This window comes from Rhea americana, unplaced genomic scaffold (assembly GCF_003343005.1).
Source record: "Rhea americana isolate MKP2758 unplaced genomic scaffold, rheAme1 scaffold_209, whole genome shotgun sequence".
Classification (NCBI taxonomy): domain Eukaryota; kingdom Metazoa; phylum Chordata; class Aves; order Rheiformes; family Rheidae; genus Rhea; species Rhea americana.
This window is the reverse complement of record NW_028186249.1, coordinates 1,086,080-1,156,792: the sequence shown is the minus strand read 5'-3', so window position 1 is coordinate 1,156,792 and position 70,713 is coordinate 1,086,080. Positions and strand designations below refer to the sequence as shown.

General features: G+C 43.4%; 3 protein-coding genes and 2 pseudogenes across 6 annotated transcripts in view; 1 reads left to right on the top strand and 4 right to left on the bottom strand.

The window, feature by feature from the left end:
* The window catches only part of SH3BP4 (SH3 domain binding protein 4), a 60,216-nt gene extending 36,220 nt beyond the window's left edge, over positions 1–23,996 (top strand). The window contains exons 3-6 of the mRNA XM_085304403.1: positions 2,411–2,676; positions 6,538–8,900; positions 20,297–20,485; positions 20,811–23,996. Coding sequence (XP_085160529.1) covers positions 2,559–2,676; positions 6,538–8,900; positions 20,297–20,485; positions 20,811–21,035 — 2,895 coding nt within the window. The 5' untranslated portion in view covers positions 2,411–2,558 and the 3' untranslated portion in view covers positions 21,036–23,996. The remainder of the gene's footprint in view (positions 1–2,410; positions 2,677–6,537; positions 8,901–20,296; positions 20,486–20,810) is intronic.
* A 12,678-nt stretch (positions 23,997–36,674) lies between these two features.
* On the bottom strand, positions 36,675–57,230 carry LOC146596169 (UDP-glucuronosyltransferase 1A1-like). Of its 4 annotated transcripts, XM_085304406.1 has the most exons (6): positions 56,394–57,230; positions 49,814–49,957; positions 39,935–40,066; positions 39,590–39,677; positions 38,538–38,757; positions 36,675–37,030 (listed from the first exon to the last, which is right to left on the bottom strand). In XM_085304406.1, the coding sequence occupies exons 1-6, from the start codon at positions 57,228–57,230 to the stop codon at positions 36,733–36,735; spliced, it is 1,719 nt and encodes a 572-aa protein (XP_085160532.1). In that variant the 3' UTR covers positions 36,675–36,732. The 4 variants fall into 4 exon arrangements, with proteins under 4 accessions (XP_085160532.1, XP_085160533.1, XP_085160535.1 ...); XM_085304407.1 differs by lacking the exons at positions 49,814–49,957; positions 56,394–57,230 and adding an exon at positions 44,956–45,810; XM_085304409.1 differs by lacking the exons at positions 39,935–40,066; positions 49,814–49,957; positions 56,394–57,230 and adding an exon at positions 44,956–45,810.
* On the bottom strand, positions 42,763–43,695 carry LOC146596170 (UDP-glucuronosyltransferase 1A1 pseudogene; annotated as a pseudogene).
* A 3,615-nt stretch (positions 57,231–60,845) lies between the features above and the next one.
* On the bottom strand, positions 60,846–61,718 carry LOC146596168 (UDP-glucuronosyltransferase 1A1 pseudogene; annotated as a pseudogene).
* A 5,482-nt stretch (positions 61,719–67,200) lies between these two features.
* Positions 67,201–69,724, bottom strand: LOC146596167 (UDP-glucuronosyltransferase 1A9-like). Its single transcript, XM_085304413.1, has 3 exons — positions 68,870–69,724; positions 68,204–68,235; positions 67,201–67,315 (listed from the first exon to the last, which is right to left on the bottom strand). Exons 1-3 carry the CDS (start codon positions 69,722–69,724, stop codon positions 67,201–67,203), a joined length of 1,002 nt encoding a protein of 333 aa, XP_085160539.1.
* Between the last annotated feature and the right edge of the window lie 989 nt (positions 69,725–70,713).

Genomic DNA, 70,713 nt, shown 5'->3' with positions numbered 1-70,713 from the left:
TTTTGTTGTATTTTTCTCCTTCCAAAACAATCCGATTAGAAACTTACCTTCCCCCTGTTACCATCCCTCCTCCTCATATCAGTGCTGGTTTCATGTAGCAGCTCAAGTGAGGCAAGATAGTCACTAAGAGAGGGGAAGTTTCAGCCCTTTCCACCTGATCTTGATTTTTAATGGTATTCTTGTGCCTTTTAGAAAGGGCATCTCCAATGTACCGGAGTGACTGACGGATCTGCCCACCGTCATCCCCAGCAGTGTCGTGGGAAGGGAGGGTATCAATGTAGAGGGCAGAGACGATGGGCTCCTACCTGCCAAAGGGACTTTGTCGAAGGGGAAAGAAGCATAAGGAGCAAACTGAAAATATACCGGGATGAGGGGCATCTCTCCCTTTGAATGGTTTGTGTTAATCCCAGACTGGTCAAAATAGACATTGGGGACAGGCAGCAAGCTATTATGAGCCTGGAAACTTTGTAGGAAGACACTGGAGAGGCAAGTTTAGCATTACTGGGTTTTGCCAGGAGCTGAGGAGGGAGTGGACCAGTCCACTTGGCATGTAGCAAGCAGAGGAGCTATTTGGAGCTGGCAAGCTGCCTTAGGATCCTGTTAGCAGCTACACAGTACCAGAGCTAGCATGTGGAGTAGTAATTCGGAGGGGATTTGGAGGAGCATCCCAGGGAAATATTTGTGCATGTGGTGGGGGCCATGGGTCAAATACAGGCAGGGGACAGCTGGCTTTTCTTGTGAGCTGCTGCCTCTGGGTGCCTCAAACCTCGAGTCTACCATCCACGTGATGCGACGGRTGCAGTTAAAAATACCACTGCAGTGCTTTCTCCTAATGGCCAGCTGAGATGATGATGGCATTGTGGTTTTGGAGGGGCCATGGTTTGTGTTTGGAGTGTGGTCTGAGAGCTGTGCTTAGCATGTGATCGTTCTGTGGCTGGTATTTCCTGCTCTGTGCTGTCTGGTGTCCCACTGAAGCAAGCAGTTTGCAAAGGAGCTTCCTGAGCCCAGACCCACAGCCACAAAGTGCTGGTTTGTATTTGCTGTCATTGTCCTGTTACTGGATCTCGTGACCGCTTCACAGGGGAGGAAGATCGGGTCCCCTTCAGTAGCATTGTGCGTATTTCTGGGTTATTAGAAGAGCAGGTCTGTGCCCAGGTATTTTCTGGATTCATTTCAAGCACCTCGAAATCCACGTATGTTTTGGGTTTGATGGATGTAATCAAAATGGGAAAAGGGCAAGAGACTGGGGAAGAYCGAGGCAGTATGAAGTTGCAAGACAGGAAAATCCACTTTACTTTTAGAGGTTTGCATCAGTGKATGACATCCAAGGCTGGTCACATCTCTGGCTGGTCTTGTTGGGGAGGCCAGTGGCAGACGTGTCTGTGCTCTGCACTAGCAGCTTCTACTCCTCACCCTGCTGGATCCGTTGACATCTCTTATTGATTGTAAAAGTTATTTATGGGTCACTGGGGAAGGAGCTTCTTTGATGCCCACCATTTTGCTGGCTTGCAAAGTGGTACACATAGAGTGTGGTTGCTTCTGAGATCAATCATTCCACAGACATCTTGCAAACAGTTTCTGTGAGATGTAGGGCTCAGCAGGCTTTTTTTTTTTTTTTTGCCTGTGAGGCACAGGAGATTAAATAGAGGCAGAGGAGGCAGGTGTCAGAGTGCTTGTGAATTTTTTTGCCTGGCTTAGGATCACTGGAAGGAGCAAGCAGGAAGAAGCACTTCTCTTTCCAGAAGATCCTGATACTGTGGTAGGAGGCAACAATGACCAGGTTTACCGTGCAAAAATTGGTCACGTGAACCCTCTGTAAGCTAACTTGGTAATCGCTGTCCTGGGATCCCACAGCCTCAGGTGCCATCTGGGAGCAGTTYATCATTTTATAAATATGTATTGCAGGAGTGTAAAAAATACCCTAAAGTTCAGAATTTTTACTAAATAGGAAAAAGGACCAGTTTGTGAGCCAGGGAACAACATACCCTGAGGTAACTCTTAGGGGAAAGAGGGCTGGTTTTGTACAAGGGAGATAGTGAGCAGCAAAGTAATGCAAGAGGAGGCTGTGTATGATACTCAAAGCCTTTGGTGATTTATATGCGATGCCTTGCTTGGTAGGAGTAGCACAGTGCTTTTGATGTGCTTTCTCGATAAGCAAATAAAGAGAGAAAGGAAGCATACAGCTGGGGAAGTGAACAAAAAGATAAGTAAGTTGCCCCCAGACTGACAAGAGGTTGAAGCCGTGGAACACGCTTAGTTCTCATCTTTGAAGATATGTTGCAGTGCTGCACTTGCTGTTTGCGTTCTCCTCTCCAGCTCGAGCAGMCCATCGTTTGCTCGTGCAAGCTGTGGGTATTGTGCTGACAACTGGGGCCTTCCCTAATGTTTTGCCTTTCGTTTTCATTTGCAGGCTGGTTCCCCAAGCTGCAAGGGTGCTGTCGTGACAGCGGGATCCCCATAGCCAGCTTTGCCTGCGCTTGCCTGACAAGCAGCTCGCTGCAACCACCATGGAGAGGTCGTGACCACCTAGTGCTCCGTAGCTGTAAGGTGGCTTCGAGATGGCGGCTCAGAGGATCCGGGCAGCCAACTCCAGCGGCCTGCCACGATGCAAGTCGGAGGGGACACTCATCGACCTCAGCGAGGGGTTCTCAGAAAACAGCTTGAGCGACGTCAAAGGTGAAGGAGGCCGGGGCTGCTGCTGGCATGTGTCTTACGTGTTCTTTCTGGATGTTGGTGGAGCACCAGATAATATTTAAGCTGTTTGATTTAAGGTCAAACTTCTTATAGCTCRTGGGGTTGGATGGTCCTTTATTTGTTTGCTCTAAAGTAACAGGAAGACTATCAGCTCCATCATCAAACTTTGTACTGTGGTGGAGGAAAGAAACTGCATCCCAAAATTGCTCTGCAGAGTTTGCTTGATATTTCAGGGAAATGACAAACCTTGGAGATGCCTTGATTGAAACTATCCCTGCCCCAAAGCCTGTGAGAATTTGCTGGGGGTGGCAAATGTGCAGCTGCACAGCAGCTTTCTGGTTGTGTGTTCACCTCATCCAGCACAGCCCCATGTGTCTCCCGGCTTGGTGCAAGCTTGGCCCCTAAGCATGCCTCTGTGCTGCCCCGCTTCAGCACCAYCCTGCTCAGCGCCAGCATGGGCTGGGCTTTCCCCTGGTGTGGCATAGTCCCAAGTGGCGTGTGGGATGAAGGAGAACATGGACATACATGYGGGCAGCACATGCGCACATATGGAGAAGTCTGCTTGGAAGCTGGATGCAACGCTGCTGGTTCAGCTCAAGTCACCTTTAATAGCTGCATGCTGCATCAGCCCGGATATGTTCAGAGGCACGTGTAGGTCTGGATGGAGAAAGAGAGAGGGGAAGCATGAGGATTATTTTACAAGGGAGACAAATAAAAAACAACCTGATTGAGAGAGACGGAGCGATGAATAATACACCTTCCTGTTTACTGTCTCTTCTTTTTTTTCCCCAAGATCAGAACAACAGGATATTCAGTGAAATTGAAAGGCAGCTGATTTTACAGTTTATCCATCTCTTCAGGTAGCACATGGCTGTTATTGCTGTGAGATAAAGCTAAACGAAGGAAAATGCTTTAATTCATAAGGCTGAGTGGGGGTCTCTGTTTATCACAAACAGAAAATAAGCTCTAAGTGCAGAGTGCTTTCACCACCCCCTCCGTAGGAAATGGCTGTCAGCTGTTAAGGAAGGAAAAAACAGAARTGAAATTGTGTCTCCTTGGTTCTACAGACCTTCAGCAGCCAAATCTTTGTCCCATCCAGGGCTGCAGTTGAAACCACGTGCTTTTCCTGGTTGGAGGCCTGTCAGCTCTTCACTGTAGATAATTAAAAGTTGGATTATAAATTATATCTGAGGGGTTGAGGGGAGCTCTGTCTCTGTCCAGGTGGAAGAAAAAGTTCACATCAGATAAAGCCAGTATTAGGGGCGGGGGGAAAGAAAATTATTAGAAGGAGAAAGATTGCGGAATTCTGCCTTTCCCACTCACTTCCAGTTTTAATGTTGCCATTTTTCCCCCTTAATTAAAAAAAAAATTGAGGGGAATAAAACTTATTCAGAATTTCAGACCAGTTCTCACTTCAGGGGGGCAAGCAAAGCTGTGAGAGATGGCTGGAGTTGTGCAGGCACAGCATTGTGCCCCAGCTTTTGAGAAGTGGGACCTGGATGCCATTGGTATTGCCCTGAAGGGATGCGTCCCATCCTTCCTCCCACAGGAAGATTGTGGTAGCAGCTCCCGTGCAAGAGCCAGCCCTGTGCATGCCCATCCAGCCCTTCCTGCTGTGCTGGGGTGGTTACCCTGCATCCCTGCAGGACACACAACATCCTCAGGCTTTACCTTGACTTTACATCAACATTACAAATTGTGGGGCCTGGACAAGGCTAAAAGACCTCAGCTAAGGAGCCTCTTCGAAACACAGAGGAGAGGTGCTGCTTTCTCGTGGTGCATTGCTTTCTTGAGCAGTGGCATCACATGGAATGGTCACAGCAGCACGGAGCATCCCTGAGAGAGCAAATATCAGAGAAGGGTTCACTTGTAACCCCGAGCTGTGGTTCTCACCAGCTGAAGATGTATAGCTAGTTCCATAGTGACTTCCTACCAAGGTGGCAAGAAGGTTTCAATAAGGATATTTTTAATGTGATTTTGACATTGAGTAAATGTCCTCACGACTTTCACTACCTGCTGTGAGAGGGAGGGATCAGGAAGTGGATGAATGATCAGTCATTTAGTGTGAATACAGACTCTTTTTGGCAAAATTGGAGGCCTAAAATCCTTGCTCTTGTTTCTTAAGTTACTTTTTAATTCCATAGTAGCATCGCAAGTTGCTTTATGGCTCCTAAAGGTCTACTATTTTGTAATATTTTCCTAGGGTTTGTAAGGCTGGGAGGCATCCTAACATTCCAAGCATCCTCCTTTTTCATGTAACTTTAGTGTTCGAAAAATACAGACTATCTGTAATTAATGGCTGTATGGATGACTCTGTTCTGTCATCGGTTTGTCTCCAGATTTTAAAGACTTCCGCATGAATTTTTATATTCCTCTTTTCCCTCCAGAGAGCTAGCAAGCATATTGAAACAGGTGTTGTCCTACTTCTCTTACTGCCCTGTATTTGCAAAAATGCAACTCTTCTTCCTCTCCCCTGTCAGTGTTTTTTCTTAGGTTTGTCTAGTAAGATAATGAACGTTTGAATGCGGACGTAACATTATCTGCAGCTTGCTTAAAATCAGTAAGTCCTTAACGGGAGACCAAAAGCAATAAATACAGTGACGTCTTGAACATCTGTAGTCTTTCCTGAGCTTTCTTTTTTTTTTTTTTTCTTTTTTTTTTGTAATTGGGATCTGTTAGTACAAGCAAAAGCACTTTCAGCCAGATTTGCTGTTAAAAACACCATGCTGAAAGAGAAATTGGAGATGCTGCTTAGTCCTTGACAGCACTGTGGTAAGGGGATACTGTGCTTATTTCTGATGACTCAGACTACATGGCTTTCTTTGCAAATGGTGTTGATATTTTTTGAGGAGCTTAGATATAAAAGTGGGAACATGAAGTATCCTTAGTGGATGTCCTTAGTTGTTTCTGATGATGAAATTTAGGATATTTCAAACATTCAGAAGAGGGATTATGGCAAGATGAAAACATTTTTAGCCTGCAGCCATTGTCTTGGGTTATTGTGTAATCTGCTTGAAAATCAGATGTCCCCCTTCAGCAGCAGAATTAAATATTCACAAAAATCAAAACAGCAGTGATTAAAAGAAAAAGTTGGTGGTCAAAGACATTGAGATACCACTGACCAAATTTGTAGGATAAAGGCTATGAAGGATCACCTGGGCCACATAGCCTCTTCCCCAGGTGGCATACCCTAAATTAATTTCTGTCATTTCGAATGTGAGCATTTATGTTTTTGTTTTTGTTTTTTTTTAGCCCTAGCTTTTAGGAGCTCAAATCCCCACATGCCGGGTGGAAAGAGGTTGTAGTAAAAATTGACTCCAATTCCCTCAAAACTCTCACCAACCCACCTTTTTGTGCAAAACCTATCAGTGAATTTAGAGGCTGTCCTACTCTGGCTTCTCCTGCAGAAGCAGCTGTGAGAGGCCCTAAATCAAAGGGTAGGCTATATGATCTTACTGCTAAAACACTTGACTGCATCAGGAGGAGAGCTGTTTTTCCTGCACCTGTGTTGCTATGATGGGGCTGTAACAAATTGCTTCCTCTCCTATCTGGCTTTTGCTTCTCTGCCCAGTTGCTTTGATGTTCGACCTGTTAGATTACGATCTCTTTGGAGAAGACATTCTCTCTTGCACCATTACAGATACATCAAAAGCAGTGGAGAGAGACTTTTTGTTTGAAGATTTTAGAGGGAAGAATAGTCTCTCAAGCCTAAAGATGTATGTAAAACTAACTTGGCCTTACTGGCTAAAGTAGCATGGGTTGCTTACCTGAAATAAATGCTTGTAAATAACTTGTGACTCTTGTTGATTGCTTACACTACTGTTTTTCTTCTTTACTTTGCAGTGCCTTCGCCTAGTGCCTTGTTGATTGACAATCCCACATCCTTTGGAAATGCAAAGGAAGTAATAGCAATCAAAGATTACTGTCCAACTAATTTCACCACTTTGAAGTTCTCCAAGGGGGACCACCTCTATGTCTTAGATACATCAGGAGGCGAGTGGTGGTACGCTCACAACACTACAGAAATGGGTTACATCCCTTCCTCCTATGTCCAGCCTGTAAACTACCGCAACTCTTCCTTAACAGACAGTGGGATGATAGACAATCTACTGGAGAGCCCTGACGAGGGAGTCAAGGAGTTGGACCTGCTTGGAGAATGGACTGATGTGAAAAGAAACTCAGCCAAAACCTACAATAACAATCCTTTCTTGAATGGAGTCCAGACGAACCCATTTCTTAACGGGAATTTGCAAACAATGCCCAGCTCTGACTATGAGTCCAACTCCAAAGCTGCTGTTGACTTGCTGCTCTTTGACACAGGAGCTCCTAATTCAGCAGTTTCCAGCTCAGCTGCTAATAGCAGCATGGGTAACATTTTCGATGAGTTTCCATCTACAAACAGGCTGGAGCTGGAACAGACTGCGAAACGAGACAATCCYTTCTTCAGAAGCAAACGCTCCTACAGTTTGTCTGAGCTGTCTGTTCTTCAAGCAAAGTCAGACACTCCGACGTCATCAGGTTTCTTCAGCGGCTTGAAGTCTCCCACTCCAGAGCAGTTCCAGAGCCGGGAGGATTTTAGGACCGCGTGGCTGAATCATAGGAAGTTGGCCCGGTCTTGCCACGACTTGGATTTGCTTGGTCAAAATCCTGGCTGGGGTCAGACACAACCTGTGGAGACCAACATTGTCTGCAAACTGGATAGCTCTGGTGGAGCTGTTCAGCTTCCAGACACCAATATCAGCATCCATGTGCCAGAGGGTCATGTGTGCCCTGGGGAAACGCAGCAGATCTCCATGAAAGCGATGCTGGATCCGCCACTGGAGCTGAATAGTGACAAGTGCAGCACCATCAGTCCGGTCTTGCAGATCAAACTCAGCAATATGGAGGTGAAAACCTTCATCATTCTGGAGATGAAGGTGTCAGCAGAGGTCAAGAATGACATCATGAGCAAGAGTTTGGTGGGATTGCAGTGCCTGCGGAGCGACATGAAGGAGGGGCCATACACACCAATGCAGCTGAGCTATTCATATGGGGACACAATACAAGTCCAGCTGGAGAATCTGGAGCCTTGCATGTATATCGCAGCCGTAGCACAAGGGCAGAACATCCTCTACCCTTACACTGTATGGGATTACATCAGCAAGAAGATCACGATTGGTGTTTATGGCCCGAAACACATCCACCCTTCCTTTAAAACTGTCGTGGCTGTGTTTGGGCATGAATGTGCACCCAAAACTCTCCTAGTGAATGAGGTCACACGACAGGCTCACAATCCTGCTCCCGTTGCTCTGCAGCTTTGGGGTAGACATCAGTTCACTTTRTCTCGGCCTCAGGACCTCAAAATCTGCATGTTCTCCAACATGACCAACTATGAGGTAAAAGCTAGTGAGCAAGCCAAAATTGTGCGAGGCTTCCAGATGAAGCTGGGCAAGGTCAGCCGCCTTATTTTTCCCATCGCATCTCATGATCCCAATGAGCTCTCGGACTTTACACTGAGGATACAGGTCAAGGATGACAAGGATGCCATTTTGACCCAGTTCTGTGTCCAGACGCCTCAGCCGCCTCCTAAAAGTGCCATCAAACCCACAGGGCAGAGGCGGTTCCTCAAGAAGAATGAGGTTGGTAAGATCATCCTTTCACCTCTGGCTGCCACTGCCAAGTACCCAGTTTTTCAGGACCGGCCAGTGTTGAGCTTGAGGTATGGCAAACTGCTGAAAACTGTGGTGCGGCAAAATAAAAACCACTATTTGCTGGAATACAAGAAAGGAGACGTCATAGCCCTCCTCAGTGAGGAGAAGATCAGGTTGAAAGGGCAGCTGTGGACAAAGGAGTGGTACATTGGCTACTACCAGGGGAAAATAGGCCTTGTGCACACCAAAAATGTCCTTGTGGTTGGGAAGGTCAAACCCAGCTATTTCACCGGGCCTGATCTCACTACTAGCTTGTTGCTTGAGCAAATTCTGAGACCSTGCAAATTTCTGACCTATATTTATGCCTCAGTGAGGACTCTGCTCATGGAGAACCTCAGCAGCTGGCGGTCGTTTGCCGATGCGCTGGGGTATTTGAACCTGCCACTCACGTTTTTCTGCAGAGCAGAGCTGGACAGTGAGCCAGAGCGAGTGGCCTCCGTGTTGGAGAAGCTGAAGGAAGATTGCAACAACACTGAGAACAAGGATAGGAAATCTTTCCAGAAGGAGCTGATGACGGTGAGTCCAATGTCTACTGGGGCATATTCTCTGTGATGTATTCAGAGCGATCAGTATGAACAGGAGCTGGAAGTTTCCTTACTCAATGTGCAAAAATGAAATGTATTTTTAAGGTCTTCTGCAGCCCATTCAGCACAGCCAGGTGGAAAATTCTGCCCTGTGATTATGTGTTGGCAAGTTTAAAGATACGATGTCTGTAAATGAGAGCCCTGCTGCACAAAATACATCCACATTGTTTTGGGGGAGCAGACAGACCTGCTAAGGTAGCTAATCTGAAACCATTCAACATCAGTGGTCATTTCGGTCCAGTATTTTCAGAGCACTCAAGTGAGCACTGACATATTAGTCCTTAGGGGTATGTAAATGAGGCATGCTTCAAGGAATCACTTGAAAGTTGCTAGTCCCTTCATCCCAGATGTGATAACAATATCTGTGATGAAGCTTTTGGCTGTCATGGCAATACTGGTGACAGGACAGAAAACTAGAAAAGGGCAAGAAACATAAAAGCTATTCCTATATTGCAGTAGGTAAGCCACCTCTTGATTCACATGATTTTGCATCACTAAGTAGAGCAAAGCGTGCTGGAGAGGAATTTATGGCTACTGTGAAGAATGGGTGCTACATCTTTATGAGGCGCAACCTAAAATTATTGGTTTTTTTTAAATAATCATAACAGTGATGATGATGTCTGATCCTTCTGGATCTACCTGGTCCTTTAGTGACATCTAAACCAAGGACACCTTTGAATTAGGATGCTTTGTATTCAGCTGTGGATCATGTTTGCAAATTGTCTAAAATACCTGCCTGCCTTATGTCCTAAAAGGCTTTCTACTGGCCTCTGGGGTGAAGTGCTGTCTGTGAGTATCCTTGAGATGCCGTTAGGAAGTCTCTTACGAGAAATCATCCTCATGAGGRCAATTTCTAACGTATCATAGGAAATAAGCCAAAGAAAAGACAGGACTTACTGACTCAAAGAGATTTGCAGCTCTTGACTTTTAACAGTCTCTCCTGCAGAAGCAGATAACTGRGTTATAGCAAATCATGTGTTTTAAAGGGCCAATTTAATTATAGAATAGCAAAAACTTCTCTTGGCAGTAATGTGCATGGGCAGTGCAAGAACATGCAGCRTGCAAAATGAAGTTATGAAAATATCAATGAGTAACCTGGGTAAAAAGGACTGGAGCTAAATGAAATGAGTCATATCACTGTTTCCGTTTAATAAGAATGGTGAATTTTGAGGATTGAATATTAGGTGCAATACATTATGAAGAGTGTGAAGCCATTCATTACTCATGGAAATCCTATCTAGCATGTTCAAGGGGTTACTTGTGGATTTATTTCCTCAGCCTAATAGTGCARTAGAATTAATAACTTTATAAGAAGCCCTGTTTGACTTTTGGTGTCAGTGTGGAAAATGAGAAGGTAGTTTCTGGAAGGTGTGACTCACACCTGTTACATTGCAATTAAAGTGATCACTGGAGCTGTTGTTGTGCGTGTTCATTTAGGGTAAGTAYGTTAAAGTACAGGATTGAACTGCTCAAGGGAGCCTAGGGAACTTCAAAAGCTTAGGCTGTAATTACTGGAGGATATTGCTGGTTCCCCTGTGCTCCTGTGGCAGGCCAGACCAGTTGTCTTCCAAGTTCGGCTGGATTCTTACCCCTTTTTGAAGGGAACTTCATGCTAGTCTGATGGAGTTGGAAAAGGAAGGAGGATGGTGTTGCAGCAAGCTTTAAAACCTGAGGGTTCCACCTCTTCAGAGAGGCTCCCGTTCTTTGCAGATGTCGGTTGGCGTGATTAGCCATTTTAGTGGCCCAAAAACCATGATTGCTCTAAACTATAGGTCAGTCRCTGTGTCAAGGATCTGCTGGGTTGCAATCACTGATTTGGCCAAATCGAGATTAGAGGAGAGCGCAGGTAACCTTGCTGTGTGAGTAGCAATTTGTGGCTGATAGGGCTGTTTTGGCTGCAGACTCCAGRCAGTATCACCAGTACTGCTGCTTTTTAGGGGTTCTTGCCGTCATATGCAGTTGTTTCTTAGTCTTCAAGGCCATCCAGGAAGGAAAAATACCACTGTGCAATGTGTTTTCTTTTCTCCCRTTGTTGAAGGCAGCCGCAGGCTAGCTGGACACTGGGCTTGGCATTGTGGATGGAGCAGCGTGTTCCCATCCATTTATTCTGAAGAATGTCTATAAAGACTGAATAAAAAAGGCAGTAACAAAATGCCAATGTGTCTCATGGAGACATTTAAAATCCTCAGTGGCCAGATGCTATGTTTGAGAGGTAGAGGTAGAAGTAGCTTGTAAGTGAAAACCTTCATGAGGTGAGATCTGCTTAAAAGGGATCAACTATAGCTATATTGTCCTGCCAGCCCCAAATGGTGCTGTAGCAGAGCATGGACACTAGTTACACCTGAGTAACAGGCAGATAGGAAGAGAGCTTAGGAGGAGCATAAGGGAGGAGCTGAGTCTGTAGCCCATGTCTCCCCTCGCAGCCTGCTAGGAAGGACTTTGTGCTGCTGCCACGTGCGCTTGCCTGCTGCACCTCCAAGTGAAGCTTGAGGTGATGGTTTGCATCTCCAATCCATATGCAGAATGAAATCAATGCATTTTGGGCACAACTATGTCCAATCCCATGTTTTGCCAAAGCTCATCTCTTCTGGCTGGAGCAAAGGCTGCAGTCGAGGCTGGTTTCTGGCCTTGGAAGCAGCCCTGTGGTTCCTTCAAAGCAGGTTTTGGTCCTTGAAGCAATAGCCTCAGTGAACGACAGGGTGAAATACATATTTCCGTTGCTAAATACTTCGAGGGCTTTTTGCTGTTTGCCTTACTGCTTTGAAAACCTGTCGTAAGCATTATGGTGTCTTGTCTCTGAGGATCAAAGGCAATCTGTGGGTCATGGAAAAGCTGCGCCAGATCTAAATGGGTAGACGAACAGAAAGTTTAGGCTTTCTAGATGCTCACAAACCAGCTAACTCAAGAGGAGAGCCATTACTTGCCTGAAAAACATATTGCTCCCAAAGGGATGCACCTAGTGCAGAATCCCAGAGCGCGTTTTATTTTCCTTATTCAACTGGAGATTAATGCTGAACACTGACTCTGTTTCCTATTCTGTGTGAGATCTTTGTGAGTCTGAGCTCACTGCTGTCTAATCCTCCTTAACTTCCAGAGAAATTAGATTAAGCACAAYCTTAAAWAAATAAATAAATAGGTGTTTCAGAGGACAACAACTGAGTGGTAATATTCTTTTATTATGTTTAAATCTGATTTTATTTAACAAGTGGRCTTGCTGTTCGGCATTTGCTGGTGAGAAGAACTGGTTGGATTAAACTCTGATCTGGCCATTTCATGTTAAATTTGGGTGCCTCATTTCAAAGGAGGGGAGGAATAGTAAGCAGGCTTATCTAGATTTCAATGTTGATTGCACAAAATCATGCTTGCAGAAGTATCCACCAGTAGCCAAGCGTAGAAGAGCCTCCCAAGTGAATGACATGCCCTGTCGTGAGGGCTAGTTAATAAGTAAGCTGTGTTTAACTTTTTTCTTCTCCCTTTCTTTTTTCATCCTAGCATTAGCAGCAGTGTGTGAAGGTAACTGAGGAGAACCTTCTTCAGAAATTAGTCACCACATCAGAAAGARAGCTATACCCCTCCTCTCCTCTCTGCCTTTCAAAAGCAGACAACACACAGATTGCCTTACTAAAAAAGCCTGTAATAATTAAAATCCCAAATTTGCAAGACGCTTTGAGTTGCATTTATGCCTCTCACTACTCAGGAAGACTGCACTTTGCCGAGTGGTGCCTCAGCAGGGCCTGCATGTGCTATGTCCTTTAACAGTATTATGGACAGTATTACCTGCTCAGGTTGGCAGAGATGCTTGCACTGTGCTCAGTTCTTAACTGTCCACTGTGCTCACAAATAAGCCTTGTTTCTAAGCTCTGCTCCCATCGGGGAAGAGGTACTTTCTTCAAAAACATCTCAGGCAAACCTCATTCCAGCCAGGCCATAGTAATTGGCTGTGGGAAAAGTGTGTTTGCTTACATCTCCGTGGAAGAGCTTTAAGGTAATTTGTTTCTCCCACATGTACAGAAAGCACCCCTGTGGCCGGTTACTGCAGCCCAGATGACAGGGGGAAACTCCATTAGAGTTTGCAAGCTTTCAGCATGCAAAAACCCCATAGGTTTCAGACTTACAAGAAAAAAAAACACCTGGGTGCTTTTGTAAATGTTACTCACCTACCGCCGCATAATCGAATACACTCAAGTTGCTACATGGAAACATGCCAAGTTTCATTTGAGAAACAAGACCCAACTTGCCATACGGTGACTACATTACCTGGTCCTTTGGAGCTGGAGTTAAACGTGTGATGGGATGCAGCATTTCTMTCCCTCTGGATTTTCAATAGTGTTTTTATACAGCCTTGCATTTTTCATCCTTTCCAAGAAATGCTGCTGAAGGGGAAAATATTGGTGCCACTAGGTATGTTAGCAGAGATTGCAGAACTTATTTAGCTTTTTCTYCTCCAGACTACTTCTAAAGTTCATACAGAAAAAGCTAATTTTTCCCCCAGTCTGTTTTCCATCCATTTGCTGTGACTGCAGGTATCTGTGTGTTGCCTTTTCCTACCAAAAGACACTGCTCAGAAGCATTGGAGGGATAAAGATATTTTCTTGTTCATAGTTTGTCCAGACCCCTAAACAGCTGCTGATGGACCTGAATAGCTCTGGGTCCCCTTAATCTCCCGCAGTGTAGGATGTGTATTGCCTGGACTTAGCATGGGTGAAGCAGGCCAGCCAAAAGTTGCTTATACTAGTCCCCCATTGCTCCTGCATCCAGAAGCAATCTGCTGGCTGGTCGTAGTGCCTGTGCAGTGCTGACTTGGTGTCCAAGGTGGAAGCCATCTTCTGCCTTTTCTCTGCATTTAGGGGAGCACATCCCCACCTGCATATGTAGATATTCTCATAAGGAACTTACCTAAGTGCCGCACTGAAGTTGGTGGGAATTTTTCTGTAGGATGTAGGATTATGACCTGGATGAGGGGACAGAGTGCCRCCRCAGCAAGTTTGCTGATGATACCAAGCTGGGAGGAGTGACTGATACACCTCAGGGCTGTGCTGCCATTCACAGAGRCCTGGACAGTCTGGAGAGCTGGGTGGAGAGGAACCTCCTGAGGTTCAACAAGGGCAAGTGCAGAGTCCTGCACSTAGGGAAAAATAACCCTAGGCACCAGTACAAGCTGGGGGCTGACCCACTGCAAAGCAGCTCTGCAGAGAAGGACCTGGGAGTGCTGGTAGATGACAACTTGACCATGARSCAGCAATGTGCCCTTGTGGCCARGAAAGCCAATGGTATCCTGGGGTGCCTTAGGAAGAGTGTTGCCAGCAGGTSRAGGGAGGTGATCCTGCCCCTCTGCTCAGCCCTGGTGAGGCATCATCTCGAGTACTATGTCCARTTCTGGGCTCCCCAGKACAAGAGAGACATGGAGCTACTGGAGAGAGTCCAGCAYAGGGCTATGAAGATGCTCAGAGGGCTRGAGCATCCACTACCTTTCCAAGCCCACTGAGAGTGCAGCACTTAATGTCTTTTCAGATGAAATGATGCCTTCAGCACCCCTGGACCTTCGCTGGGCACTGTGTTCAAGGAAACTGCTCTACAGAGCCTGCACCTTAATGTGTTAGGCAGAAATAATTTCATTGACAATGGTGAATGTGTAGCACAGTGGTTTGAGGGGTGTATGACTGGTGCAATGGTGTGTATGAGCCAGATGGGAGCTGCTGAATGGGACCACAGTCTCTTCCAGCAATATTCTGCTGCGGGGATGCTTGCTCTGCCACGCACTTCCCTGAAGACCTCTCCTCCTTCAGCTTTTAACTCAAATCCCAATCCCTGCCCTCTCATGCATTTCTGTGGTAGTTAATAGGATACTAAATATTGCTGCTTCCTATAACCGCCATCTCCTCCTCCATTCCCCACCACCACCCAAACGCTGCCTTAGAAAAGTTTCAGACGTTGATTAATGTGTAATAACACTTGGGCTCTCCAGGGTGCTTTCCAAGTTAAATGCTGTTTAAGAAATCATTAGCTAATTAAAGTCCATTTCCATAATGACTTCCTTCTTGTGCTTCACTTGGTGGGTGTGAATGATTTTTGCATCATTTTACCCTGCTGGGGCAAAGAAGAAAAAGTTTTACGCCTCAGTTTCACTGAAGGCCAGGAAGAAGGAGGTACCAAAAGTTCAAAGGGCTTCACCAAACTRCCAAGAGAAACGAGTGTCAAGGCTAGCTTTAGGCCATGGGAGACTGCATGCATGCATGTGCAAGAGAGGTTAGGGCCTGATGGCCATTGAGTTGGACCAAGACAACTGCACTTGTAAAAGGGAGCGGTAAGCGTGCCGTGGCTGGCCTTCTGCAACTGTGCATGTGTAGAATGGGCTGCCTGAGGTAGCCACACACATGTAGGCAGTCTCTGTATCTGCCTGCTCCCCTTGGTTTTTGCTTTCTTCTTCAATAAGCTAAGACAAATAAGCAAAACCGGGGGGCAAAAGAGGTGTGCATGTAGAATTGTCAACCCYTAAACTGCACAGAACAACTGGCATTTGTTAGTCTTTTTCCTCAGCTTTGCACTGAAACCCCCTCAGGGTTCCCAGCGCCATGTTTACTTCGATGATGTTTTCCATGATTAGAGAATGGGAAATGAGATTCTGCATTTCAGAGCTGAAATGCAAATTCTACCTCCCTAGATGCATTTTAAGTATAGGTTTTTCTGTGCCACTTTGAAATGGWATTTGAATATCAAACCATCTTTGCTATGTTGCGTGCTCAGCTGGTGGAGCAGGCTTGGAGGCTCTCTGGGACTGATGAATACTTCAGAGAGCATTGACAATGCATAGCTTTATAGCAGTGGCAATATGGGAAGGGAGTGATTGTGCAAACTCTGTGTGTGTGTGTGTGTGTGTGTGTGTGTGTCTACACGCGCGCGCGTGCAGCTATCCTGAGAGGCTTGCGTAGGGTGAGTGAGGAAGATGGAACAAAAATTATAGCATAATCCCGAAAGCGCCTGCTGGAGGATTAAACTCTGTTGTGAACCCTGCTAATCCCAACTGGGCTAGTCACGGCTTTCAAAAGAGCCCTGAGCCTGCTCGTAATTTGTGTATTTCTGTGGCAAAAAGAATGAATTGTGAACCAGCCAGGAACTGTCTGGCACGTCTGCATTTGACGACTGAAGTTGCTCCTTACTGTCCCTAGAAGACCCTACTGCACTATGGGCTTTTGTGGAGGTTCCTTTGTGTATAGATGAAAAATATTTCATCGTTACCGCTAGTTCCCTGCTTTGGCTTTGACATTTGAGCCAGAGGCTCCATCCCTCCGTGGCCTTGTGCCCAGTCTCTCCTGAAGGGCCTCCAGGCCCATTCAGCTCTTTCTTCACCCTGTTCTGCACAGCTTTGCCACCATCTGCTCTCCCTCATTTTCCCTGGCTCTTCTAGTGCTCACGATACTCCCAGCTCCCTGGTTTCTGCTGTTCAGAAAAGCTTCCTGCAATGGGGCAGACAAAGCAAGGATGTTCCTGGCATCTCTGCAGCAGAGTGAACATGGGCCTGATTGTGTGCGGCTTGTCCTTGAGCTCTGTGCTGGACTGGGTTGGGGGGAAGTAGCCAAATACCAGGAGTATCGGGGTCTTGCATTGCTGTGGGCCATCACAGAGATGAGAGCAGAGCCCAGAAAGGCAGCAGGGAGGCCCATGTGCCGGACTGGCGAGCCCTGCCCTCTCTGCCACCTCGCTCTCTGCGAATGCCATAGCKCTTCCTTCTCTTTGTATCCCCTCCCCACACCATTCTGGCAGTGTTTTAACCCCAGCATAGACACTGGTGAAAATATACCTGCAGAGCCTTCGCAGGTAAGATAACCAGAGGTAAAGTGAACACAGCAGGCRTTTCCATTGTTGTCTGTAGGTTTCAGAGTTAACCTGCTGAGCTGAAGGGAGCAATTTGTTTCTCTCAAATCTGTTGCTTTGAGTCATTCTACATTGCTCAGTTACATGGCTCACAGTTGCTTTACTCAGTGACATTTTCTTGTTTACTGTGAGCAGCAGAAAGACCCAGAGTATCTGTCTTCTGCAGCACTAACCCCACCAGCGCCAGCCCTTTTAACTCATTAGTTACAGTTTGTTCGTAGTGGCCAGCAAGAAAAGCTATCATTTAAAAAGGCTCTTCAAACCTGTCATCCCCCGTGTTATCCAAGGAGGAATATCCACAACGGCTTAGTCAAATGTGTTTATTAACGCGTTGGTTACCGTTTTGGAACATGTGCGTCTCTACTTCCCTGAATTTCAATTTATTTTGGCTGTCCGCAGCCAAGTGACGTACTGAGGAGCCTTTTCCAGGCAGTGGCAAGTGGGGCTTTACCAAGAGCACTGCAAGAACTGGTTGTTGGATCCTTTTCCCCATTGTCCTGGTGCACGCCCCTGCTTCGCATCTGCCTGTTCTTTGGCACTGTCTGCAATTAGCAGGCTGCTCCGCGGGGAGCAGTTGCTGCCTCCTACCTCCTTTGACTCCAGGAAGAGATAAAGAGTGTCTCTCTTGTAGTGTTTGCTTGCTCTACTGTTTGCTAAATACCAGATCATTTTTGGCGTTTGTACRTCGGCGATTAACCTGTCTGCAAAACAGCACCAGATGCTTGCCCCATTTACTGTAAGCTGGCTGAGTCTCGCAGCGCTGGGGGTCACGTCCTATCAGTTCTTCAGTGCTTTTTCTCCCATCATGTCCACCAAATGGGTAACAAGCTCCTGCCCCTCAATTGTCTCACTGAGACCTCTAAAAAAGGGTGATTTGGTCCTGGTTGTATGCAACGGGAGATGTCTCGTCCCCCATGTCAGCCTGTGCCTGAACGTGCAGCGGGCTGAGCAAGCCTCTCTCCACAACACCAGGGCCAAAGTTGCCTGGGTGTGGTGGTTTAGCCTAGGTTTCCCAAGAAGATGGGTTTTTCTCTCCTCCCTACTCTTTCTCCACAACATTACTTCTTTTTGCCTCTTTTCCTGGCAAACTGAGGTGTGTTTTACCCAACCATTTTTAGCCTTGAGAAGCAAATTGTGTCCAACTCAGACCAGGGACAGCTGATTGTACCCAAAACTGCAGCTGAGCAGCTGGAAATGAGCTCCATCACGTGTGACTAGAAGAGTGTGCAGAGGGGGCATGGTACTTCTGCATCATTTATATGATTTGTAGTGGTTTGTGCTTGCTGCCTGGCGGTTTCAGAGAGGACTCCAGAGTGCAATCCTTTGCCTCTGTAGGATCATCTGAGCCCTCCTGCYCCAGATGAGAGAGCAGTGAATCTATTGGTTGTTCAATAAGGTTCTGTTGCCAGAGAGCCAGACTGAAGAGTCCTTTACAGAGGCGGTTATGAGTACAACACAGAAGTAAATGCTTTTTTAATGCACATTAAAAAAAAAATAACGCTCTTCAAATGCTTTTTCCTTTGCTTGCTTAACACGAGGGTTTATTACTTCTCTCACTAATACAGGAAGCCCATGTAAGCACTGTGCTTGAAAAGCTAATGCTGGTCCACAGCCATAATTAGATTCGAGCCCTGCTTTGCTTTGCAGYAAGCTGGAAACAGATAAGGGAATTGACATATATTTGCTTTGCAAATTGCTGGAATCGTTTCAGATGTTACCCTCTTCTCCCAGCTGTTTGCTACTGTCCCTGAGAATTGGCATTAACCCTGTCTTGGATGCTCACTGATTGTGCATCCTAATGCCTAAATGCCAGTGCCTGACACAGGCTTGCTAAAGCAGGTTTGAAATGAAAAAGAGAGGTATTAGCAGGAGAAAGGAGGAGGATTCTTGACATGTTCGGAGAATTTCTCCCCAGTTCTGCAGCTGTGATAGCTATAATAGTACCGCTGTGTCAGTAGTGGTATGATGGGTGTCATACTGCTACTCCTCATACCTGATSAGAGTCAGTGGTTCGGGGTTTTGCCCTCTTTATCCTGGAGCTGTAGTTTGCATTTGGTAAAATGAGATCCCCTGTTAAAATGCTGGGTAGCATCCTTTGTGTTCTGGCATCCTGGACCCACAGTCCTAATTCTGCTCTTTCCTTGGCTCCAGCACTTAGCAATATAAAAACAAGAGGGTACTTGACAAAGCAGAACAGCAGCAAAATAGAAGATGTAGTGAGGAAGTCCTTTTTATAGCCCAGGATTAACCTGTGGAAATGACTGCCTTCCCAGGGCAGGCATTATAGAGGGAGGTGAGGAATGATTAAATGTTTCTGGGTGGTAAACTATCCCCCAAGGGATAGTCTTTGGTTTGCCTGCTTTGTTTTGGTGTTTTTAAAAAGGGATGCTTGTTTCATGATTTCRAATACATTTCAATAGCCACTTGACCCTCAAGAGGTGACTTTTTCCGTGGATAGGGTTTGGTCCTAATGTTGTTGCATTACAAGCGCTTGACTCTGGCAAACATTGGAGAGCCTTCAGTCAGCTAGATGTCGATTCTGTTGGTCAGGTCTTGTGGCCTGATAATTGCCTTTAAACCCTTMATTTCCAAAGCCGTATCATAGATTTCTGCTATTGTAACCTGTTTTTCATTTTGAGCAGACATGAATGTGATTTTATTACCAAAGATAGCGATCCTCAGCAGATTTTCAAACCCACTCTGTCCTTTATTCCTGACTAAAGTCACTGCTCTATGGAAACCTGTTCCTGCTGTGGGTCTCCCTAGGTGAAGCATTTTCTTCTCTCCGGCTCTTCAGAGCCATTTGCACTTTAATCAATAAATGACTTAAGGAGATAGTTTCTGAACTGACTAAGGAAGGGGCAGTGGCAGTGAAAGGAGTAAGAGCATCTCAAGCAAAGCGACCACTGTGGTCAGGTCTTAAAATGCTCCAAACTGGCCATTCACCTGGGTCTCACCCCAGCTTATCTTCTCCCAGGACTGCTGTCCAGACCTTGTCCCAGAATGTTCGGTTTAACCCATGGCTGCTCAGGAAAAATCCTTGGGCCCTCTTGCTGCCTGTAGTGAAGGGACAGTTCTCCAGGTTTGGGGATGCAAGCTGCATTGATCACATTGGATTAATTACCTTGATTAAAGGCATCTGTTTTTCTCAGCTCTGAGATGCTTTAAATTGCTTATGTGGGGACTGAGCATCTTGAGTGATTGCCTGGAAAATAAAGTTATGCTGGCCAGCCCAGGCTACAGACCACATTGAACCAGGGTAGGATACCTCATTCAGTTAATGAGATTACAGCTCTGTTGAGTCTGTTGGCCTAATTTCACCAGCTGTTGCCATAAAGGAGGTGGGAGGATTTGGGAGTAACATCTTGAGAGACTTCCTTGAGTAATCCCTGGGTAACATGCCTTTTGCCACCCTCCCTGACCCTCTCTGTTTGATTTTTCATGATGGTCCTGCAGGCCTTGCTGAAAATGGACTGTCAGGGGCTGGTCGTGAGGCTCATTCAGGACTTCGTGTTGCTGACCACAGCTGTGGAGGTGGCCCAGCGCTGGAGGGAGCTTGCTGAGAAGCTAGTCAAGGTCTCCAAGCAGCAGATGGATGCCTACGAGGCCCCACACCGGGATAAAACGGGGGTGGTGGATAGTGAGGTGAGAGTGGATGGTCTTCAGTGTTGAAGGGTTTCATTTTCTGAGGTTGTTTTTGCTTGTCGCCATTGCTCCAGATGTCTTCAGCATGCTCTTATGATGTGCCTTTAGGGAATAAATGGGATTTTAATATGCTGAGGACATTATGGGGTGTTTTTACCTGGAATATGTTTGTTCGGAGATCACTGCAGGTTGGGGATAGTATTACTCGCTTGCTGGCTTTTCTGTTCCAAACACAGTGAAAAGCAGCTGCCAGAGCAAACTGTTGAGAACCTGAGCTTTGCATTCAGCTCTGCTTTTCTCCTTCCCTCTCTCCTGTGTGATGCAGGCCATGTGGAAACCAGCATATGACTTCCTGCTCACCTGGAGTGGCCAGATCGGGGATAGCTACCGTGACGTGATTCAGGAGCTGCACATAGGGCTGGACAAAATGAAGAACCCCATCACCAAGCGCTGGAAGCATCTCACTGGCACGCTGATCCTCGTCAACTCCTTGGACATGCTTCGGGCAGCTGCCTTCAGCCCACAAGACCATGAAGATTTTGCCATTTAAGTGGGGTTTCCTGGAGCGATTCATTCTTCCACATCTCGTTTGTTGGTGGTGTCTTTATTTTCTGCGTTTTCCCCCTTTTTTAGCAGTTGGTTTTAAAAATAAGTGGAGATTACTCTCCCCAGGTTTTAAGAGGCCAAAGTTTGCAAGTTCTCACCAGGACTGGAAATCAGCAGGAGCTCTCCTAGTGAGAAGGCACCCAGAGTAGATATTTTTTCTATGCTGTAGAGAATTGATACCGGTTAGACTATTTCTATTAAAAAATTTAAAGCTGGCAAGGGGTGGAGAGGGAAGTGGGAGGGAAGGATCACAAAAAGAGGACACATTTTTTAGGCAATTAAAAATCTTAATTTTTTAATGAGCAGTAAAGGTTGTAACCTCTTTAGGGAGAAGTTGTTGCTGTTTTTAATGTTGTAGAAACTGCTTTTAAATTATCGCTTTTGAGATGAACATGAATCATATAAATATATACTTAAGACAAAGCACAGTGAATGCCCTCTCCCCACCTCTGCTGTCAGACTTTGGCTAACCATCAGGCATGACTCTGTAAAACACCAAATCATCTTGGATGTCTTCAACCCAGCAAGCCTCTTACACTGAAAAGAAGCTTTTTCTTTTTCTTGTCCATAGGCCCCATGACCCTTTTGGTTGTTTTTGTTTTTTGTTTTTTTTTTAATGTACTTGCAAACATGCATTTTATCTTTTGTGGATGGAGAGATGCTCATTGCCTATTTTCAAATGCACAGGTACCATTTTTAACTGGGAGAATTGGTGTGGCCCCTCACAGCTGGCTGAGGTGATAGTTCATCCCAGCTGGTTGCTGCAGGGGATGTCTGGAAGAAGCTGGAGAGAGTTTTGGTTCAACAGAGACCTGCTCCTTGCTGCCTTGTGATAGAGGCTGGAAAGATGCTGGGAATGGTTAACCCTGCTATTGCGGTAAACTGTGCTTGGACACCTCTCACCTGGAGTTCATGTTCTGGGGCAGTGGCCAGAAGAGCAGAAGGAATTGTTGTAATCTACGTAGCCCTTACAAAAAAAAAAAAAAAAAAAAAAAAGAGGAAAAATAGAAAATGTCTCACCATCTCACCTAACTTGAAATCCAATCCAAAATTCACTGGGGACTTGTTACTCACTGGAGATTTGTTGTGCAACTTAATGCTCATTGCCATTAATTTCAGCGGGCTTTGAATTGGGCTGTTCAAGGCTACTGAATTCCAATTTAACATGTAAAGATTCTTTGCTATAAAGCCGGTGCCACTGAGTACTATGTGGCACTAAGTGCCCATACCTTTCCCCTTCTTTCCCCTTCTTTTTATAGCTAACGCTTTTGAATGACCTCCTCCTTCCTCCTGCTTCCCAGCTTTGGAATATTTTAGATGGGAGGAAAATATTTTTGCACAGAAAGATCACTTTATTTTAAGTGCAAAGTTCCTTTATAGCAAAATGCTGCTACCACAGAAGGGTTAGTTGTTAAGGATGCTTTTTTTTTCATGTCGATCCAAAAAAAGAAAACCTCAAAATTGGGAAAGATGTATCTTTTAAATCCCAGAGTTTTATACTAGTAGGAGCACACAAGAAACAGGTTACTGTGGCCTTGCTGCCAAGCAGGATGGGCATTTATCAGCCAGGTGCRGGAGATGGTAACCTTAGTCTTTTGTTTCTCCACTGCAAAGCTTAGGAAGTTGCAGGTGACATTAGCTCCCCTGCTAGAGCTGTGCTTGGGACAATTTGGCTGGCTCGTGTCGTGTGTCTTCTCCCTGTGACCTAAGATATAGGCAGCTTGATGCAATAAGCCTGGTCTGGGCAGTACATGGGTATTTAATGGGCTCTTGGTACATCAGTGGGTCATGCTAGCAGGACAGTCTCTGAAGGGAATGGTCCTCTTGCAAAAAGCAGCCTCTGTCTGCTCTCATATCCTCTTCCCCAAAACAGGTCCCTGGAAACAGTTGCACTCACTGGACCCGACAAAAAGTAAATAGCACCTTACTTTCTCCTCAGGGGCTTTAAGGAGTTTCCTATGCAACTTACTGTAGCACAGAAATAGGGTCTGTCAGGCACCTGAGCCCACCATGTWTCTGCTTTTTATCTACAAGAATAGGCCACCATAAGAGCATGTTTTCCATGCATCAAGCAAGAATCTCCTTTGCAATGAGGAAAACTTCCTGTAAGAGAAAGGTTGAGCACATGCTGACAGGCAGATCTGCTAACAGACCAGCTCATGGACGTGCCATGCAGTTTTTCTCATGTGCTTTACCCAAATATTGGCTTTTGCTTTTTGAAAGGCTTGTACTATATGAGGTTTGGTCCTGCAAACAGAGCTGTGCTGGTCCAGAGCTCTGCAGAACAACCTCACTGACGCTTGGCTGAGGCTCTTTGAGGGCTTGAGCCAGGCCAGGTTGCTTGAGGCAAACAAGGAAAGAGGTAGGAGCAAAGGCCTTGCTTGTCTCCTCAGCAGCCATTAGCTCCCCAGGGCAGAAGTTTTAGTCTCCTGCAGTTCTGACAAGTTAGGGACATCCCTGAATAATTTCAGCATTTTGTTTTCCCCCTTGTTTTTTCTAACTACCTCAAGTACCCTGTACACCCAGCTTAACATTTCAATGGCAGCCTAAAAGATACCATGCTCAGCTCTTCTGCTGTATGCATCTGCCCTCACCCTTCCTGAGAACCACATGAGCTCAGCATCACATTTGGGGATCCGTGAACTAATCGCTGTGTTAATTTGTCCCCATTCTCAATCAGAAATCCAGTCTCTGCTCATGTAGTGGGACTGAGTGTACATCCTTCAAACGCCTTTTGCCCATTAAGCGTCATGCCCTTCTCCAAAACTTTGGTCTGGGCTTTGCATTACTACAGTTTGTGCAGTAACTGGTTATTGTACTTAAATTTTAACTTTTTTTTTTTTTAAGAAAAACGTTTTTGGAAAAAAAAATAATTGTGATTAAAGCTGTTGTTATTCCAGTGCTACTGAGTAGACCTCATCTACTGTCGTTTCATGGTCACAGGGTGGCTTTGATGTGTGGGATTAATTTAATAGGTTTTCACCATATGAACAACTGTACCTCAAAGCAGCTTTCTGCATCTAGAGCCAGCGCTTCTTTGGGTCTTGAGCCTGGTTTTTAATCTCGATCAAATCTCAATTCAGGTTGTATTTCCATCGTAACCTTTTCAGAGGGAATTCACTGAAAACAATTCCACTGCAGCTTGGTGGTTTTAGGAGAGAAAAGCAAAGTATAAACTTACTTTTTCTAGCAGTGTATCTATTCCAGCCTCCCAAGCTATTGTTTGTGTCCAAGCACTAGATAAGACATAAGAATTTTTTTTTAAATGGGAGAAGATTTGGTTGCCCCTTCGCAAGATTTGTTGTAGTGCAATATCTTCCAAAGACTATTTCTGACTGTTTTCTGAATGGAGAAAACATATTTTATCCTTAGTCCAAGGCTATTTAGACAGTTGAACAAAGTGAGTGGATGCATAAAAACAGACTTTGCCATGTCTCATATTAGAGCATTGTATTGAAGAGATCAAGGCATAGAACTGCCAATTGCATAATGCACATATTCCCAAATCTTTGCTGCCAGGTTGCTTTTAACCCAGCAGGCTGATGCCCTAGCCACATGGACTTGGACTCCCACCTTGGGCTGGCGGTCACAGTGCCATCAGTGTGATCTGAATTCAGATTTCAGGACAGGAAACTGAGGTATTTAGCTATCTGGCTGTGGTGGTGGCTTCAGGTTGCCAAGGATGAAGGATAGACATGATGGTTTGATTTAATTTTTGGCAAATGCATCTTTCAGTCTGGCACAGGGATGTACATTCAGCTTGCTGAACCAGGACTGCTGCTCGTTTCAGATGACAAGGAACATATATCATACAGAGGGATGTGGTTAGGCCTTGCTTAGTACCCATCCATCTGTCCACACCTGTGTGGGTGTTGCACTGTGTTTTCCTGAAAGCTCATGGTTGTGAGGAAGTGAGAGAGCTCCAGCTGCCTTAACACTCCCTGGAATATTTTTCACTGAAAGCATCTCTGCTTGTGGTTGAAGTTTGAAAATGCTCATTCCTGGAGGTCCAGAAAATCCAGGACTTGTCTGCAGTCCTGTCTCCCAGTTGTCTGTGTGCTAGGTTTAAGAGTACATGGGATTTGCAGGTACTGGTGAAGCTTGCCTAACACACCACCTAAGAAGAGTCTGGTGCAGACTGTTGCTTGCAGGAGGATGCACATAAGCAGCCAATGAGAGCATGAGTCCACACTTCCCGGCGTGCTCGCCAGTGAGGTGTATTTGAGTTCATAGTAGTGCTGCCTTGCCCTGACAGTCTGGTGCACAAGTGGCTGAGGGCAGATGCAAGACATGCTTCACCTAGACCACTAGGAGAAGAGGTCACTGCCGAAATCTGGTTGCCTCTCCCTCTGTTGTGCTGGTTGAACTGCTTGTGCTATGCTCCTGGATCTTATCATACAAGGGACTAAATGGGCAAAGGAAGGTCTGCTATTTAACCCACACATTATGGTGCTGCATCTGCCCAATCCATGTCCRTGCTGATAAAAGCTGACATGGCTCATGGAAGAGGCTGGAAATTTCAGCAACAATGTTACCAAATTTCCAAACCAAAACCAAGGTCCAGCCTAGGGAAACATAAAGAGAGCAGGAGAAAAAARTCAAATAACCTTTTTGTGGAGCTCATGAGCTAAGCAAGGTATGAGGCATCCCTTTGCGTTGTGAAAAGGCATAAACAAAAGAGTGTTTTTCTTCCCAGACTCTTCCTGGGAAACAAGGAACAAGCTTTTGGCTCTCTCTTCCCCCTGTCTTTTCACCTCCTCAGCTATCCTTTTTTTCCCAACTGGATTTTTTCTATCTGCCTAAGCAGTTTTTCTGCAGCCCTACCTTCAGGCAGATGTTGGCCTCCAAAGCAGAACGACAGAGGTATTACSAGTGCACTGCTCCAGCTTAGCCTTGCCCAGCCTGTGCCACATCTCCTGCTCAGTTCAATCTCCAAACTTGTGGCACTCTCATAAATTGAGCTAGCTGCAGTCCAGACACTGTGTAGGTGCTGTTGGATCTTTAATCAGTTCAACAATCACAGTTAAGACCCCCTGTGGAGATGTTTGAATCTGGAGCCAACTCCCTTCAGACTGGAGACACTGTCCTTTAATGTCCAGGCTTTCCATTGGGTTAATCAGGTGCCAACATCATCATCTTTGACCCATGAATGGCTTTTCTTGCATTCAGATGGCACTTGACCCAGTAACAGATGCCTGGGTGCTGGGGTGGGGAATTCCTTTGGAGCAGATATAAAAGGAGGTGATTTTCAGTAGTCAGCCCAGCAGTGGCCATCRCTTGCTGATAGATATCTCTTGGGGCAGCTTTTTTCTTCACTGGGGGCTCTGTTGTCCAGCTGACATAGGCTGGACTTTGTGCCATTGCTATCCACTCTGCTGCTTCTGAGAATGCTGCTTTCTGTGGTTTGAAGGGTTTTTTCATGAGGCACTGCCCACCAGTCAGCGGTTTGTGCTCCTCTGTCCCTKTACAAAGGGCCTCATTGCTTTCCTTTTGTGAAGGCATTATACTGAAGAGCCATGCCCTGATTTTCTCAGCTGATGCATGAATGCTGGCTCCTGGTCCTCATGCAGTCCCAGATTCATGGCTGCATCTGTGGTCTCCTGGTGCTGTACGGAGGAACTGCTCACTGTGGCTGCTGTTAAGAATATGTCAAGGTAAACTGAGATGCTTGATAAAGAGGCAATCCTTAGGAGAGAGAATCATTGGCAACTCTAAAATGTGAGTACTGCTGTAGCCCTAGGGCTCTGCCWCAGGTATTTGAGAGACGCTTTGTCTTGGCCAGTGTCTGGGCTTTAAAACTGTGCATTCTGGACAATTGGACATTTGTTTTATTCAGGGGACTTTGTAGTTATCTACCATTTTACTGTCTGCTTTTTATTCTCAACCRTCTGATGTTTTTTTCCAGCTGCTTTCCCAGAACTGCTTTTTACTTGCTTTGTGCAGATAAACATGCTTTGAGATGTGCATAGACCAAGATGAAGAACAGCAGAATAATGATCCAGTATTAGATTACACCAAGGGATCTGCCATTTCAATAATGATACACTGGCCTGCTTCCTTAGAAGATGTTGRTAACTGTGTATTATATTGCTTTTCTTTCTTTTCCCTCACTTTTAATTGCTAGCAAATCTATGCTGATAGCAAGGTCTCTGAATTTGACTGCCCTTCCTTACCCATTTCCTTTCCTCTGTGAAGTGAATCGGTATCAGTAATCTGTGGCTGGAGTAATGATTGATATTGGGGGCCTCACAGTGTAGAGAGACTCTCCAGCCCAGCTAGCCCTGGGATCCTTCCAGATCCTGTGATGCAGATGTTTCCCCACCACAAGTGCCCTGTAAATATTTTCCACCTGGAGACAAATAACCACCAGGTTTTCCTAACATCTTCCCTGTTTCCAGGCCCTAGGCTCACTTCTCCCAAGCTCTTCATGCTGAGCATGCACAAAATGGGTTGGTCTCTGCTGGAGTTATTGTTCCCCTTCCAACTGCACCAGCCAGAGTGTATGAGTATGGGGAGTTGCCTGTGCTATGCTGACTCCCTCCTCCTGTCCCCAGAGGAAGGTGAGACCACTATGGAAATTAAAGCAGCCCTGATTTGTGCTCAGCTGCAGAAGTGAAGCAGATTCCCCTGAGGATAAATGTGTATGGCTGGGGAGGTAGGTTGCTTTAAGGCGATGCCAGTTCATCAGTTTTGTGCTTTCCTCTGTTCAGTTTCTCACTGTGAATGACTACTTTTCYGTAGCCTATACTTTTCTATGTCTCTTGAAATTGATGTCTGGTTATGTATTTCAGCCCTTATCCCTGGATTGCTCTTATGTAATGTGGGCAGAAAGGGTACTAGCCATCTGATTTGAGCAGTTCTCCATTAGCTGTTTCTCTGATGACTGACTCCTCCTACAACTTCAAGGAAATGATTTGGTTCTTTTTTKGGGGGCCAATCAAAGGATAGGCCTGCTCCAGCATGGGTCACCTTGGAAATGTATTCACACCCTCTTCTCCTCTGCATAAGCCATTAAAACCAAATGATCATCTTGCATCAGCTCAGCTCGTGTCAGTAAGTGACTGAAGAAGACACATCAAAAGGGAAAGAAAATGATCCCCTTTGGGTTATCAGTGCCTACAGAAAAGCTGCTGTTATCTATGATTTTTGCTTTTATCTTCCTCAGCTCTCAATGTCTGGATGCCCAGTGCAGTTTACTAAAGACTCTGGCAGTCTCTGGGCATCTGTTTCCATCCCTGGACATCCCTGCTGAARATGAATTGCTTTACTTCCTTGCTAGCTCTTGGTTCAGTGCTTGTTGTGAATTATCTGCAGACAGGACACCCCTATCTTGCAATATGATGAGCTGGTCAWGAGTGCATAAGAGACAGAAATTGGTTAGAGGACACCTCTTACATATTCCTGTCAGTGATTGTTTTCTTTTGCCACCAGAAAATGGTTGTTCTCAGTGCTGTCCCACACACCTGTTCTCCTTCTCTGACAGGACCACCTTCCCTCTCATGGAGTTAAAAATGTTCACTTTGTGCAAAACTGTGCTGGAAAAGCTAGTAAAACCTCCAACGGSGGCCATGTTGTGCAGCACTTGGATTTCTGCCCCCAGTGCTTGGGGTGAGAGTAACTGGGGGAAAGCTCGGACTGGCTTAAGGTAACTGGGAAGCACTGGAGAAGGCACCTGACTCTCAGTAGCAAGGTGGCTGTAGCCGTAGGGGAATGGGTGAGATGGGGGTCCTTCTTTATCCCACCACCTTGTGGGTGCTGGGCAGAGTGTCAGTGTGTCTCAGAGAGGATGGCAAAAGCTAAAGTGTCTATTGTTTGTGCAGASGGCTTTACTGAGTACCCAATTGGTTAGGAGCACAGCCACCACCTTGATTTTCTGTACTGAAGCCACTTACGTGCTAAAGCAATCCTCTTCTCTATAGTATTTCCATTAAGGTTGTGTAATTGTCTGCAGAGAGACCATTGGGCATTTGACTTTGCCAACATCCCAGACATATCTGGCTCTGGAGTCCTATTTCAGGTTTGATTTTGTTTCCCTGTCTTCTAGACCCTCATAACCTTTTCACCCTAATAATGAAAATTGATTTAATCAGTCCTGATCCTTCATAAGACATGGGCTCAGGTGACGGCAAATTAACCAAGACAGTCGTTTTCCCTTGAAACATAATTCCCACTGCACATCAGCAGCATGACCCATTCATATCTTCCATCATGAAAGCCCTTTATTTGATAACAGACTTAAAATAAAGATTTCCTTGGGGCTTGTCTYTTTGCAACTCAGCCAGACTTAATCCATCTGTGAAATTCAACCACAGAATTGGAGAGTTCCAAGCAGTAAGTTACACAGTGGGGCTCTTTTGAATAATTTGAAAAAAGCAAAATATAAATGGATGTTTTCCCAAAGGCTGTTTGCAAGTGAGATTGGCCAAAATAGTGGCAAGCTTCATTCGTAGGGTTGTCTGTTCTGAGATAAGTGATTGATGGATTGCCTTGGGATTGTGGGACTCTCATGTTCTACGTGAAAGGGAAGAAGCCTCTGGCTGGGGAGAGGAACATGTTATTTTGGTTAGCATTTGGTAGACTTGTTTGATCTCAGTAGCACTGCTAGTTGTGTTTCCCCCTTCCTTCCCCTGCCCCTCGCCTAATCCAGCCTGTCCCAGGTCACCTGTAGCATCCCTCTTACAATGAGATTGTCTCAGACTGATCCCTCTAAGGAGTTACGACCAACCACTGATGGCCAAAACTCAAAGAACAGCCCCACCATCTCTTCAGCAGCCTCCCGAGGATAATTAACCTTGGGTTTGTGCCCTACTTTGATTACCCCCCACTGAACATTAATTAAAGCTTTCAGCAATTGCTTTGTGAAGTCTCATCTGGTGCAAACCAAGTCACTGGGACGCAATCTGGTCCCTTGGTGGGAAAAATAAATGAGCAGGAGAAGGTTGCTTAGTAACAGATGCAGCTTTCTTTAATCTGTGCCCGCCAGCGGGCCTTTGTTTGTCACTGTGTTGGCTCTCAGTGTCTGCATCAGATAATTCAAGTGGCTTTGCTGAGGGATTGCTAGGAGGCCCTTTCTAGCCTTGTCCTTCTCAGAAGGAATAAGATGCTCACACTACAGGGCTGGRGAGATGCCCTTTCTGCTCACTGGCTGCTGGTGCCACCCAGCCCCACTGCCTCACCTCTGCCAGGATGAAATCCCAGCTGCTGTCGGAGCTCTGACACCCCTTGATTTTGAGAGAAGTGTGCTGACAGACTGGAGAAGGCAGGTGGGGAGAGCCTAGGCTTGAGGAGACCGTGCTCCCGAATTACCTAGGTTTGCAGCCTTTCAGGGACAAAATCTGCCAGCTSCATTCGTTTCAGATGGCTTTTGAAGCAGGATTAAGCAATAGATAAGCCAGTATCTAGCTGGGGGAGTTTAGGTGCCTGAATGGGCCAGGCTAATGATTTGCTTTTATCAGCCTGAACAATCAGATCCTAGGTATGAGACTTTTCTCCTTTCCTTAATAGAAAGGGAATTGATACTGGAAGCACCTGCTAATACCTATCAAAAGAGAATAATGCAACAGCAACTTTTTTCATCTGATTAATGTAAGCCATGTTTGATCTTTGCACAGCTGCCTTAGGCCTGGCAGCAGGAATCCAACCTGTGAAAGATGACCTTTGAGTCGRCATCTCCTCTATCAGAAATGCCAGTATCCTAAGCTGGCTCAGACAATAAGGAAAAAAATCTCTGGATGGAGATTTGATCTTCCCTTCCCTCTGTAAGCCTGGTTCAATCCGTGCAGCCCATGCAAGTAGAGCAGAATGGTGCCAGATGGACAGTGGTAGCTCCCAATTTATGCATGACTCTTTCTAATTTATTCATTTCCAAGCACATCTTTACTGCCCTTGCAATTCTCAGATGGGAAAAGTGAGGCATAAAGATCAGGCTCAAGCTTTCTTGAACTTGGTCCAATCTAGCCCAGCTCTTGCAAGGTTTGGGGCAGGTGCTCATTCCTCAGCCCCTTCCTTGTCAAAGCCCGAAGCTTTACCTTGGTCCTGAGCTCTGTGATAGCATGTACAATAAAATGTTTCCTTGTCCATACAGGTCCCTGCTGCCTCAGAGGCTGCTGTGTGTTGGGGCAATAATTTCTAAGGAGGCCCCAGTGGGCTAATCCATGCTTGTGAATACTCTGTCCTTCCTCACATTGCCAGCCATGGGGCTGCAAGCTACAGACTAAGTCTGACTGCTTTTGCTGTTGGATTATAAAAACCTACCTTGTAGGAAAGGAGCTTATAATGCAGTAGCAAAGGGCTCCTGAGTCTTTCCTCCACTGTTTCTTAAAGCAGACATTTTTCATAGCTGGCATGGTCAGAGATCTCCCTGACCCGAGTGCTGCCAGGACTATTCCTGACTAAGCTTAAATACAAGGCCTGTGGCAGTTAGCTACCTCGCTGGATTTGGTCAGGAAAATTCTTCCCCTGAGAGGAAGAGGATGTCCTTGATTTTTTGCAGCTGGTTCACTTTGGGCAAACGCTTTCTCCAGACTTCATTGCTCTCGCCAGTAAATAACTCCTAAAAATATCTCTGTGGGTGATAATTGATTAGAGATTTGTACAGCTGCTCCAGCTGAAAGTACCTGACTTGTGAGTGCTGGCTCCAAATCCTCCGACAAGCACAGTCATGCTTGAGACCAGGGCCACCACGTGGCCCATCACGGCCGTGGGAAACCTCTGATCCCCTGGCCTGGCTGGCAGGTTTTTGCATCCTAAGCCATATCCTGAGGTGCCATATTCTGGAGAAAGGCAGCAAGTGCAGCCCTGACTGGAGCCTGGACATGATAGATGAGGAGTCCAAGTTTGAGGCTGTGCTGCTTTATTTATCAGCATCCCCCCACACACACACTGTTCTGAGCTCACAAGTTTTTAGCAAGGAGGAGCATTGGGCTGTGGGCCATCACATTGCCCTCACCCAAAGGGAAGCACCCAAATCAGCTTCAGGGATGCGCGTGCGCATTGAGCTTTTAGGGCTTTTCTGCAATGTAAAACAAGACTGACGGAGCATCCAGGAGCTCACACAAAGCTGCTGGACCTGGAGTTGCAGGCTCGCAGCCCTGGCTGCTGGCAGCAGGGGATTTCATTTATTTATTTATTTATTTATTTATTTATTTATTTATTTATTAAAAAGCCATCCAAGCCCCTAGATTAAAAAAAATAATGATCGCACGGCTTAGAGAGAGCATCTGAGAGCGAGACCACAGGATGAAACTGTGTGCAGGACACAGGATGAAACTGTGTGCAGGACACTGTTTGTGTCCTGCAGTCCTACCAATGAGTGCTTCACCATAGAAACTACAGCCAGAGGCTTCTCCTTCCTTGAGTGCCTAAAGAAAGGTTCCCAAATCCATGTTTTGGCAGCAAATGAAGCATTTTTTGGCCATAAGCATGGCCACAACTTGGTGAAGTTGTGGGGTGGCTTTGGTTCCAGTGGGTGACAGGCACTGGCCCAGAGGCTGCCCCCAAGCCGGGGCTTCAATCCAGCTGTGAGAAACGCGGATGTGTGAGGGGCTGAATTCCCTGCTGAGCTCTGCTTGGCATGGGCCATCAGGACGTGGTCACGGCCAGAGATGGGAAGGAGCGAAAGAGCCTGAGAGCCATCCTTGGCAGCAGTGGGAGATGCCTTGCTGCTTCCCTTGGGGACCGGAACCCGGAGGCGAGTGGGAACAAGAACCAGCCCCGTCACCAACACTGTTGATGCAGAAAAATGTCAGCAATCCCTGCCATTTCCTGCAGTCTGTCTGAGGTCTGTGTGTTAAAAAACAGGCAAAAGAAATGTGAAATAAAGAAGTCCTGGTGAGAGAGCGGGAAGCAATGGCTCTGATCTCCTTTAACAGCTTTGGAAGGTTGCTAAATGAGCACTTTGAGACAGCGAGAGCTTTGTGAGGCTTGTGACTGAGGTGGAAGCATTGATACCTGTCCTCTCTTTAAGAGCAGCAAAGGAATTTTTGGCTGCTGAGGATGCATCTAAAGAGTTTGCGTGGCTAAATGCCCCTGGGTTTAAAAGCAGAAGCTCAGCCTGCAGCTCTGGGCTGTACCAGCGTTTGTATTACTGGAGCATATTTCTCTATTTTTCTTCTTTTTTTTCCTGGCTGTTACTCAAACTGGGACATTGGTGTGAAGGGTTTGTTAGCATCAATATTTGCTAGGTGGACAAATAAAAAGTTGCCTTTGACTTCCAGAAACACTGGGTTTCAACATGGGGAACAGCAGTGTGACCAAAACAAAACTGCTGGGAAAGCATCTTTCTCACCCTGCAAAGCTTCTTGCTGTTGCAGCAGAAGTGGAGGRTTGCTTTTGATCAGAGGGAAAGATGGAGGCAGGAAAGAGAGCAATAATTCAAACAAAGTGGGGAAATCCACCTGCTTGCACTCACTTAACAGGGAAGGACTGCTTTTTCCTTCCTCTTTCCTTGCTGGATGACGTGTATTAGCAATATCATAGTGTCCTCTGCTGGGCACAACAGAAATGGGACACAGTCAAGATATTTCTCTAGGCCCTGCACAAACCCTTGCCCGCTCCAGCCTCAGCAGTGCCACCCAGTTGCATATGAAGCCCCACATAGAGGTTTGCTCTCATGTTTTTATTTCTGCTTTTCTTTGGCCTCCTGAAAGCTGAGATGAGCTGGGTTATTTCCATGCCTAACTCTAGCAGCAGAGCTGTACTCCTTCACCTTGGGCTTGTGAGGTGKTTTTAGCAGGTTGTCAAGTGGATAAAAAATAGTGAAAATTATCGATAATTCATTAAGGGTTTCAGCTTTGTTGTTCTTAAATTTCAGTTTTTCTCCCCTTTTTCTCTCTCCCTTAAAGGCAGTGAAAAGTAAAAGGAGAGGAGAAGGATACCTCCATCTGATGCTGAAGAGCTTTCCAAAGTGTAATGCAATCCATAGGCATTTTGCATCATCCTTGCTTCCCCTCAGCTCTTTTCCTCCATCTACACAGAAAGTTTTGAGTTTTATTTTTATTTTTTTTTTAAGACCATGAACAGCTATGGTCTGGATTTTTTTTTTTTAATTCTGTTCATCTGATCTGAAATTAAGGTAATTTTCACTTGTGCACCCAGAGAAAGTCACTAGACTGAACTGGAGCAAGTCATAGACTGATCTGGAGCCTGTTTATAGTAGGGTACATAAAAAGCTTCACCATAATGATGTTTTAAAGTGATTTTGTACATTTTCAAAGGCTGAAACCCTGTGCTCAGAATTAACTGAAGATTTGGTTCATTTTGGTCCCCCTCTACCTTGTTAGATGGCAGCAATGAGCCCTGTGTGGAACAGGTCAGCAAAGGTGTCTGTAAAAATGCTCTGAGCCATTTGGCTTCTCCCCACAGCATTCCTGTCTCTCACTGTCCTGTGTGCCCCTTTCTTGATCTTTCCGTTTGTATTTAATGATGTGTTAGGCAATGCAAGGCCTTGCTGGGGCTCATTTCCAGAGACACCAAAGAGCATTGTGCAGAAATGCTGCTGTGACCCTCCCAAGCTGTGTTCTCGCCCCCTCATCCAGTTGGAGACAGTATCTTGGAGGCCACCAGAGCTGTCGCTTCAGGACCATGCAGAGCTGAGAAAGCTGTGTTTGAAAAAGTCAGCTCTCATATACTGCGGGCACCCTTTCCCCCTGCGGAAGGCAAGAGATTTCCTTACATTACGGGTAGAAGGACRGGAGGGGAAGCCAGAGGATGAAAAGTCAGTGTTGGCCATTTGCAGATTTCTCATGGCATGAATGTCCGAGAAGACTTGGCACTGCTGCAGGGAAGGGCTGAGGTGGGCTCTACCTACCTCCTTTGCCTTCTCCATGATTCTGCAAAGAAATTAAATTTGCCTGGGACTCTATAACAGAGTGAGCATGGTTAGTGCATGTGAGAGGAGGAGAGGGATCATGTTTTTCAGCTTAATGGCTTCACTAAGGTACCCACATTTTCAAATGCAAATAGAAAATAAAAGCAGGAGGTACTTAACAGGACTCCTGTTTGAAAGGAGGGCTGCCATGACATACCACAATGCTCCAGCCCGTTTTGAGCCCTGAATATTAATTTACACTTAAGGTCTTTTCTGAAGTATGGCTCAGACCTGGATGTACTTTTCCATAGGTAACACATATAGGGAGAGTGGGATGGCCTGAGGATCTAACCTCTTAGCACTTAGTCAATCAGCACTTGCTAAAATGATGATATGTGGGAAAGATGGAGGGATTGGTGTTCTCCAGCAGGTGTGTGTGTTTTTGGGGGGAAGGATAGTGTAGTGGTTATCACATCTGCTTTACACACTGAAGGTCCTGCATTCAAGCCCCAGTGGAACCAGCACCACGAAATCTTTGGGAGGTTGGACTAGATGATCTCCAGAGGTCCCTTCCAACCTTACTGATTCTGTGATTTCTCTGAGACCTGGGAAGTGAGAAGCTGAATTGATAGGGTTGTACTCCAGAGAAGGGAGACTGGTGCCCATGGCCAACAGATGTGCATCCTTATCTTTCAATCCATTTAATGTCAATCATTTACAACTAAGGGATTTATATGGTTGGTATTCTCAGGAGACACATAGCATCTCTGGTTCTTTTGCTCAAGTATAGGCTAAGATGGTTGAAGAAGCAAGCTGGCAATTTTGTGATCCTTACAATACCCAAACATGTATTTGCATTCAGAGAACCCTGCATTTTCCTACTTTCTTGCTTTGGGGGTGCATGCAACACTGCATTCCTTAGTGTTGAGAAATGGCTTTTATGCATTAAGATGGATTTCTCTGAGGATGTCACACACTACTGCATTGAATCTTCCCCTTCCCCAGCTCCGTCTTCATCACAGTCCAGCCCCATACCTCTCAAGTTATAAAACACAAAAGCCATTATTGTTAGTATTGGGGATTTATTTATAGGGCTGGGGCTTGGGTCTTTAACAGAATATCGTTTACAAAGAGTAAATCAGGTGGATTTTTAAAACATTGCTCACAAAGATTGTCATCATCTAGTAGGCCAGTTCCACATACAGAGCTCTGCCTGGTGGGGAGCCTGAGTGAAAAAGCAGGGGCTTTACAATCACTTCTGCGCTGAAAAGAACGGAGTTCAGAGTATTGTAAACACACACACAATCCATTTAAGATGTGTGTCTAGCTTGACTTATGTGATACATACTGTCAATTTATAACATTTGCCTCTTCTATAACAGCTGGTATACAAAGTTTTCAAAGTGCTTGGTAAACCTGACACTCTTACACTAGAGCAAATGTTTCTACTAAAGCCATTGGAGCAAAGTCTTATAAAATTCCTGTATATCTCTCGTGCATGTAGGAGGTTTAAAAGAAAAGAAAAAAAAGAAAGAAAGAAAAAAAAATGACATCATGAGTCCTTAGCACACTGAAAAGTGGAAGCCAGGAGTCCTGCTCTTCCCACTGATACCTTCCCAAGTGACTGAAGCACTACTATATGAATTATTTTTAACAACTGATTCTTAATTAAAGGCAAAGATTATAAAAAGTGAAACAACCTCCCTTGTGACACTAGTGGAAATGCTATCATTTCTTGACAGAAAGCCAGTAATTACTTTATTGAGATTTGGGATGTTCTGTAATCCTTGCATATGGGAGTAGAAGCCTTATCTCCCACCACCAGTTTCATCTGCTAGTGGGACTTGGATTTGGCTGGTTTGTTGGTCCTTCCCTTCTTATGGAAGCACCTCCGGTAGCAGAAGAGGCAGCACTTCAGAGAAATGAACATGGAGAGAAGCACCACAGCCAGGAGGAAGGCAATGACATCCAGGGAATGGTACTGTATCCAGTTGAGTTCATGAGCAGCAGGTCGCAAGTGAGGGGCCCCTTTGTGTCTCATCACAAACTCCACCCAGTGCACGGCCAGGTCCAGGGGGTGGATGGGTCTGTCGAGATGAAGGTCCGAGAGACGTTTGATGTTCTCTTTGTACCTGCCAAGAAAAGAAGTTGAGTGTTTCCAATGACTTTGTGTTTAGAAAGTTTGAGAAGGCTGTGTATCTCTAGGAAGAAGGAATGATATAGTGTCTGTTGTCTGATGGACCACAGGGAGATTCCTTGTGTGTTCCCCACTGTCAGAGGGAAGGGCAATGGCAAGGTTAGGGTCCTGCAAAAGTGCTGTTTTCAATAGCAGATAATGGAGAAAAGGTATCCGAAAAAGAAGTAGAAAAGCTTAGTTTGAGCTGTCAGCAAAATATCTGAGATGATGGATGAAGGCAGCTAGCTGAAATGTGAGACGGGTTGTAGAAAAGCCGTACATCTGAAGGGCAGAACATATAAATTATCAAAAGATGAACAGTGTTTAGGAAACAATGGTAGTAAGGTAGCATTACTCAAAAACATGATGGAGAAGAGGATGCCAATGACTGAGAGGCCCTAAAGACAACAGAGAATGGGAGGGGGAAGAGAAACATATGTTTTAAAGCTCCTCTTTGCTGTGATGCCTTAAAACCCCCTGGGAATACGGATTGCAATACTATGCTGTCTAGTGCAGTTCCTTGCACCTCCTCAGCTATCCTTGCATATTGCTTCTACTTCGTGCCAGATTTTGCAGTATTACTGAGCCAGGCAGCATCTTATCTATGAATACCGCTCTTTATGAATCCTAGGGAAAAAGAAGTGACTGAGAAAACTGGTCTGTAGAATAATTTCTTGATATTAGCTGTGGTTAGTAAATCTTGCCAGCTGGAAGACAATGCCTGCAGACACAATACCTGCCTCTGGACTATTCTGGGGCTCTACCACTTGTCTCCTTCCTCCTGCTGCTGTGCAGACAGCTTCTCCGGTTATGCCTACCAGTACATTATCCAGCCAGGAGGACTGAGATAGCAGGGGAGGCAATTCTGATCTGGAGGCTGTCCCACAAGGTAGAACCTCAGGACAGCCAGAAGAGAGGCAGCTGGGATGAGCAAAAGGTTAAAGGGAGCACCAGAAAGGAGAATGCTCTAGCTGAGGAACTGGAGTTAGTTGCTTCATGCAAAGAAAATCGGTGAGGCAACTGACCCTTTCAGCCTTTTCAGGCTTACCACTGATTTGTTTCACCACTGATTTGGGGAACAAAAGCACAGTTTGCCACACYTTCCTCCACTGTTTGCCTTTCCTACCGCATTGTGTCAAAGCCCTCTACATCACTGCCTGGAGTACTGGCTTTAATCATATGACATAGCTTTTATCAACCTGATTTTCTCCCACTGCATTTATATCCCATCTTTTCAGATACCTGCATCCTTTCAGATCAGCCAGGTCTCATCACCTAATGCTCATAATACCAAGCAGTGAGAACGATGCAGCCAGTGACAGGATGAGGCTAACCCAGGGCAGACACTGGCTTCTCAGTGATGTAACATCTTTTATATAAGAAGGGGAATAATYAGTGTTCTGTAAAACTGGAAGCTAGAGTGCAGCCACCAGCCAGAAAAAGGCTGTGCTCCTACTACTGACTTTTTATCATTAATAACTGCATGCAGGGCATCGGATATGTCCTTCGAAGTCATTTCAAGTATATCCAGTGTCAATCCTGCTCCCCGTGTCTCGATTCGCTTGGCGTTGTCCATCTGGTCTCCAAATAAAGGCATCAGTACCATTGGCACTGCATTGCATATGGCCTCATAAATACCATGTGAGCCTCCATGGGTAATAAAGGCACGAGCCTTAGGGTGAGCTGTGGAGGAAAGAAAGACTTGTTTAGCCATTTGGTTTGTTAAGTCACAGTAGGATATCCTGGGGGAGAAAGTTGCAAAAAGTAGMATTTATTTATAGGTATAAATCAATAACTTTATACTTGTTTGTGGGTCATCACTTACTTATGGACAGACTTAGGGCTGCAGGGAACAGGGCATTATGGGGGACTGAATGAACATAGATTGTAGAGTTCCATTGTGATTTTGGTAGCCTCTGAAAAGCCTTAGATAYTCCTCTAAAGCTTCTCATATTTGAGGCTGAAATCACAGTCCAAGGGAAGTCAAAGAGGTTGTTACTACTGATTTTTTTTTTTTTATCATGTCTTTCCATTTGCTTRTTTTGCAGCTCTCCTATAGCCAAGCCCTGCCACTTTCTCCCTGTTCTCTAACTAACATACGCACTTCTGACATGTATAACACCACTGCTTTAAAAACACAAGGATATGCCTGGAAACACTCACTCAGAGAACTTAAATTCCCTCTTCAATCCGGTAGAGAACAGCATGGCAATAATCCCTGGTTGGGTGTTGAGGCTAGATAGAAATAAAACCCCACTTTGACAGTGAGCATAATCAAGTGTTGGAACACTTTTCCAGTGTTCTTCTAYAATTCAGCAATTTTGAAATCACAAGCAGATGAGTTTCTAAAAGACAAGCTCTGGTTCAAGCAGTAATGGCTTTATGGAAATCCTGTGACCTACTGTGACGCAAGGAGTCAGTGCAGGTAATGGTAATGGTGTCCTACAACTACCTTATCAGATAAAAAGAAACATGCTGAGTTATTTGCAGGTCACCTAAGGTGTCTCAGACCTACCTAGAAGATCATTCTGTGGCAGCCATTTGACGAGCTTTACGTTCTTTGGCAGGTTGGGGGGCACCTCTCCTGTATAACGCCAGAGAACCTTTCAGGAGGTAGAAACACAAGGTTAATTCTCAGTAAGCAACCTCTTGCTGCTCCTCTGTGGGTTTCATAAAACAAAGCTGAAATGTCAGTGATGCACAAAGCCTGTTTCATTAACAATTGTAGCCGGGATGACATTTTGTTCTGCCGAAGGGATCAGGAAAAAGACGGGAAGACTGGGCACTTTAGAAGCCAAAGATACTATATTTGAATACAGTGTTGAATTGCTGGGTCGGAAGGGGGAGAGGCAAACTGTACCGTCTGAGGGACTGATCCCAAGGCTTCTACGATTTCTATGGCTTTCTTCATTGGGATTTCAGAGACCATGGAGCCCAGAGAGAAGACCACAATGCCATGTTCTCCAGAAGCATTCACGATGGCTTCAAATTCCTGCAAACAYAACCAACACCCTCAGTCAAAATCCTTCCCGTGTCATAATCTGTAATTTCTCTTGCACATCCACCCAATTATCTGCAAAGGCAATAAGATGAACAGGCAGCATAACTAAAATTTTGATCAGGAATTATTTATCTATATGTAAATGAGTCCCAAAAAAGCAATTAGGACAAGTGGATGAGTGAAGTTAAACAGGTGAATGTCTGCAGAATTGGGGCCCTGGGCAAGATTCAGTATGGACATGAGAAAAAGTTTACTGAACAGTCTTGCAGCAAATTCTGCCTATTCAAAGTCTTCAGTTTCTGTGCAAATGAAAAACAGGAATTAAAAAGGATGAACTGAAAAAGACTAATTAAACAGATCTATTCATTATCATATTTTGCCAAGCAACCAGCCCCTAGGTAAATACCTTGTGTTTTATTTTGACATTTATTGTATGTCAGATGATCTGGGTTTAATAGCTGACACTCTTCCTTTCAGACCATCAAGTTGCAAGAGAGAATTAAAAAAAAAAAAAGAAAAGAAAAAAGTCCTGAGAGTAAAGAGCTTTACCTATTAGTATCTGTATTTATTGGGTCTGTCTTGAGTATGATAATATCAAACTGCTGCCAATTTTATTATCTGTTTTGTTTATTTGATTTAAATAAAAGATAGACTGGAAGAGCTGTCACTAGAATGCAAAAACACAAGAATTCTGATGAAGCATAAAACCAGCTGAAGGCTGGAACAAAAATCCTGTGCTACAGAGAAAAAAAATGGTGAAGCCAGGGAAGGGAAGACAAAATTGGAGGGAACTGCTGTGAGCATCAGGCATAAAATGAATATTTTCATCTCAATAAAATGAAATAAATGTTCTTGCAAGTCTGTCAATTGAAATGTAATGTCTAGGGTCTGAGGGATAACCAGAACTGACTCTCTTAATTTATGCTCCGTAATATGTTTTCATGGCTGACCAGACTACTGCAGCCCTTTGTTTGAGAACGGATCCCAAATGGAAGGAGCCTTGGAAGGTTTACTGATAGAGGCACCCTGAACAGCAGAACGGATGCTCTCATACTGGCAAACCAGRTAAGCTCTAACTCTAATTTCAGGGCGTGATTCTGCCATACAAAATTCATCCAAATACATGTTCTCTGTAAGTCTTTGGATACCTGGTTAGGAACTCAGGGCTCAATTCTGTACAAATTCACTGACATTTGAAACTGCCTTGGACTCCTAGATGAACTACAAACGTGCTTCTGGTACAAAATTCTTTGGTCAGTGGCTGACTTGCTTTTTTAAGTTCCTCATCCGGTGGATCCGATGCACCATAGATGCTGTTTCAAGGTGTATTTAGCCCTATTTATTTTCTGTGGGGCCATTAGTTTTGTTCTATTCTTTAAATGGTTTTGTGTACCAAGGTCTGCCCTCCGGCTCAGAAATGCCCTTCACTGCCATTATGAAACTTTTTGCAGCCATGCTTTGAAAATATGCAGATTATTTTGCTTAAGTCTTTCATACAGACATATTTTAATCAGTATCTGCTCAGCAAGAAGCAATGCTCAACATTTAGACCTACCCAACCAGGTGGGTGCACCACACCACCTTCACAGACAGAATCTGCAGTAGACACTCACTGAAAAATGAGAGAAAGCACCAGGAAATAGGCAGACCGCATGCTGGAAAGTGGCAGACATCCCATCTCTGGGATGTTTGGTATAGGTTAGGCAAAATACACTTGTAGTCCAGATCTGAAACAGACTTTTTAACATAAAAGAAGCAGATAACTTGCTACTTCACTGCAGGGCAAGGATTTCATTCATATCTGCCATAGTTTCTGAAATTCTTCATAAATTGTCCTCTGCTCAAGGGCAGAGGACCAGCATTATTTGGTCTGTTGCACTACCCTGGCTAGCAGCAAGTCACAGAATCACTGAATAGTTGAGGAGATCACCTAGAGCTGGTTACCCAGGATGCTGTCCAGATGGCTTTTAAATACCTCCAAAGTTGGAGGCTCCACAGACCCGCAGGGCAACCTGTGCCAGTGTTTTGTTATCCTCACAGTCAAGTAGTTTTTCCTTAGGTTCAGACAGAGCTTCATGTGTTTCAGTTTGTACCCATTGCTTTTCATAGAATTATTTGGCTTTGTCATAATTCCTCATAGAATCAGTAAGGTTGGAAGGGACCTCTGGAGATCATCTAGTCCAAMCTCCCTGCTCAAGCAGGGTCATCTAGAGCATGTTAGACCGGGTTGCATTCAGGCAGGCCTTGAAGATCTCCAGAGGAGACTCCACAACCTCTCTGGGCAACCAGTTCGAGTGCTCCGTCACTCTCGCAGTGGAGAAATTCCCCCTCACGTTCAGGTGGAATTTCCTGTGGTTCAATTTCTGCCTGTTACCTCTTGTCCTGTCACTGGGCACCACTGAAAAGAGTGGCCCCATCCTCTTTACACCCTTCCTTCAGGTATTTATACACATTGATAGGATCCCCCTCTGCCTTCTCTTTTCCAGGCTAAACAATCCCAGTCAGTCTTGTAAACAGATACACAAAATGAAATTCCTGAAAACAGAAAACAGATAGATTTTCATGAGTGCTTGTCTGGAAATCTGAAAAATCTCTTACAAAGTAATTTTCTCCTCATTGCACAAAGGATGAAGGGATGCAAAACATTTCCTTAGCCATTTCCACTTTATTCTTTCACCTATTACTTGTTACTGCTCAGAGCTCCATGTGGAAGCAAACAGTGTAGTCATATCTGAACAAAGAAARAAAAAGTAACTAACCTGTGACAATGATTGTTCCTGAGTGCAGCTTATGCCTCCAACTAAAACCATGTTGGGCATTACAGGCCTGGGGTACTCAAACACAAAATCATATTTCATGAGCCAAATGGATGCATGGCTTAAAAGTTCGAGCAATGTTGCCTCTTGTTGGAGGAATTCTTTGATCAAATGATCGTATGGTGAGTAAAGAAAAAGACAAACCAGAGAATTACTCAAGCTAACTATAAGATTATGCACACGCTGAGAAAATGTCATGTGATCTGTATAGCGGGTGAAGAACCGTGGAATGTAAGAAGGAGGATTTGGACAGAGGGTAGCATGGAAGTCTAGACTGCATGGAAGTCCCTTTAGGAGGTAAACAGAAGGTACGGCGAGATGTTCAGCCACTATCTGGCCACATGGAAAGAAAGGATCCATAAGGACAGCATCAAATGCACTTTCTTCAAAGTATTTGATCAGCTGTTGGTCAGCTAGTAGCCGTTTGCAAGAATCAAAAAACATTGTTGTAATATTTGCCATTTTTGCCATTTTTTCCAAGAAGGGTTGAGGTGTGAAAATCTTATAGCCCAGCTTTTTAAATTCTGCCTCCACATACTCCTTGCTGTAGGACACAGAGTATGTTTTCATGGTGTAATGGGCTGATGAATRTATTCGCAAATTTATCTCTGGCGCAAGAACCACTATTTCATGTCCTCTCTCTCTGAGCCGCTCCACAACCGGGCGCATGCTGAGCCAGTGACTGCCATCGATAGGTACAATCAAAAGCTTTCCTCCTTCAGAAAAGGTCCACAAAAGAAGGAAAAATATAGCCCAGGCAACAGAGGAATTAAATCCTGGAAATAAAGAAACCATTTTCCTCATGCGGCAGAATATGCCAGCAAGGTTTTAAATGACAGCAAAACTATTGCAGGAACAAAGAATTGGTTGTGTGTTACTTTGCACTCAGTCTTCACTAAGGGAAAATGTTTAATTTTTAATGGATGTTTGCAAGAGGAAATGAGGATAATATTTAACTTCTACTTGGGTAAAAGTTGAACTACTCATCTGCACACACAGTGATGACCCTAAGCCACTGGGCACTGCAGAGTAAAGATGAATGCCTGAATTAACTCTAGGACATTCAAATGCTGAACAGAGCCATGAATGGGAGGTAGCATCGTACTAAGAGATCACAAGCTTACTAATAACCAGCTAATTATGAACTTCTAGCCTTGAATCAGTTCAGCTGATTGGACAGAAAGCATGTAACAGAAGTGTGACCTTCGGATTGTTTTGTGCTGTTAGTTTAAACAAGAGGTAACAATTGACAGAGATTCGATAYGCTATGGGTTGCTATGGTTTACCTTCAGCTTCGTTTCTGCATTATAGCAGATATCAGAGTGAAAGCCCTAAGTTCACCAATTAATGCAGTGCAATCCTAACAATACCTTCTGCTGTTGCAGCACCTCTGTGGTCTGAAAAGCAGTGTCAGTGACTGATATCTGCTCTGTTTAAACAGCCCACTAGGGAGATCTAAACAAATCAAACAGTGGGAGCAGACAAAATCCTGCTCCTGAAGGCTTCTTTTTCTAGTCATGTATGCTATCTTCCACTGCAACTTACACAACTCCAGAGGCAAAACAGCTCCCTGCACCATGTTTAATTACACACCTTGCTAAGTTTTAGGGTATTCATCTGCATCATCAATCTCTATAGAGTCATTTCTAAATTCCCCTTTGTTTTGTCCAATTAAGTCTCTGGAATTTATCCAATATTCCACAACTATTTGGGATATTAAATCTAATGACTTTCAATTTATTTGTCATTTATGTAGATATAGCACACATACCATGAGTATCAAATATGTTCATGCCTAGCTAGGCTGTACCTAGGAAAGGGCAACAACATGACTAACAACCTAAGCTCGCCTTGGCAGAAACCTTTCCGCTGCTTGCAATGTAACAAATCCATATTTTTTGTGATCAGTTGTTAGAGCCTGAGACTTCCAAGTCACAGCATCTTGGCATTCAATCACATATTGTCTCAAGCACAAATTCTAAATAGGAAAGACTTTAAAAAAGCAAAGCTCTTAAATAATCTCTAATAAATGCAGCAATACTCTCAACCTAAAAAGTGACTAACCTTTGATAATGGTTTCTTCTGCTTACAGTTGATGCCTCCAACATAGACCATATTAGGCATTATTGGGCGTGGATACTCGAAAACAAAGTCATATCTCATCAGCCAAATGGATGCTGTGCTAAACAGTTCCAGTACTGTTACATCTCTGTGAAGAAACTCAGATGCTAAGTTCTCATATTTTGAGTATAACAGATAACAAAGTAAATGCTCTGAAAAACCTAACAGGAGGTTTTTCACACGCTCTGTAAATGTCATGTGGTCTGAACTGGATGTGAAAATTCTTGGCACAAAAGAAGAAGGACTAGGACACTGGGCAGCTTTGTAGTCTAAGCCACAAGGAAGACCACGCATGAAGTACACTGAAGGGAGGGAGAGAAATTCAGCAACAATTGGTCCACAAGGCAACACAGGATCCATCATAACAGCATCAAAGTTGCTATCCTGGAGGTGTTTCATTAGCTCTTCATCATATAGAAGATGCCGACAGGTAGAAGAGAACATGGTGGTCATTTCCGATATATTTTTGAGTAAACTTGCAATTTTTTCTAGAAGGGGAAGGTCAAGAAAACAATCTTTACCAATGGAATGGTAATATCTATCCAAAGATTCCTGTGTGTAAGGCACAGAATATGTTTTGACGGTGAAATTTTCTGAGCTCTTCATGAGCAAAGAGGCTTCTGGAATTACTGCAACAATATCGTGTCCCCTTTCCCAGAGTTTTTCCACAACCACACGCATGCTAAGCCAATGACTTCCATCTTGAGGCACAACCAAGAGCTTCCCAGCTTCTGCCAAACTCCAGAAAGACAGAAGAAGAACAAGACCATCATTTACCCGGTACCTCCACATGACTGTCATGAAGCTGTTAACAAGAAATGAAGGAAGGAAAAAAAGAACTGCTCCTTTGTACCTTTTTCAAGAAGTATATGAAAGCAAAAACTAGGAGGACCTCATTTATAACTTCATGATCTTTAACCTTTACCTCTACAAAATATTTGCTAAGATGGATTGCTGGAGATCAAAGATCGCATTTTAAACTATGCTAAAAACATTGATAAGAGTACTACCACAGGAGTTCCAGCAATAAATATTTAAGTTATCTTTAGTACAATTAGAAGGATCTTAGATTATGAGAGCAGCCATGTATAGAGCGATTTTTCTGGGTCAGGGTTGTTTGAAGCGAGTCACTGTTCACATGACTCTACTGTGCCACATTCAAGTCAGGAGTGCCACTTCCTAACTTTCACTGCCACTAAGCTTCTCCAGAGAGTTTGTTTTAAAGAAGCATAACATTCATTAAGAACTGCCATTGTGCTGTTAACATGCAAGACCCAAATCCCCAACTTCCTCTCTGAAATCTTTGCTGAGAAAGGTTTYTGGAGGTCACATAGCATGTTCTAAAATGTGAGAAGTCAGCATTCCAAACAGTGGGGGTCATTGGAGTTTGGATAACCTATTAACCAAACACCTTTCTATGTAGTTGATGATGCAGTAGAATTTGCAGTCCTTGCTCAAAAGGGGCTATAAGAGTTCATAACTGACTGCCTTGGGCCAAACAACTTTTTTGAATTTCTTGAAAATCCTTTCTAAAGGGAGCTACTAATGCTTGCCTGTGGTATCAGCCAATAGGAACTCCACACTTCTTCTGTCCTGTGGTTACCAGAAGCAGGGGGAGACTGAGCATCCTTGCTCTACACAGCAAGGACTGTGACACCTAAGGAATCTGTAGKAAAGGGGAAAGAATTTCAAACTTCACGCCCACCCAGATTCTCTAATTCATCAGAAAAAGACAGAAAAGATAATGTCATCCCACTATAAGGCCTGTTTAAGCAAAATTTTATCTCTAGTTGATACAGTAAGGTGATAATAAAGACCAAAACCTGAAAGAAGTGTATGGAAGGTATTCTCATGTGCCTTACAGTGAGTTATCTGCAGCAGCTACATGCGCACATTTTTTTTCCTTGATAAATGGGAAAACATCTCACTGTAACAGGGAATCACAGAATCACAGAACAGCTGAGGTCAGAAAGGAGCTTTAGATAGATAGTTAAATAGATACAGAGATACTCAGATACCTTCTTTGAAAGGAGAACTGGAATTTCTTGGTAAAGAAAAAGAAAATCAATTTGAAGCCCTTTCCTATCACTTAGTTAAAAATACTTCTCTAAGAAAATCTGTGATACAAGGTGGTCTAGAGAACATAGAAGCTTACAAGAACATGGAAAAAACAGAATATGACAGTGTTAAAGTTCAACAGACTATACAGACTAATGAGAGTTCTTGATACACCAGATAACTCCCACCTGTTTCTACTAGATGAACAGTAAAGAGTGGTCTACTAAAGAGGCAAGTGTGGTTCTGGATGGGACTGCATTTCTGAAAGCCTTGCATGGGCTGAAGCTTTTGCATGGGCTAGAGACGTGTCAAATCCACATCACTACTCAACATAACAGAGGCCACTCCTTTCTCCATGAGCAAGATCTTCCACCTCTCTCTAGCACTGCAAAGCCACGCTGAGATGAGGATGTCAGATTCCCAGCATTAGCAAAGCCTCCTCACCTTCATAAAGACTTTGGTGACGGAGTGTGTCTGTGGAGAGGAGAGAGGGTGGAGAAAGAAGCTACTTCCAAACAAGGCAGCCTCAAGACCAAGGCAGAGGAAATGCATGCTTAGTGGAAGGGAGGGAGAGCACCACAGTACTCCTGAATGTTAATTTTTACGAGACTCTTGACCAATACCAGATATGAAAGAGGTGTTTAAAATAGTTCCTAGAATGACAAGATTCGGGCAGGATAAGAATTATACATTCAACATCCCATCAGAGGAGTAGTAGCAGTTCCTGTAAAAGCACAACTGAGTGATAATTTTGATGCAAATGCCCCAATGGGACTTGTGACAGTCTGAAGATCTGGACCTAGAACACACAGCGGTCAATGCTACAGGATGTTCTTTTGTTATACAACGATTGTGCCCCAGGGTATGAAAGCTGGGGGAGTTGGAGGGCAGCATTGTTCCCTCTTCGACCTCTTTAAGATTTATTCTTAAAGAACTTTTCTCTGAGGCCTCCTCAGTGAGAAAGGTCCATCTACACTCTCCTCTGGGAACAGCAGATGATCTGTCTCTATGCTTTATCTCTTTGATCTTTAGTAGGAGAACTGTTCTGCTGCTGCAGAGCCAACTCTTTCACACCTCTTCTGACTGCAGTCATCTGCAAGCACAAAGAGCTGCTGACTGCCATCCAGCAGCACCATAAGCAGCTGCTTGTTTGTGACAAAGGGCTCCTGAGAGGGTCAGATCTCTAGCGATTTGAAAGTGAGCATGAAAGTGGTAGCCTTGCAGTCAAAAATGTGCYGAGCAATACACGGATAAACTCTTGCCGCTTGCAAGGGCCCAAATGTTAAAAGCACTTACATTGCAGCAGTACAGTAATAAACTTTATCAGCCCTATCCACTGTTCTCTTGAAGAGCTTCTGATAKGCTGCCTAGCCAGTTCTCATTTATGGGGCCTATGTGGACTGTGTGAACTGTCTTTAACCCAGGACACAGGGGAATGTGCCACTGCAGTCTTCTGTCTCTACCTTTTCACTGTCAGCACAGGATCTCCAAACAATTCATGCACTGCCGTAAGCCAAATATTGTCTGCAGGACACACAACCCTGACATAGCTACTTCCACTGCATTGACTCCTAGTACAAGTCTGTGATGGGACATCTCACTCTGTACCTTCATCCAGGTCATTAATAAATAAGTTGAACAGTATTGGACCCAGTATTGACCCCAGGAGACACTGCTAGCTACAGGCTTCCAATGAGACTTTGCACCACTGATCACAATCCTCTGAGCTCTGCTGTTCAGCTAGTTTTCAGTCCACTTCACTGTCTGCTCATTCAGTCCATAGTTCATCAGCTTTTCTACAAGGATGAGGATTTCTCTTGAACTTCAACAACATCAGTAAGAAAATCAAGGTGAAAATCATGCCAAGTAGCTTTAGCAGCTCTCTTGTTTAGGACCAGGATCTACTAAGCCACCATAGTAGCCTTTTCAGGCTCTATAAAATTGATTTGATCTCTAATCTCACATAGTCATCATAGAGGCAAAAAGTTCTAATAAATGCATGTAAACAGAGACAGCAATTAGCCTGAAAGTCCACAACATGTTATATTCTTGTTGATTCCTGCCTTGATAATGTCCTAGTGAAGAAGTAAATTCATTGCAAAGAAAGAAATAGTTATGCAGCAAGGGTGCCCTAGGAAAGAAGTCTGAAGTGCATTTCTCTGTACATGCATATCCCTGCTACATAGATATGCAAAATGTTGTGGTTCATACCCAGCTGCATGTTTCTGACAACCACTCAGACTTGCCTGCTGCTCCTTCATCATTCTCTGAGAGAACTAAGAAAGTACAATGTTATGTAACATACCACAAAATGTATTTCAATATATGTCCCAAAAAAGTCAACCGTAATAAATCCAACATTCCTTTTTAAAGATAAAGTTACTTAAGCTATGCTTGGTTTCTAATTCTAGCTAAAGATTCCAATGAGGAGCATCACTGGCCTAGGATACAGAAAAATGAAGTCACATCTTCAGAAGTCAAATAGAAGAATGATTTCCTACTGTAGGAAAAGATAATACTATCACTCAATCAAGCATACTTTTCAAATGAAGAGATGTATCTACCCATGCAAAAAAAAATAGAAACTATGGAAGAAAGTGAAGGAAACATAGTTTCCTTCACAAGTTTTTTGATAAATCACCCTAATTGGAAAGGCTTAATTCCTATCTCCAACACAAAATTCCACTCTTGTGAAAGTAGAGAATTCAGAAGTCAGAACAAGGAAAAACAGAACATGACCCACCTGAGGTAACTTCTCATGAACACAGTTTACTCCTCCAATTACAATCATGTTGGGCATCAATGGTCTTGGATATTCAAACACAAAATCTAACCTCATGAGCCAAATAGATGCATGACTTAAGAGATCTGGCACAGTCACGTCCCGCTGAAGGAACTCAGAAGCCAGATTTGTATATGGATGATAAACAAAATCACAGAGAAAAAAACGTGGGAAGTCAAAAATGAGATTTTTCACGCGCTGAAAAAAAGTCATACGGTCAGTAGTGCCTGAAAACGTCCTGGGGACATAAGAAGGAGGATTAGGACACTGAGTGGCTTCAAATTCTAAACCACATGGTACTCCCCGCAAGAAAAACACAGAAGGGACTGAAAGATACTCTGCCAATATCTGCCCACAGGGTAGAAAGGGATCTGTAAAGACAGCATCAAACTTGCTCTCCTCAAGGTATCCGACAAGCTCTTTGTTGAATAGTAAGTGTGTACAGGTAGACAGGAACAGGGCAGAGGCTCTTTTCATTTTTTGGTACATTTTAACGAATCTTTCCAGAAAAGATCCTTCTTCAAATATTTGTTGTGAAAAAGAACGGAAATGTTCATGCAGCTCTTCCTTTGTGAAAGGTACGGGGTACGTTTTCATAACAAAATTCTCTGATGGCTTGATATGTAAGCTTATTTCAGGTGCAATGACAACTATTTCGTGTCCTCTCTGCCCAAGACCATCCACCACTTCGCGCATGCTGAGCCAATGACTCCCATCTATCGGCACCACCAGCAGTTTCCCACCAGCAGCCAAATTGCACACGGACAGAAGCAGAACCAGCACCACTGTGATTTGTAGGTGAGAACTAAGCTTCAGAGCCATTTCTGCAGATATCTGGTGAGGGCTGCACAGAAAGAATACCAGAGCTTCACACTTTGAAGCTATCTGCGCTACACTTTTAACTATCGATCTTTGGACTAATTTGCTGTGTGGTAAATGTATAATCAGTGACATGGCAAAAAAACGGAATAAGAGGTATTAAAGTTCAGCAAACTTGGCATGGCTGTAATGAGAGCAATAGCTAGACTGACGACTTCCAGCTGTTTCTTCTGGATGAACACTAGGATTTAAGGAAAGGAGGGGATCCTTCATCCAGTGGCTCCCCTAAAAAATGCTGACTAACAAATCACTATTTTTCCAACCAAAGATTTTTAGCAAACAAAACAGTTCCTTCCCTCCTGCCATTGTAATTCATTCTGTGTGTAAAACAATAGAAAAATATTAATTCTTGGTATAGGAAATAAGGTGTTTTTTTTTTTTTTTTTTTTTTTTACATTTTGACCCTGCAATGAAAATGGAAAATTGACCAAAGTTTGTTTTGCTCAAAGGCCTTTTGGGGGGAGGAGGTAGAGGCTGGAAGGCAGAAGGATAAGAGCATGTTTTTTGCCAAATCTATTCAAAATAGGTTTTATAACTCATAAATAATAACTCATAAATGTTTTCTGGAACAGCTTGGGAAGAAAATGCCCCCGAGGCATGAAAGTAAGCAACACTAATGCATAGGCCAGGATTTGCAGACAATCTGCAAATATTATAAARATATAGAAATTGATTATAAAAATGATTGCCCATAAGTATTGTTCACAATACAAGAATTTACCATGGAGATTGCTAGTATACATCAGATGTTTTTTAATGGACCTTTACTGGTCCATTACTACTCCAGCTCTAGACACAATCAGTTTTGGGAATCAATGTTGTGAAAGCATTAAGCCTGAATTGACAGAGCAATGAGAACATTGCCCATCAGTTTGACACATTATGACACTTTATGTCTAAATTCTGCAAAGATACTTCTGTTAGCTGGAAAAAAATCAGTTGTTTCTAAAAATCAGCTGTGACAACAAAATATAAAGAGTCTGAGGTACAAACAGCTGCAGCCCCCTGCTAGTAGCACATGGACCACCTTCACTCATAGCTTTGTGGCTTGTTAGTCAGAGTGTTGTGATAAACAACAATTATTCCTACCTAACCCAAAGAAAAGACTGTCTAAGCAAAAATGCTAACTTCCTGTTAGAAGAGTCCCTGCAATAATGGGAGAGGAGAGAATTGAAATCAAGTCAGTGTTTCATCTTTTTTCCTCCTCTTTAAAGTGCATCTTACAGCACATGWAAATCCCACTAACCAATGTTATGTACACACAGAGCATACAGCAAGGTGCTTGCAAATAGCATTTTCCCTTCAAACTTTAATGTATTTTAATAAGGAAATCACTGACCTGAAGTAATGGCTTTCTCTGTCCACAGTTTATACCTCCAATAAAAACTATGTTGGGCATCACTGGCATGGGATACTCGAAAACAAAATCCATTCTTTTAAGCCAAATGGATCCATGACTTAAAAGCTCTTTCATTGTTATTTGTCTATGGAGAAAATCTGAGGCCAGATGTTCAAATGGCAAATAAGCAAAGTTGCAAAGAAAGGATTCTGATGACTTCAGAAAAAAGTTTTCCACTCGCTGGATAAATGTCATGTGGTCTGAGTAGTCTGTAAATGTTCTTGGGACATAAGAAGGAGGGTCTGGACACTGAGCAGCCTGCAAATCAAAACTGCAAGGGAGTCCTCGTAAAAAGAAAATAGATGGGACAGAGAGATGGAGAGCCATTATCTGTCCACATGGTACAACAGGATCTGTGAGAACCGCATCAAACTTATTCCCTTCAAGATACTGCATCAGATCCTTATTGTGCAGTAAATTCATACAGGAGGAGAAGTAGAGATCAGAGATGACTTGAACTTTTTCATACAGTGTAGCGATTCTCTGGAAAAAAGGTCTTCTCTCAAAAAGATCATTAGCAAATGAATGCATGCTTGCTCCCAGTTCTTCCCTAGTTAAAGGCACTGGATATGTCTTGAGAGTGTAATGTTCAGATGGCTTCACGTTCAAATTTACTTCTGGTGCAACGACAACAATTTTGTGCTCTTTCTGGCCGAGGGCCTCCAGCACTGACCGCATGCTGAGCCAGTGACTCCCATCCATTGGCACCACCAACAGCTTTCCGCTATTCGTCAAGCAAAACAGAGACAGGAAAGCAAAGACCCCTACAGAGACTAGGGAACTGTGTTTACTCACAAGAGCCATGTTCCTAGACATCCCAAGTCTGGTCCTCTGCCCTGAGCTGACAGATTTTATGTAACCACACAGTCCCCTGCCACATTCTCACATTCCCACTTAACGATCCAGCTTTTCCTGTAAAACCAGTTGCTAGCAACCATTCAATTCACTGATGAAAACTTAAGGAACCTGATGAATGAAACTGGGTGGAGTAGAACCGCATGTAGTGTCTGGTGCTCCCTTGGGATTGCTCCTTTCTGATTGTTCCACTTTGCTGACTTTAAAAGTATGCCAGATGTCAGTTGCAAAATAAAATTAGATTTTATTAAAAAAAAATTCCAAGCCTTTGAATAGTGCTGCCACTTGGAAAGAAATGGGCTTGCTGAAAGCATGTATTAAAATGTTTATTATTCATGCTGTTTCTAACAGTGTTTTAACACGAGCAATAGCTAAAGCATCAGGTTAAATTCTCCAGCCAGTGAAGAGGTTATTATGATTTTCTGGAACAAAATTTTGCCATTATTTTCACAGGTGTTATAACTGAGGGGAGTAAGAGTTCCTCTTCTTGAAAATACTAGTACTATTAATATTTTAGCACGTTAGTCATAGAGCCGAAATTAAATGATATTGTTATGTTTGGAGTCATCAGAAAGTGATAGGAGATGTAGTCCAAGGAGTTACTCTCCTGGAGAGTGAGCAGCAACTTGCCTTAAAGAAACAGTCGGTAGCTAATTTTGCTGAGAAAGTGTGGCAGATGCCAAGATAGTTTGCCTTTATATCCCCAAATAGATGAAGGCTTTGATCAGACTGAGAGCCTGGTGTTTTCTGCAAATTCCTCACTTCTAAATTTTATGTATATGGCTTTCTCAGATTTGGAATTGCCATACATAAAACTACACATGGACAAGGTATATTAAAAGTATGTCTGGCTGCAACACTGCCAGTTTCTTAGCCAGCAGTAAAGAAGCGTATTTGGGGGGGGAGGATTGGTGTTATGAAATACAGCATTTCCTGACTTATTAATAAAGGTTCAGAAGTTGTTCTCTCCCTTTCTTTCCTTTCCCCCCTCTTTCCTTCTCTCTTTCTTTTTCTTTCTCTCTCTCTTTCCTTCCTTCCTTTATTAAAACCACTATTGGTAGAAATGATCTGAAATAGGAGTTCTACAGTTGCTCTGAAACACTCATCAGGTTTATGCCAAAATCAAATGATAAAATAATGCCACTGTACACCACAATGCGCAAATCTTAAGGAGGAGGCTCTGCGATTTACATACAGGTCAGCACAGAGGCCAGGTGCAACTCCAGCTACCAATGTGTACAGGAAACATCACTGCTGCAGCAGCTTGCATGAGCAAAGGAAAATCTCTGAGTCTGTGGTATCGTACATGACATTGCATCATTCTCACCCTATCCTATCTCTCTATGCTTCCCTGGAGCATTGTATTCTTCTGGGAGCAATAGGAAGGAAAAGCCCCTCCATTCCCCATGTACTTCACTAGGTACAAGAAACCAACACCATTTTTTTATTTCTGGATAGGAACTGATTTTAAATAGTAAGTCATGGTGGTTTTGGTTTGGATGAAAAACTAAAAGAAAGATGCCATGTCTCAGCACTTAACAAGTATTTATGATGGACACAGGGCAAACTGCGGAACTATATTTGGSCATTAGACATAATTTTGTGATGCACAGGCATAGTAGGAAGAGAACAGATAAAGAAGTCAGGACTGGAAGTGCTGCTGAAGATTGTATAAAGAATTGTTATTCCTGTAATAAGTATTGCTGCTGGACTATGGCCTCTAGCCCCTGAGCAAGATTAAAATGAGAGTGAGCTTGGTCTTTGGAGAAGAGTCTAATTTTAACTTGCAGCTACCAAATGGGCTCGCCTGCAGGCAGAATTAGTCTCACTGCTTTCCTGGAGGATCTGCCTGGGTTTGTCCCTGAAGTCCATTAAGCAGCTCTGATGGACAGAACAGATAGGAAAAGGCACTACTCTAGTAAAAGTGGGGAGATTGAAAGCAATTTGAAAGAGACATTTGTGAACAAAACAAGATTTGAACACTAGCAGCCCCACAGAAATGATCAGGACTTTCAATGGGTATCATCAGATGAAGTACTGGGGAGGAGCAGTAAGGCAATGCCCTGAGAGCAGTTAAGGATAACTGTGGGGAAGCTGTGACATCACTGGAAAATGCCAGTCTGTTTTGTTGTGAGGCCTCATTCATTCCTGTTYGAAAACACCTAAGAATGTGGGGGAAGCGTAGAGGTGCTTGCAGACTGGAGGGCACAGGAGGAAGCCATTCTCTAAGACTAAGAGAAAGCTGTCAAGTGAAAAAAGAATAGAGAAGAGCCTGTTTCTTTTTAAGTAGCATTCACAAAGGGTAGCACTTTATCCTTGTAATGTGATTTACTGCTGCATGCTGAAACTGCTGTATCACGCTAGCTATAGATTCAGCAGCTGATGATGACAGCTATATCCTCCCTTCCAGCCTTTTCCTGCTATCCTTCAGCTTTGCAGTAAAAGGCTGCTCTTACATCCCATGGGGCAACAAGATAACGTGTATCATGAGGAGCAACAAGATAGAGGTATTAAAGAGCCCATAGCATTCAGTGGAAAGTGTCGCTGAACCATGTAAGAGCACGGGCACGAGCAAATGTCTCTTCAGACTACATACCCAAGCAGCCACCCATCAACATTTCCTTTTCTGAACCATATGTCTCCAAAAAGACTTCAGTTTGGAATTCATCTGTCTAGTTCTTGTGGTGGAAGCTGCTGTTAGCCCAAAACTGTTTCCCCACAAAGTTATAGCTTTTGACTCATACACAACATGGCTGATACAGAAGACAGAAAATAACGCTATTGCACATAACCCAATGAGTTACTTTTCTGAATGGATGAGCAGCTTATGTTCTTTAAACAATTGTCTCTTTCTTAAGAGTTGTTATAATCCATCTTTTTGCATTAACTGAGCAAGTGATGTCTGACTGACCTGACTTCAGCTGGAACTAAATACAGGGTAGCATGTGACTCTCTCCCAGAACAAAATCATTGTGTCAGGCAGACCCAAGAGGAGGAGGTGGAATCGCATCTTGTTCTGCTAGTCAATTATACCACCCTGTTCTTCATGCAGATATGAGCCTACTTTTTGCTAGCAGGGCTTGTAAATTTAATTTATAAGGCATGGGATGAATGTAATGTGAATGTAATGTGAAGCAGCTACTCTCATCCTACTTTCTGTATGGTGATTCATAAATATCCTATGAGTGCCTTAAACCAAATTAGTTTAATCTGCTGCCAAGCTGAGTATTTTTTTTTATTAATTAATTGATATTTGAATAAGACCATCCACAGCAGCAATTAACAAAAAGAGATTCCCTAGGTAAATAATGCCCACATCAAATAGGCTATTACATGTCACTCGGATCATGCAGGCATTTGACTGCCTGAATTTTTCCCTTTTTACACCTATCCCATACAGTCACTGACCTGAGATAATGGTTTCTTCTGTCCGCAGTTTATGCCTCCAATGATAATTATATTGGGCATCAAAGGCATGGGATAGTCAAAGACAAAATCCGTCCTCTTCAACCAAACGGATCCATGACTTAAAAGCTGTGTCATTGTCATTGGCTTTTGGAGAAAGTCTGAAGCCAGACTTTCAAACGTTGAAAACATAATATTGCAAACAAAAGGCTCTGAAATGCTGATCAGAAAGTTCTTCACTCTCTGAGGGAATGTCATATGGTCTGTATTGAGTGAGAACAGTCGCGGGACATAGGATGGTGGGTCTGGACTCTGAGCAGCATGACTGTCTATAGCACAAGGGACACCCCGCAAGAAGAAAGCAGAAGGGATAGAAAAGTACAAAGCAATTATCTGTCCACAGGGTGTCAGGGGATCTGTAAAGATGACATCAAACTTACTTTCTTCAATATATTTCATAAGCTCTTTGTTGTACAGTAACGATTCACAGATGGCTTTAAACAGGTCAGAGCTCTTTTTAAAATTCTCCCAGATGTCCAAAAATCTGAACAAAAAAGGCTTTTCACTGAAAGAGTCCACACCAAATGCACGCACACGTTCTTGAAACTCATCCTTTTTGAGAGGTACAGGATATGTTTTCAGCGTGTATATCGCGGAAGAATCTACGAGCATTCTGCTTTCTGGTGCAATGACAACTATTTCATGTCCTCTCTTGCTCAGCTCAGCCAGCACCTTCTTCATACTAAGCCAGTGACTGCCTTCCATTGGTATCACCAGCAGTTTCCCTGCAGCAGCAGAGCTTAGACAGCACAAGAAGGGGAGCAGCACTGCAACCAACATGTCGTGAGCCTGCACGCTAGAGAGGCCAAGGATAGTTAGCAAGCTTTTGTAGCTACGCTCCACCTGTGCAAACACACCTCTTGCCAAACTTTTGATACCTCCACCCCTTTGAATTGCTCACATTTTAGGCGTTTACAAGTTTGCACGCGATGGGAATCATGGTAGAAGATTAATGATTATAAAAGATTGAAATGGGTGTTGTACTTTGAAAGCGGGTTTGCATGAGAAAGAGGTGTATCTCCTATCATAAACTTCACTCTCCCAAGCTGTGATTACAGCTCCTGCCTCTCAACCTCCTTTTCTCCTTGCCATACTTGGACCTCAGCCTCACGATCCTTCTTACCTTTGGTAGCCCAGCAGTTTGGACCCCAATTCATCTCCTGTTCTTTGCCCGAAGCACAGCAACCTTTATCTTGCCTCTTCACGCTTCTTGTCTCTGAGCACAGCAGATGGGCATACAGAGGGCTGCTAGCTGCCAGATGAATCAGCTCAGTTCTCTGGTAGCTGACTGCAGTAACTATACAGAGTGCAAACAGCTACTATCCTGAGGTGACCTGAGCATAGGGTAGATGTTCATTGAAGATAGTGCATGCCCAGCCTTACATTTTGTTTTAGTTACCTTGTATGCTGCCAGGTAGTACTAATAAATAACTGTGTGAATGTGAACAGAAGTCACGCAAATGACTGGGAATAGCTGCTGCCTGTCCCCTATTCCTTCCCCCCCCCCCAGCCGAAAAAGGGTTTGGCTTACAGTTGAACCACACCTCCCAGAGCTGTGATTTTTTCCTCTGATATCCATATATCTGAGATAATTTCTAAGGACCCAAGTCCTCTCCGATCTCCCACTGTACTCTTACAGCAACATTAACCCAATGCAGCATGACAGCAGGCATGATGTGGAAGGGAGATGCAAATTAATCTCCCCTTTCCTTCTGCCCAGATCAGATTGAAATAGCTGGGCACCCAATCTACTTGCTCTCTGCTCGTTTCCCAGGGATTGTCCCATGACACAGAGCTGTGGGTGGCAGTTATGTGGGTTGATGAATATGCCACATCTCTCAGTTTCAGATGGGGAATGTTTGTTGCTGATGCCAAGGTAAACCCAGGCTTCCAACTTTACATCCTTGTGACAGAATACTTCCCAGGTGCGCAGATGGCATTGCTCTGGGTCACCATTAGCTGACCACACAAATGTGAGTCTGCAACTTCTTACCATCATATTGGCAAACCAGTTACCTGCCACCATGTTTAGATTTTGTTCATCTATGTAATTGTACTGAACTTGCCACCTACCTAAATCATTACATYGTTCTTATCACCCTGGAGTCTAAGAGTTTCAGACCTTCATTTGCTCCCTATCCCACTATTCTTATAAAGTAGGGCAGAACTATTCTAACCRTCTTACAACACTACCGATGCAAGGGAAAACAGGAGATTTGTCCAAAGAAAATCTGTCACAGCATGGGAAATTGTCTCACAAACCCATGTGATATTCTTATCACTATGTAAGCCTTCCTCTCACACCAAACACAAAAATGCCTCCTTGAAACTCATGTACCTTAGATAGGCTTCTCCCCTTCTTGCAGCTGATGCCTCCAGTGAAGAGACTATGGGGTGTAATGTGAACGGTATCTCATTATCCAGAGACCTTCAACAAAGTGTTGGTGGATGCACACCTCTCTGGACTTTGAATCAATGTTTTAGAATCTATCATGAAAGTCCTTAGATAGCAGGCTCTCTAGCATCCTGACAAGTAGGTTCAGCATCCATAGRGAGATTGCCACGGGTCTGTGTAGCTGGTAAAACACCTTGGGACATAAGAAAACCGTATTTGGACATTTACTGACATGCTCTAAATTACATGTGAATCCGTGCATAGAATGAACAGACAGAAGCTTTACGAGGATCACCACATTGGTATACTGGGTCTATGAAAAGTGTACCAAAGCTACTCTTTTCCAGATAGTGTAGGGGTTGTCTGTCAGACAGAAGGCTGTCATCGTTGTCACAGATCGTAGGATTTTTTTTTTTTTACGATCATTTTCTTTCCTAGTGAAACTGAGGTCAACTATACAGTGAAACATAACTTAGAGTAAAGATATATATGGAAAAATAATGTTGACATACCTGTTTTTTGACCTTTTTAATAACCAAAATTAGTTGGTACAATTGAGAAAAATGACTTTGTTCTTCCATTTATTCAAACTTGCATTTTTTAAGGTAAGCAGCCAACTGAAATTTTTTTCCCACTTCTACATGCAACTTCCATCTACCCCCTGATCCTTTTAGGCATGAACTCTGTGGAGTTAAATCCTTCTCAGTCACAAATTGCTAGGCTTTTAAACACTGCTGTTTAATGGCAAGAACTGCTCACAGTGATATAAGTAGGTGGCTGGACAGGACCAATCCCCAACCAAGAAAGATTTGTTTGGGATATGATATTCTTCCCCAGGCCATTCAAGGCTCTGGTGAGGCTTCATTCCACATGAAGTTTCTGCATACTTATTTCCAAGTCTTGTGGGGAAGCTTCTACCATATTGCAAGCCTACTTTCAAAAAGAGCTGCGAGCTGCATTGCCAGCACTGTGCTACCACCAGCAGCTTATGACTCAGGAGTAAATTACCAGGAATTTTAAAATAGCTCAGAAGAAGGTGATGCACAGAACAGACCCTTTGCTCATAATCACTGAAAAGGCTGTCAGATGAACACTGGAAGAAGATGCTTTCAAGCTGGGCTCTGGCAGATGAAGACAGACATTTAAGYATTTATTGTGTGGTGCATTTATAGACATCTGTTTGACTTGACTTCATGGGAAAGATGGAAATGAACCAGTCTGGCAGATGGATGTGACAGAAAAAGAATTGACTTATAACTGAAAAGTTAAACCTAGAACCTTCAGTGTACATAAAAGGAGAATGGATACCTGGAAATATCCCCAGATATATCTCTGCCCTTGCCAACAACCCCGATGCCAAGAGTGCATTTTACGTTAGGTTTGAGTGCTTTCCATCCTGCCAGCTTCTCATGAGACCATCACCAGAACTGAACAGCAACACCTACAGCACACAGCTCCCACAGCCCGCAAAGCCCTGATTGCTCCTGACATGCCAGTATGTGCCTGAGCTGTCCGGAKGGACTGTCCATGAGACAACTGAGAAGGGAGGACAACATGGGRCAGACAAAGAGCAGGCTTTGCTTATAGACATTTCTCAGGCTACTCTTTCAGAGCAATACAGCCAACTCTGGGAACAGGTCTCATAGAGATGGACATGGAGTAATAAACTTGAATGAAATAGAAGCTATCAAGTCTACGTCATGTTCAGGATTAAAGTTTGCCAAAATTCATACAAGCTTCACTTCGGCAAAACACCTTGTTACTTGTACAAAATTTGCATGACACTTAAATTTTCATACCTGAAAGGGCTTAGGTTGCCAGGGTATAATTTAATCTTAATGCTCTATACTAGGGATACTTAATGCTGGATACTGCATTTCTACATCATGTAGCATTTGTCACTGGCTTTCAGTCTTTAAATACTAAGCTGTGGTTAGTTTTCAGTGTAAAATTTTTACATGTTTATGTTATTGCTCTTTCAATAAAAATAAAATAAATTTTCATACCTGAGACAGTTTTTTCTTCTGACCACAGTTTATCCCTCCAATAAAAACCATGTTTGGCATCACTGGCCTTGGGAACTCAAGTGCAAAATCATATCGCATTAGCCAAACAGATGCACGGCTTAGAAGGTCTGTTGCAGTCACTTTCTGCTGAAGAATCTCATGTGCAAGTTCTTCAAAAGGTCTAAATAGAGGCTGACAGTAAATAAGCTCCARTATCCTGACCAGCAAGTTCTTCAAACGTTGAACAAATGTCATGCGATCTGAATTATTCAGGAATAATCTAGGGACATAGGAAGGAGGATTTGGACACTGGGTCGCTTCAAAATCCATCCCACAGGGAATACCCCTCAGGAAGTAGACAGAAGGAACTGAAAGATACTCAGCAATTATCGGTCCACATATCAGAACTGGATCTGTAAGAACCACATCAAATTTGCTCTCTCTCAACTCCTGCATCAAGTCCTTGTTGTGTAAAAGGCTCTCACAATTGGTAAAAAAGAACATGAAAATTTTTAACATGCTTTGATACATTGTAATAACAATATTCAAAACAGATTGTTCAATAAAATGATCATTAATAAATGACTTGAGTGTAAGAGTTAAGTGTTCATGAGCATAAGGTATTGGATACACTTTCACTGTATAATTCTGATGCTCTTGCTTCATATACAAACTTGTTGATGGTACTACCACAACAGCTTCATGTCCATTTTGCTGAAGTTTCTCGACTAACGGGCGCATGCTGAGCCAGTGACTTCCATCCTGAGGTATCACCAGGATCTTTCCGCCATCAGCAAAGATTAAAGATGATGTCAGAAGAAGAAATATCACAGCACATCGGTAAAATCGTAGAAATGGAAGAGCCATTTTGGTGGAAGCAAAACAGAATGTTCTGCTCTAGAGACAGCCAGAGCAGACTTTTATATGAAGATCTATGCAAGCCTTAACTTTCTGCAGGAAATTTACTGACTGCACAAATAAATAATTAACTTTCACAATATTCTTCTAGTTATCCTTCAATATTTAACTGCAATTGCCCACATAACAGAGAAGAAATGCCTCTCTTGGTACTTTTAGTTAAATTTTAAAATTAGAAGTATGTCACCATTTTCCTTCCTTCATGTTACTAAAAAGAGTTGTCATTTCAGCCATTGAGTTGATAATTACCAAGTCAGAAAACTGACCTGTCTACTTTCAAAGACAACCTTTAAACTAAGCCCAGCAGAGTAAATGGAAATTGTAAAACTTTCTTTCACAGGCTTGTCTAACAATTGGAATGCTTAACCTGTATGTAAAAGGCTGCTGTTAAATTCCCACCTACTGGAAGCAGTCAAACACGCATTTCTTATGCATTTATCACAGCTACCAGGCTGTGGTTAATCGCAGATATGAGGAGGAGGGAGGAAGAGGAAAACAACCTGCTCTGGCTTTTCACTCTGTGGTACTAGACAATGAATCAACTAAATGATGAAATCTAGACAGATGAAGGCAAAGGAGGTCAGAGTAGACTTCCTAGGGTTAGGGCTGCTTAGCGCAGAAAGAAAGAGTCTTGGTCTTTGGCTACTGCCCTGAGAACGCTGTTTATATATTGTAAGCAAGATAAAGTCTGGGAGGCGATACGATAGCTTTTACTAAAATCATTGATACCACACGTGCACACACACATGAAAGACCCAACAAGAAAGCAAAGCCTCTGAGCYCTCCTCCTTTCACAGATACAGGGGGTAAAGTGGACACCCATATCAAGCTATGGGTGTCTGCACCTCTTCCTCACTCTGGGCCAAAATGGAGCTGCAAACTCATCTCTCCTCTCCTACATTCCCTTTTGCAGAGTGGCCCAGCTTTAATGGGAAGAGAGATCCTTTCTTGATTAAATTAGCCTGGAACCTGATGCCTGGAGCTGTGGATTTGAAACCACTCAAGGGAGGCATGAGTTGTCCTTAGAGCTCATGTTGCCTGAGGGGGATCTGATCATATTATGGCCATTATAGCAGAATCTGGTGGTAACATCCCTGTCTGGGTTTCCAGACAAAGCTCTCACTGGGGTGGTGCAGACCCCTAGTTTGCTGGCATTCAGCAATTGCTCTGGGAATATGCAGTAAACTGAAGCCCTCAGGGCTTTGCTGCAGGAATGTTTTGTCTTTATGCAAGTAAGATAAATAGCAAACCAGAGCCTTTTGGATGGTGCTAAGGAAGAAATCTTCATGAACAAAAGACCTGATTGTAAACTATCAGCAGCACGAAGAAGTTCTTTTCCACACTTTTCCCATTATAAGCAGTGGTAGAATTCCCAGCATTTTTAGTATGGAGCATAAGACCCTTACAGCCATAGGCAATTCGACTTGTCTCTGCTTACACAAGAAGGGTGCTAGCACTTTCCAGAAAAATCAAATCCAGATAGAAGAAACAGCCTTAGTGTGACAGTGTGGAGCTATTAGAGCCTATTTCTAGAGAGGGCTTAACATGGGGGAGTGAGAGGCAGGAATCAACTTTGTGAGGCACAGGCTCAAAGTATGCAACTTCACAGGTTTATGAATAATTCTGATTAAATGTCTAAGATTTGGAGATCAAGAGTTTATTGTAAGAGTTGTGGTAGGAACTAAACAAATTCTTGTGGAACTTGCTACTTGGTGGTATTTTTCCCTGCACTTGGACAGGATTTTCAACAGTAAAATTAGTTGGCTGTAAACAGCCAATATAAAGTCCATCTTCAGTCTCCAGACAAGCACAGGTCACTTGCTTGTCCCCTGTCAGACTCTCTACTTTTTGTACCTAACCATCAGAGAAAAACCTGCGGAAAAGGTCAGGCAGCAACAGGAAGGACAACAAAAAGGGGAGAGAGAGAAAAATTAGGGATGAACCATTTCAACAGGACACAGAGAACAGCAGACAAACGGACCGATAAGCTCTTCGATTAGCACAGAATAAGTTAAAGTCAGATCTAAGCTGGATAATTATTACTCAGAAAATTAACGGGTTCATTTTTCAAAAAAAAAGAAAAGAAAAAGGAAAGAAAAGAAAAGAAAAAGAAAGTACATTTGCACATGTTTGTTGTTCTTTGTTATGCAGTAGCCCAGGGCACCTGGTCCCTTGGAGGTAGGAAGGTGTGAAGTGGGTGGTGCTCGTTACTGACTAATGACTGCTCACTACTGACAACAGCAATTACTCCTTGTTGTATTTGGAGAACAGCATCTCTGAGGAGTTTGAGGCATCACCGGAACGGAGCCCTCCGAGAAGGAGAGCAGTGTGCCAGCTCTCGGCAGCTGTGAGGAAAGCATGGTGCTGTGAGGAAAGGATGGCATGGGCCTTCCTTCGCATTTCCATTGTGTGATAGGGATAGGCAGCCCTGCTGAAATGCCATCTCAATCTGAAACAAAGTTAAAGCTACCTTTCCCGTTGGCTGTTGAAGGATAGAAAATACACATTAAGCAAGGCTTAAGGTTGGGTCACCCCAACTACAACTTCAGATTTGTTCACATTCCCCCACCTCCAGCCCAGAAATATCTCTTGTGTTATGGCTTGTGTTCACCACAGACATAAAACTGGACTGGTTTTCAGGGTGTCTCTTTGAAAAGGCACAGAGCACTACAGCAATGGAAACAGTGCTGCATTGGCATGGTAGCAGCTTTGAGTAGTTGAGCCTACTTGAACTGATGCTACCATCATCTGTAATCATGTTGAGGAATCCGGGTGCAGGTGCAGTTGATTCCTGATTTTCTGGAAAGCAGTTGAGCTTTAGCTGCTCTCAAACTGCTTGTCTCAGAGATGGGCTGGCTGTGAAATGTGGATTCCTTCCAACYTGAGCAGCAAACTGAGTGCTGCCAAGGGAAAAGGACAGCAAAGGGATACCTCAACAGCTGCTTGTTATGTGAGCAGCATTGGACTTGGGGCTATTTCTTAAGGCTAACCTGGAAGTGCTGGTTTCACCCATTGGTTTTGTTTTCCCATAGTTAGATGATATTGCTCACCTCCTTATGCTCTGGGACTGAGAGAATGCAAGCAGGAAWATGCTGTTCACATGCATGCGTGTGTAGACTACATAATGTAATTTCTCAGATTTCTCTGTGATGGATCAGATTAATACCTTTTGTCAGCAGAAATCCTTGTGTAACTGAACTTGGTCCATTTTGATGCTAAACAGTGCCAGGCAAAAGGATTAGAATAAAATGCACAGGGGCAGCAGCTAACAGGAACTTGCCTGATTCCACTTTTATGTTTTGCATGGCTATCATTCCCATGGAGCTATACCGGCATGTGGCTGCACAGAATGAGGTAGTATGTAGTTTGACTAGCATGATTTCAGAGGAAAAATCAACCCATAAAACGCATATGTTGACTGTAAGTTAGAAAGTGACCTTACTATAAGTATCTGCATTAGCAAKAAGCAGTCACTAAGCAAATCACAAGGCACAGATGATTTTTAGGATAGCCCTGTCCTGAGCAACAAATAGAAATCATGTGAAAATGGTAGTATGTGATCATAAAATTAATGATTATATCCAAATATAAAGACATATGACATTTAAGACTGCCTGAGTAACTGTAATCAGAATATTTCCTGACTTTTGTAAACCAGTGTGCTTGATATTTGCAAATTTAATACTCATAACCTCTCTAGTTTTTTGTGCACAGACCTTTGGCAAATACTGTACTTTCAGCTTCATGTAAGAATTGCTGTTTTAACTTAACCAGAAAAGAAGCTTTCTTTGGAAAGGGAAACTAAGGCAGTTGTTTCATTACCATGACATGAGGGAAATTTTGGAGAAATAACTGTGCTTTATAGTCTCCTTTAATATCTGTTCTTTAAAGTATGGGAGGGACTGTGATGTGGACAAGGACAGACTAAAGAGGACACTGGGATGAACTGTTTGTTTAGAATAGCCATTTCAGGTTGATGAACACATTGAAAGCATTCAATACACAACTACCAAACTTGCKTTTTTTGAAGACTAGTGCATCTTTTACTTTCTGGATGTTGTATATCTTTCCATTGCTATATAAGGCAGACAAACAGTATTTCTGGTTTTAAAGGTGTTCAKCATTCTTTTAAAAAGTGTAATAAACAGATACTAATATGTTATCAGGTTTCTCTGAACTATCAATAGGTTCACAAACACTTTGAGTATTGCACCAAAAACTGACTCTAGTATTTGGTTAATGAATAAATCAATGACTATCACTTTAGTGCTGAAAATGAAGAGTTCCCCTATAGACATACTCCTATTAGCAACCCTGTTAACAAATTAATAGTACCTGTAGACACAACAGATTCCCTTGTTAGGTGACATGAAGTGACATTTAGATTGTGCAGGCTTTTGAAAGGTGTTTCTCAGTGTAGACATGACAGAATCCTTTCTTAAATGACACAAAGTGATATTTGGTTCGTGCAGGCTTTTGAAGGGTGTTTCTCAGTGTACCAGGTACGTGTGTGTCTTTTAGTATGCTTAATATATTCTTTGACTTCTAGCCAAAATTTTTGAATGCCACTTCAATTACATTTTTAAAAAGACCATTTAGAAATGTCTCCTTATCAGAGCTTTCCAGATGCTGCTGTTTCTGGCAATAGGGTTTCAGAACAAAGCCTGAGCCTGTTTTCTTAATAATTAGTAGTTATCATAAGAGGTTTGGACACAGTGCCAAGCTTATTGCTTAATCAGGTAAATGAATTCCAAAGCATATATCGGATTTCAGATTGGTACTCAGATTGAATTTCTCACTTCTGAATTCAGTTCAGTAAGTGATGAATTAGGAAGGTAGCATTTGCTACAGTCATCTCTATGAGAGAACAAGACACTAAAGGAGATATACGTGTTTACATCAGCCCGATATGTTTGCCTTGGATTCCAGTGCCATAGTCACTCCCCTTCCATGCAAGCCCTGGGTCAGCTGAGGACTCTTGCCTCCTCACCCATTTTAATAAGAATAACCATACTGAATCAGACTGAACACCCATCTTACCTAATAAMCCCGACATTGGATGTTAGAGGAACGCTGAGGAAGGGTATAAGAAAGCAATGGTAATTATATGCATCTGGAATACTCTTCCAGCCTCCAGCAAAAAGTGGCTCAGGGAGCTTGTGAACCAMACCGTGTGTCTTTGTATTATATCCTTTGATGCATTCTTCATGAATTCGTCCACTGAATTTCTGAATTCCTGTAATTTCTTTGCATCTATAATAGCCACTTGCGAGGCATTCCAGCATTCACCTACACAGTGGAGGCAGAATCGCCTTCCTCTCCTTGCTTTGAAATCATCAAACCATTACCTGGTAGTTTTTTCCCAGTGTCCCTTAGTTTTTGCCCTAGAAGAGACATTGAACTGATCCTTTCTTCATCTTCCCCATGTCATTCACAGTTTCAGGCACTTTTGTTCTATACATCTACTTTGTTGTTCCCAATACAGATGTTCTCCATACCTTTCATCAATCTTGTCACCTTCCTCTATACTATTTACCATATTATTTCTGAGATAAGGGATTAGACAACAGTCAGCATGAAGGTATACCATGGACTCATTTAGTGCTTAAAGATCTTTTCTATTTTGTTCTCTTCTCTTTTCCTAGCCATCCCAGGTTTTTGTTTTCTTTTCTCTTGAGCAATGGGCTACTGAGTTTCGAGGAAATATCTATTCTTATCACAAGATCATATTCCTGAATGGTAACGATCAATTCCAAGCTTACAGCTGTCCGTGGATAGGTAGATCTTTTCCCCATGTGACTCAGATTGCATTTGTTTACACTGAAATATATGTACTAAATTATTGCTTTGTTGCTGTTCAGAGTGAAATAGGAGAAAATCTTTCCGCAGAAAATATAGTCCTGAGGAAGAACTAAATAGGAAAAGCCAGACTGAAGATGGGAGACACCAGTGTTTTGAGATTTAGAATGTGTGATTTCCACCAAATGACAGTGTGAAGACAAGTGAAATCAGGTATAAAATGAATGCAGGATGCTTCTATCACTTTGGTAAATAGCAAGGCAGAAAATGTATGCCATTTTGACACTTTCAGGATATAAAAGCAATAACCACGCAACCAGTAAGAATGTGTTATGGTAACTCTTAAATCTCGAACTACAAGTGCCATTCTCTCTAAACCACCACGAAGGAATGTCTGCAATCAACTTACTCTTTATTTGTCTGAGAGTTCAGTGGACTCTGCATAAGCCCCTCAAAGAGCATAAAAGAAACAGGAAAGAAGGAAGAAAAAAACTGCAGCTCCAAAGACATTGTAGTGCAAGGTGATAGGTATGATCACAATTCAAAAGTAACAGAATAATTTCACAGAAAAGAAAACATGTGTCCTGCTTTGTGCATGGAAATAATTGTTCAGTGCTATTAATCGTTTTACACACTTTATGATAACTATCAAAATAGATTTAAATTCCTAGATTAGCTTTAAAAATCTGTGAGAACAACTGTGTTAGGAGTAACTGTCAAGAAAGAGAAATGAAATCGTATCTGAGTTTTGCATATAAACATCTTTCTCAAAATATACTATTTCAAATTAATTCCAATTCACTTTGAAATTTAGGCTACACTATAACCTATAAACAGAAATAAATTCACACAGATAGCCAGTTAGAAAACAATATTTCATGAAAATAAAGCCAAAGCAAACTGACTGACTTCGTTGAGCCAAGAGTTAAAAACAAGAAAAAATTCTCAGAGCATGGTCTTTTGGTTTTTARTCAAGAAAAGGATAAGAAATGTATGCCAGAATCCATGAAAATGAAATCAAGACTGCATCTGGTCAGTGAATAATATAAATCCATTGAGGAGAGTAATTTGTAGTTAGCAGATAAAAYAGCATTTTTGTTGGACTTGTCAGCAAATCCTCATTAATGCGAGTAACAGTTATCTGCTTCTATAAAGATAATTTGGTGTTAGCCTGTGGAAATCATATGCCAAAAAACAGTTGCATTAAATCAGGTAAAAAACATTTCAACAGCACTAAAGCTCCACAAAACACATAATCACATTTCATTGGAAAATGTATAATCTGGAGAAAAAGAGCATACCTTTGACAGCGGTTTCTTCTGAACACAGTTTACACCTCCAACAAAGATCATATTGGGCATCACTGGTCTGGCATATTCAAACACATAGTCAAATCTCAGCAGCCAAATGGAAGCAGAGTTTAGAAGGTCTAAGAGGGATACATCCCTTTGAAGAACTTCAGAGGAAAACGTTATCGCCTCTGCATATAAACCATTACAGTACCCAAGCTCCAGGATCGCAATCAGTGCATTTTCCACTCTCTGGAAGAAAGTCATGTGGTCTGAGTTAAATGTAAATAGTCTTGGGACATATGACAGAGGGTTTGGGCACTGAGTTGCCGTATAGTGTAAACCACAAGGAAATCCTCTCATGAAGAAGATGGAGGGGAGTGAAAAATAATTAGCAACTGTTGCTCCACACATAAAAATAGGATCTGTTAGGAGAGCATCAAAGTCACTTTGATTCAAGAACTGCATCATTTCTTTGTTGCTGAACAGGCCCTTACACTGAGAAAAAAATACCTTGAAAATGGCTATAGAGCTGTTATACAGTGCTAGAGCTTTCTGTAGGAAAGGCAGACCCTTCAAGTGAGAATGAATATATTCATGAAAGGCACTATCCAGTTCTTCTAATGTGTAAGACACTGGATATGTTTTCACAGTGTGTGCCTCTGTCATTCCCATCTGCCAGCTTACTTCTGGTATAATCACCACCACTTCATGTCCTCTTTCTGTGAGCTTTTTCACTACTTGGCGCATGCTAAGCCAGTGACTTCCATCCATGGGCACCACTAGTAGTTTCCCTCCATCTGAAAGGCCAGGAATGAGGAGGAGAAAAATCCAGGCAGCAAGCTGAGAGCAAAGCCAAAAAGTCATTTTCCTGTGGTCAGATTACTGAACGTGAAAAAATCTTCTCTTTCAGGCTGAAACTAGAAGACGCTTTTGAAGGAAGCCCACCAATTTATCTGCTGAGTTGTCCTGCTTTGTCATTATCTTGTAGTTAAAGATTTACTGTCTTGATCTGTGTTCAGGGATGGCTGAGAACCAGCAGGGATTGTTTTTTGTAGTTATCTGGAAGGCCAAATGTAATGACCTTTTCCTTTGCTCAGTCACTGCAGTTCTTCAGTGCTCAGTTGAGAGCTGTTTCCCCAACACATTAATCAGATTTGTTAAGACTTTTCATTTGATCCTTGATGTGTCTCATCTTTCCTTTTGGCCAGGGCTAAGGAAAGCAAGTCTAGGGAGAGCTAGCCGAGAAACACAGTAAAAAATGAAAAGAGCCATGACAAATTGCATAGAGACACAGATGTTTAGATGAATTCTCTGAAGACAGAACAGGAGAAGCTCCAATCAAGGGGAAAGAGCAGGTGGGCTAGCAGACTTCTGAGATGGCAGGAATCAGAGTAACCCTACAGAGTACAACAGCACCGAGACTTTTAAAGAGATTGACCTAGCAACTGAGGCAGAGATCTGTAAAATGGAGCCTAAGTCCTTGCTTAAGAGCAGTAGGTTGATTTTTGAACAGTCTAGCGGAGGGCTCTGACTCCCAGGCTTTTCTGAGGCAATTGAAACCCTTACTGATTACCTATACATTGGGTAGATGCCAGGCGTAAGACATGTACCGAGTATGTTTTCAGGACTAATTCCACTATGATTTAGGCCCAGATATGGAACATGACTGTTAGCTAAAGAGCAGCTTCAGCATGACTGTAGATTTGCACAAAACTGGGAATCTACTGAAAAGGTGTTGTGGAGAACAATCAGCTTCACAACATTGCTTTGAGGTTATCAGTGATGCCTAAAAGCACTCTGACACGGAAAAATAATGAAGCATAGGATATTTAGAGCCTTGTGGCCTCTGCCCC

Bases quoted from the DNA above. Each gene is read 5' to 3' on its own strand.
- LOC146596167 (XM_085304413.1), bottom strand. From the start codon at position 69,724: ATGACTTTTTGGCTTTGCTCTCAGCTTGCTGCCTGGATTTTTCTCCTC. The intron at 68,236-68,869 runs GTATGCTCTTTT...AAGCTAATCTAG, and splicing joins AGAAGAAACCGCTGTCAAAG to GAATTTAAATCTATTTTGAT. The intron at 67,316-68,203 runs GTGTGTAAAACG...CCCTTATCTCAG, and splicing joins ATTTTGATAGTTATCATAAA to AAATAATATGGTAAATAGTA.
- LOC146596169 (XM_085304406.1), bottom strand. From the start codon at position 57,230: ATGTTGGTTGCAGTGCTGCTCCCCTTCTTGTGCTGTCTAAGCTCTGCT. The intron at 38,758-39,589 runs GTAGGTCTGAGA...TTTCCTCCACAG, and splicing joins GCCACAGAATGATCTTCTAG to CTCACCCTAAGGCTCGTGCC. The intron at 37,031-38,537 runs GTCAGTAGTAGG...TTTTCTTGGCAG, and splicing joins GCAGTTATTAATGATAAAAA to GTACAAAGAGAACATCAAAC.